This window comes from Brassica napus, chromosome C5 (genome assembly GCF_020379485.1).
Source record: "Brassica napus cultivar Da-Ae chromosome C5, Da-Ae, whole genome shotgun sequence".
NCBI classification, from domain to species: Eukaryota; Viridiplantae; Streptophyta; class Magnoliopsida; order Brassicales; family Brassicaceae; genus Brassica; species Brassica napus.
Genome location: NC_063448.1, coordinates 18,894,718 through 18,964,927, shown reverse-complemented (window position 1 = coordinate 18,964,927; position 70,210 = coordinate 18,894,718). Strand labels below are relative to the sequence as shown.

At 34.7% G+C, this 70,210-nt stretch overlaps 10 protein-coding genes and 1 long non-coding RNA gene across 11 annotated transcripts; 5 read left to right on the top strand and 6 right to left on the bottom strand.

Annotated features, from left to right (window-relative positions):
* The first annotated feature begins 14,078 nt into the window (after nt 1–14,078).
* Nucleotides 14,079–18,177, top strand: LOC106431625 (U-box domain-containing protein 45). The gene is made up of 6 exons (XM_013872432.3): nt 14,079–14,644; nt 14,957–15,070; nt 15,287–15,472; nt 15,561–15,668; nt 15,749–16,902; nt 17,256–18,177. The coding sequence occupies exons 2-6, from the start codon at nt 15,020–15,022 to the stop codon at nt 18,061–18,063; spliced, it is 2,307 nt and encodes a 768-aa protein (XP_013727886.1). The 5' UTR covers nt 14,079–14,644; nt 14,957–15,019; the 3' UTR covers nt 18,064–18,177.
* A 786-nt stretch (nt 18,178–18,963) lies between these two features.
* On the bottom strand, nt 18,964–23,824 carry LOC106431666. Its single transcript, XM_013872472.3, has 6 exons — nt 23,332–23,824; nt 22,845–23,134; nt 22,670–22,766; nt 22,383–22,500; nt 19,746–22,299; nt 18,964–19,637 (listed from the first exon to the last, which is right to left on the bottom strand). Exons 2-6 carry the CDS (start codon nt 23,038–23,040, stop codon nt 19,180–19,182), a joined length of 3,423 nt encoding a protein of 1,140 aa, XP_013727926.2. The 5' UTR covers nt 23,041–23,134; nt 23,332–23,824; the 3' UTR covers nt 18,964–19,179.
* A 4,993-nt stretch (nt 23,825–28,817) lies between these two features.
* Nucleotides 28,818–31,399, top strand: LOC106431654 (WD repeat-containing protein ATCSA-1). Its single transcript, XM_013872460.3, has 9 exons — nt 28,818–29,131; nt 29,209–29,469; nt 29,541–29,700; nt 29,825–30,006; nt 30,174–30,408; nt 30,639–30,793; nt 30,882–30,971; nt 31,057–31,128; nt 31,218–31,399. The coding sequence occupies exons 1-9, from the start codon at nt 28,982–28,984 to the stop codon at nt 31,263–31,265; spliced, it is 1,353 nt and encodes a 450-aa protein (XP_013727914.1). The 5' UTR covers nt 28,818–28,981; the 3' UTR covers nt 31,266–31,399.
* Nucleotides 31,400–31,625: 226 nt separating this feature from the next.
* On the bottom strand, nt 31,626–34,545 carry LOC106431655 (interferon-related developmental regulator 1). The gene is made up of 13 exons (XM_013872461.3): nt 34,257–34,545; nt 34,013–34,178; nt 33,854–33,934; nt 33,670–33,752; nt 33,465–33,580; nt 33,271–33,381; nt 33,022–33,131; nt 32,627–32,942; nt 32,456–32,533; nt 32,323–32,373; nt 32,134–32,217; nt 31,971–32,048; nt 31,626–31,872 (listed from the first exon to the last, which is right to left on the bottom strand). Exons 1-13 carry the CDS (start codon nt 34,264–34,266, stop codon nt 31,828–31,830), a joined length of 1,329 nt encoding a protein of 442 aa, XP_013727915.1. The 5' UTR covers nt 34,267–34,545; the 3' UTR covers nt 31,626–31,827.
* Nucleotides 34,546–34,709: 164 nt separating this feature from the next.
* Nucleotides 34,710–36,400, top strand: LOC111206045. The gene is made up of 2 exons (XR_002658326.2): nt 34,710–35,160; nt 35,276–36,400. It is a non-coding gene; the product is annotated as an uncharacterized LOC111206045 (long non-coding RNA).
* Nucleotides 36,401–39,408: 3,008 nt separating this feature from the next.
* Nucleotides 39,409–43,947, bottom strand: LOC106431668. Its single transcript, XM_013872474.3, has 8 exons — nt 43,636–43,947; nt 42,459–43,177; nt 41,245–42,287; nt 40,901–41,055; nt 40,191–40,803; nt 40,020–40,101; nt 39,892–39,939; nt 39,409–39,789 (listed from the first exon to the last, which is right to left on the bottom strand). The coding sequence occupies exons 1-8, from the start codon at nt 43,919–43,921 to the stop codon at nt 39,586–39,588; spliced, it is 3,150 nt and encodes a 1,049-aa protein (XP_013727928.1). The 5' UTR covers nt 43,922–43,947; the 3' UTR covers nt 39,409–39,585.
* A 1,052-nt stretch (nt 43,948–44,999) lies between these two features.
* Nucleotides 45,000–48,479, bottom strand: LOC106431651 (transcription factor RSL3). The gene is made up of 4 exons (XM_013872457.3): nt 46,638–48,479; nt 46,383–46,544; nt 46,142–46,273; nt 45,000–46,014 (listed from the first exon to the last, which is right to left on the bottom strand). Exons 1-4 carry the CDS (start codon nt 46,980–46,982, stop codon nt 45,919–45,921), a joined length of 735 nt encoding a protein of 244 aa, XP_013727911.1. The 5' UTR covers nt 46,983–48,479; the 3' UTR covers nt 45,000–45,918.
* A 2,036-nt stretch (nt 48,480–50,515) lies between these two features.
* LOC106431633 lies at nt 50,516–52,945 on the top strand. Its single transcript, XM_013872438.1, has 3 exons — nt 50,516–50,551; nt 50,615–52,180; nt 52,259–52,945. Exons 1-3 carry the CDS (start codon nt 50,516–50,518, stop codon nt 52,943–52,945), a joined length of 2,289 nt encoding a protein of 762 aa, XP_013727892.1.
* A 938-nt stretch (nt 52,946–53,883) lies between these two features.
* LOC106431634 (uncharacterized protein At1g43920, Chloroplastic-like) lies at nt 53,884–54,306 on the bottom strand. Its single transcript, XM_013872439.1, has 2 exons — nt 54,220–54,306; nt 53,884–54,132 (listed from the first exon to the last, which is right to left on the bottom strand). Exons 1-2 carry the CDS (start codon nt 54,304–54,306, stop codon nt 53,884–53,886), a joined length of 336 nt encoding a protein of 111 aa, XP_013727893.1.
* Nucleotides 54,307–65,026: 10,720 nt separating this feature from the next.
* On the top strand, nt 65,027–66,061 carry LOC106431672 (zinc finger protein ZAT10). Its single transcript, XM_022703398.2, has one exon. It carries the CDS (start codon nt 65,149–65,151, stop codon nt 65,836–65,838), a length of 690 nt encoding a protein of 229 aa, XP_022559119.2. The 5' UTR covers nt 65,027–65,148; the 3' UTR covers nt 65,839–66,061.
* Nucleotides 66,062–66,860: 799 nt separating this feature from the next.
* On the bottom strand, nt 66,861–68,384 carry LOC106431648 (ctenidin-1). The gene has a single exon (XM_022703399.2). It carries the CDS (start codon nt 67,442–67,444, stop codon nt 66,995–66,997), a length of 450 nt encoding a protein of 149 aa, XP_022559120.2. The 5' UTR covers nt 67,445–68,384; the 3' UTR covers nt 66,861–66,994.
* Nucleotides 68,385–70,210: the final 1,826 nt, after the last annotated feature.

Sequence of the window (70,210 nt, the reverse complement as noted above, 5' to 3'; positions counted from 1 at the left end):
AACATATGTGTCAAAATTTATTAAATTTTAATTGTTTATTACTAAATAACTATGTTTATTCAAAATTTTAATTGTTTATTACTAAATAACTATGTTTATTCATTTATTGATAAAAAGCAGCCTGGGAACACATAGATAAATGATAAATATAGATAAACGACATGTTTAACAATATATTTCTTACATAAGTAAATTATTGTTACCATCACTTATTTCTAACAGAGCTTTGAAACTTATTGTAAACTAAATAATAAATTGGCTCGGTAAAAAAAAGAATCACAATCAACAATTATTTTTCTAAGAAACTCATATAACATATTATAAATTTATAACATTTTATAGCTGAGACCAATATAAATAAAAAAAAATACTAAATTTCAGTTTACCTTTATATTTATTTGATCATATTAAGTATTATGATATTAATTATTTATTTTATTTTGATTTATAAGCTATTTGTATGTTTTGACATACTTGAAGACATAATTTTATAATTCTGACTTTAATTAATGAAGAGTTAGCATATATATCAAGTAAGCATTTTTTATTTTTGTTTTGTTTTGTTTTTTTTAGAAAATTTAATATTTATAAGAATATTAACTTAAGATACTGACTTTAAATATTTTTATTGGTATTTTCAGTTATTTCTGATTTTTAAAGCATATAGTCCATATCGTATTAAAGGTTATTGACATAATTAGATTTTTTTCTTGTCAATCTCTTATTATATTAAGTTTTTAATAATTAGCTATAAATATCAATCTAACTTTACAGATAATTTTTACAACTTTTAATTTATCTTTTTATATTTTTGTGCTGATTTTTATTTATTTTTACATATGTGATTATTTATAAATATTTTTTAAAAACTTTATTTCTTTTTGAATATTTTTATTTTTGTTAATGTTTTGTTTAATTTAAAATATATACTTATTTTATATATCAAGTTAATTATTTTTAATAAAATAATCTTTTTCTTTACTTTATCAAATTAAAATGCTGATTTTTATATTATTATAATGATATTTTTAAATTCTATGTGAACACTTAAATAATATATATCCTCAATTTTGAAATCATATGTTATTTAGATTCATATGTAATGAAAAAGTGATTTAGATTTACATTGTTTTTATTATTTGAAATCCTTATATTTTTAAGATTATTTTCGTTACTTAATTTTATGTTGATCTTCCAAACATTTAATTTTTATAATAAACTGTTTCTTTTAGTTATTTGGAAATTTTGTTTACTAAATTTATTATTGATATTTTTTTGAAAGAAATAGTTTCCATTTTGAAATCATATTTTGTTAGATTCATATGTAATGAAAAGTACTTTAGATTCATATTGTTTTTATTATTAGAAATTCTTGTATTCTTTAAGATTTTTTTTGTTAGTTAATTTTACGTTGATCTTTCAAAGGTTTACTTTATATATCAAATTGGTTCATTTAATAATTTTGATTTTTCACTAAATTGAATAGTAGTTTCCTTTTTATTTTGAAATAAACATTTTTTAAAAATCTTGAATTTTTTAAAACAATAATTAAAATGGTAATTTGACATATTCGGTGCTTTAAATATAGTACATATTTTTGTTGAATATTTTCTACAGTATATAACCTAAATTTTGTAAAACATGTGTTTTAGATTTATATAGTTACAATTGTTTGAAAGTATTGCATTTTTTAATTAACTATATATTTGTTTGTTATTTTTATGTTAATTTTCGAAACTTTATTTTATATAGTATAGATTTGTACATGATTTTATAATTTCGTAATTTTAACTTATTTGATAATTATTTATATTTATTTTGAAATAAAAAATTTCGTAATATTAACATTTTTAGAAATACCAAATTAAAAACCATTTGGTATATTTTGGTGCTTTAAAATAATATGTGAACATTCTCAGTGATTTATAATATTAACTTATATATAGTATATGTTATTTTGAATATTTTCAATAGTATATTAACATTTTTACATGTTAATATTTATTTTATTAGTTTAGATTATATATATATATACACAATATTAAATTGGTAGTTTTAAATCCTATGCAGACACCATCCATCGCTTATAGCCTCAATATATTATAAGAAAATTAACTTTTTGTTAAGATTACTATTATGCTTTTCATTTTCCATTTTACTATAATAGATACCATTTTAAAGTAAATTTTTAAATGTTAATATTTATTTTATTAGTTTAGATTATATATATTTACAATATTAATTTCGTTTTATTTTATTTTAGGAGATATTTACATTTTAAGAATAAAAAGATAATCAATTTATGCTACTTTAACTATTTTAACATTAATTTTCATTTTATTTTTGTATAAAATGTATTTTAGATTTATTATATCTAAGATGAAGTATTTTTTTTGTTACTATTACTATTTTACTTTTGATTTTCTGTTTTACTATAATATTTACCATTTATTAAAGTAAGTTGTCAGATGTTAATATTTATTTTTTTGGTTTAAGTTATATATAGAATATTAATTTCATTTTTTGAAAATATTTTTTTGGAAATATTAACATTTTTTGAAAAACAATAAACTTATATAATGATGTGTCATAACACGACTGGAGGTTTTAAATCCTACGTGGACGTCCTCAATGGCTTATAGCCTCAACTTTTGTTAAGATTACTATTCTGCTTTTCATTTTCCATTTTACTAAAATAGATACCATTTTAAAGTAAATTTTTAAATGTTAATATTTATTTTATTAGTTTAGATTATATATATACAATATTAATTTCGTTTTATTTTATTTTAGGAGATATTTACATTTTAAAAATAAAAAGATAATCTGTTTTTGCTACTTTAACTATTTTAACATTACTTTTCATTTTATTTTTGTATAAAATGTATTTTAGATTTATTATATCTAAGATGAAGTATTTTTTTGTTACTATTACTATTTTACTTTTGATTTTCTGTTTTACTATAATATTTACCATTTATTAAAGTAAGTTGCCAGATTTTAATATTTATTTCTTTAGTTTAAGTTATATACAGAATATTAATTTCATTTTTTGAAAATATTTTTTTGGGAATATTAACATTTTTTAAAAGCCAATAAACTTATATAATGATGTGTCATAACACGACTAGAGGTTTTAAATCCTACGTGGACGCCCTCAATGACTTATAGCCTCAACTTTTGTTAAGACTAGATTTTTTACTCGCGCTACGCGCGAGTCTGCTTTAATAATTTAATTTAATTTTGCAATATATTTTAAGAAAAAGATGAATTTCGTAAAAAATATTTTTATTAATATTATTAAAATATTATTTGATTTCCTATTTACATTGTTTTTATAAATTTGTTATTTTTGAACCTAGCAATTTATTTGTTTGTATTATAAAAGTAAAATTACTGTTACTAAAGTATTTATAGTTTCTTATAAGTACATAATTTTAATATCACATAGATTTCTCAATACATATACACTACTATACTATGCTATACACTACTATGAATACTTTATTAATAATTAGTTTTATTTTTTATAATATTAAGATAATATAATAGAAAATTGTTTATATACATTTTTCTATGAAATTTATTTAATGTGTGCTTTATTATTTTTCATAGTTAAGTTTTTATACAATTTTACCATTTAAATAACTAATATTTAGATATCAGTTTGTTTGTATACGTAAATGTATAAATGTATTTATAAACATGTGTATATTGTTTCTTAATAAAAAAATTAAAAGCGTCATATAGATTGTTTCATGCTTATTAACTAATACAACACTGTTATAAATATTTTATTATAATTTTATATGTATTTCTATTTGAATGACATAAAAGATTAATCCTTATGCAATATATCTAACTTTTTTGTATTTACCAAATTTTTAGAATGAATGTATTATTATATACTTATTTTATGCATATTTGTATTTAAAATACTCTTATTTAATTCTTTTAAATGCATATCTAATAGTTTTATATGTATATTTAGGTCTAAATCATAATAAATATTTTGATGAAATTTAAATAATAGTAACTATCTGTTTGTTAGATATAAGAAAAGGAAAAAAAAAATATATATATATATATATATATATAAAAAATTTATGCTAATATTAAGTAATATTGTATTTATTAAAATAAAAAAAATCTAAAATATTAAATATATCTCCTACTTGATATAGTTACAATATAAATTAGTGGTGGGATTATGATGTTTTAGCGGTTCACAAAATGTTTTTCCCGATTGAGAAGTTACTTTTCTCGGAAAAGGGTTACCATGTACTTTGATTTATTATTATTAGTGACCTAATTTAAAAAAAAAATATTTTAGATAATAAAAAAATTTAGGTATGTTTCATAAACACATGTTTGGTTAGTTAAATGAATATTTGGATTATGACTTTTTAAAAACAAGTGTCTCAAAATTTATTAAAATCTAATTGTTGATAAGTAAATAACTATGTTAATTTATTTAATTGATAAACGACAATTCAAAAGCATATAAACAAACTGTTTAATCAACAATATGTGTATTAATTGTGGATTATTCTTACCACATTTTATTTTTAATAGAACTTTGTAAGCTTATTATAAGCCAAAACTGAATTGGCCCGGTAAGAAAGAAACGAAAATTGACAAATGTTTTTAAGAACCTTTTATAATCTATTATAAAATTAGATGATTTTGTAGCCAACACCAATATAAAAATACTAAAATTTTATTTTTTACTTATTTGATTAGGTTAATTATTTTAATATTAATTATATATTTTATTTTTATGTATATGTTATTTTATGTTTTGACATACTTTATGAATTTTTAAATAAATTTTAGTGTTATGTTTTAAGATAGTTAGCATATATATCAAGTTAGTTAATTTTAGTTCATATTTTGAAATTAATTTATAGATTTACTTTAGAAATATTAAGATTTATAAAAATATTAAACAATGATACTGATTTGGAATACTTTTTGTATTTTTATTTATATATGAATATTTTTAATAGTATATAGCCCTTATTGTAATATTGGCTATGGACATAATTTGTTTTTTTTTTGTTAAACTCTTTTTATGTTAAGTTTTAAAGAATTTAGTATAAATACCAAATTAATTTTTAAGATAATTAATACATTAGTTAATTTATCATTTTTGTAATTTTGTATTTATTTTTATTTTACTTTCACATACATGATTATTAGAACATTTTTTATGTTGATTTCTTTTTTAAAATATTATTTTTGTTCGATAAAATTTTATTTTTAATTTTCAAATATTTAATTTAAAAATAAAGTTAATTATTTCTGGCAAAAAAATTTAAACTTATTTAATTTTATTTTGAGAGAAATAAAATATCTGAAATTTTATATCTAAAAATATCAAATTAACATTTTGAGAATACATATTATTAATAATAATTTTAGTTTCTATGTGACCACTTTAAATAACATATAGCCTCAATTTTAAAATCATGTGTGCTTTAGATTCATATTTTCTTTATTATTTCAAATTCTTTTATTTTTTAATATTATATTTTGTACGTAAAATTTATGTTATTCTTCCAAATATTTAGTTTATATATCAATATGATTCTTTTAATGATTTTGGCTTTTTCTAAATTTTACACTGATTATGAAAGAAACAATTTTTGAAAGTTCTATAAGTAATATATAAAATGGTGATTAACATATTTTTCTTGGTGCTTCAAGATAATATATGGATATTCTCAATAATTTACGGCATCAAATTATATATAGTATATGTTATTTGTGAATATTTTCAGTTATTTCTGGTTTTTAAAGCATATAGTCCATATCATATTAAAGGTTACATACATAATTATATTTTTAGTAATAATATGCGATCAATACCAATTCCTATAAGGTACGTGAACAATCTCTTATTATATTAAGTTTTCAATAATTAGCTAAAAATATCAATCTAACTTTAAAGATAAGTTTTACAAATTTTAATTTATCTTTTTATAGTTTTGTGCTGATTTTTATTTATTTTTACATACGTGATTATTTATAAATATGTTTTTTAAAACTTTGTTTCTTTTTGAATATTTTTATTTTTGTTAATTTTTTGTTTAATTTCAAATATATAATTATTTTATATATCAAGTTAATTATCTTTAATAATATTTTTATTTACTTTATCAAATTAAGATGCTGACTTTTATATTATTATAATGATATTTTTAAATTCTATGTGAACACTTAAATAATATATATCCTCAATTTTGAAATCATATGTTATTTAGATTCATATGTAATGAAAAAGTGATTTAGATTTACATTGTCTTTATTATTTGTAATCCATATATTTTTAAGATTATTTTTGTTACTTAATTTTATGTTGATCTTCCAAACATTTATTTCTTATAATAAACTGATTCTTTTAGTTATTTGTCAATTTGCTTACAAAATTTATTATTGATATTTTTTTGAAAGAAATAGCTTCCATTTTGAAATCATTTTTTGTTAGATTCATATGTAATGAAAAGTGCTTTAGATTCATATTGTTTTTATTATTTTAAAATCTTGTATTCTTTAAGATTTTTTTTGTTAGTTGATTTTATGTTGGTCTTTCAAAGGTTTACTTTATATATCAAATTGATTCCTTTAATAATTTTGTATTTTCACTAAATTGAATAGTAGTTTCCCTTTTATTTTGAAATAAACATTTTTTGAAAATCTTGAAATCTTTAAAATAATAATTAAAATGGTAATTTGACATATTTTGGTGCTTTAAAATAATATGTGGATATTCTGAATGATTTATTGCATAAAATTACATATAGTACATATTTTTGTTGAATATTTTCAGCAGTATATAACCTAAATTTTGTAAATCATGTGTTTTAGATTTATATAGTTATAATTGTTTGAAAGTATTGCATTTTTAAATTAACTATTATATTTGTTTGTTATTTTTATGTTAATTTTCGAAACTTTATTTTATACAATATAAATTTGTACATGATGTTTTTAACTTTGTAAGTTTAACTTATTTGATAGTTATTTATATTTTATTTTGAAATAAAAAATTTCGTAATATTAACATTTTTAAAAATACCAAATTGAAAAACGATTTGGTATATTTTTGGTGCTTTAAAATAATATGTGAACATTCTCAATGATTTATAATATCAACTTATATATAGTATATGTTAGTTTGAATATTTTCAATAGTATATAACCCAAACATTGAAAATCATGAGTTTAAATTTAGATTTATATAGTTATACTTGTTTGAAAGTCTTGTATTTTAAAATTAATTATTCTTTTCGTTATTTATTTTTTAATTTTCGAAAAATATATATTAAACATTATGTTAACTTAATATAGTATTTATATTTTTGTAAATTTACCTTATTCGATATTGATTTATATTTTAGTTTGAAATAAACATGTTTTTGGTAATATTAACATTTTTAAAAATAGTAAACTTAAATAATAATTTGTCATACTACGATTGGTCGTTTAAATCCTACGTGAACGCTCTCGATGGCTTATAGCCTCAACTTTTATATAGTATAGATTACTATTCTGCTTTTCATTTTCCATTTTACTAAAATAGATACCATTTTAAAGTAAATTTTTAAATGTTAATATTTATTTTATTAGTTTAGATTATATATATACAATATTAATTTCGTTTTATTTTATTTTAGGAGATATTTACATTTTAAAAATAAAAAGATAATCTGTTTTTGCTACTTTAACTATTTTAACATTAATTTTCATTTTATTTTTGTATAAAATGTATTTTAGATTTATTATATCTAAGATGAAGTATTTTTTTGTTACTATTACTATTTTACTTTTGATTTTCTGTTTTACTATAATATTTACCATTTATTAAAGTAAGTTGTCAGATGTTAATTTTTTTTAGTTTAAGTTATATATAGAATATTAATTTCATTTTTTGAAAATATTTTTTTGGAAATATTAACATTTTTTGAAAAACAATAAACTTATATAATGATGTGTCATAACACGACTGAGGGTTTTAAATCCTACGTGGACACTTTCAATAGCTACTTTTATATAGCATGGATTAAACGTTTTTAAAGATACAAGTCTTAATGTTCAAAAAAAAAAGATACAAGTCTTTGGCTAACGATGATTCAACAACATAGGATTGAAGATCATACATTTGTGTTACCAAATCCTTTACTCGTTTTGTTACAAAAAAAAAAAAAAAATTCTTTACTCGTTCAGAAACACAATACTCCTGGTTTCTTTGTTTCTTCTCAAACAGAACATGGCATCAAATCTTATTTCTTTGATGAAAAAAACACAAACGTGAGACCCACAGTTATAGTTAGTCTGATCTGATCCAACTTACTTACTTTATGTCTCTCTCTCTCCTTGTTCTCTAGCTTTACTTTTTTTGAAGCACGAGAATGTTCTGACTGAGGGAGACGCATAACGCATTCCTGAGAATTCAAGAAAGTGTTAGTATTACAAACATGAATTAATCCGGTCTGTAGTATTGTATTGGTGACGGTGGCATTAGTAGGATCTATTAGCTAACGAGTTTGTCTAACTTTAAGCTATTGAATTGGAAAAATGAAATTCACAGTCCAATGACTCCAATCTGACTTAGGCCTAAGGTACTGGAAGGCTGGAACTGAAATTTGATAAAACATATATAATTTTCTTATTTCAGTTTCAGAACACCACATAAAGTATCGTAGTAATATTCTTTCGTTTTACAAATAGTGTCATTTTCATATTTTCACACAAATAAGAAAATATTATTAAAACCTTTTATTCATTATTATTAACTAGGGAAGGAATCCACGCGATATCGCGTAGAAATTCATTTTTTTATAAATAAATATATCATATTATATATTATATAAAAATAATAATTTTATTTTAAAAAAAAATTCTCATGTCAAAACGTAGAACATATGTGTTTATATTTATTTATAGATAATATTAAAAATGTATATTCTATAATTTTAAATAACAACTAAAATACAAATACATCAATACTAATAAAATTATACATTTTTTATTATTTTAGGTAAGTTACTCTAAAATTTTAAATTATATCAATTTATAATAAATAAATAAAATCTCTTAAAAATCTTTTTAAATAAAAAATGTATCGTTTACGTTAGATGGTAGTGTTTGTCAACGAAAAAGTACGAACGACTCATAACCTAAAAAGTACGAACACGTTTTAAACTAAGGGATACAAAAATGATGTGATTCAAGAAGTATGAACTTGTTCCAAGGGGTGGACGAATGTGCCTTGACGGAAGGTATGATTGTGTCATGACCGAAAAATTGTAAATGGCGTGAACGAAAGAGTGTAAACTGAAATTGAGATCCATAAGACAAAAAGTTTCCGGACGGGTAAAAGCAGGAAAAATCTAAGAAATATTAATAAAATGATATATTCTAATTTGGATAGACTTTTTATGTTGTCGAGAAAAAGTCATACTCTTATATCACCAGCACCATGGTTGACCATAAGACAAAAAAGTTTTCGGTCGGGTAAAAACATGCAAAATATAAGAAATATTAAAAAAATGATATATTATAATCTGGATAGACTTTTTATGTTGTCGAGAAAATGTCATACTCTTATATCACCATCACCATGGTTGACCTTTAACATTCTCTCATTGATGTTTCGTTCGCACTTTTTCAGTCACGATCCACCTCTTCGGTCATGATTCATTGGCACTCCTTTGGATACAACTCGTTTGCACTCTTTCATTCACGATCCATTCACGTTCTTTCAGTTATGATCCGTTCACACTCATACGGTTACGATCCGTTTACTCCTTTTGGTCATGACACGTTTGCACTTTTTTGTCACAACCCATTTGCAATCTTTCGGTCACGACCATTTGCACCCTTTGGTCACGACCCGTTTGCAATTTTTCGGTCACGATCCATTCGCAACCTCTCGGTCACGATCCATTCGCAACTTCTCGGTCACGACCATTTGCAATCTATCAAACATGACCATTTGCACCCCTTTCGATCATAACCCATTTGCACGCTTTCGGTCATAACTCATTTGCACGCTTTCGGTCATAATCCATTTGTACCCTTTTTGTCATGGTCAAGATCCATTCGCATCCTTTCGGTTAGGATTAATTTCACATCCTTTCGGTCAGGAACCGTTCGCACCCTTTCGTTTATGGCAGTTCACAGCCTTTCCATCACGATCATTTTGTACATTTTTGGTCATAATACATTCACACCATTTCAGTCATAACACTTTCGCACCCCTTGGATCATGATACGTTTGTACCTCTTGGATCATAGCATGTTCGTACCTCTTAGATTATGATGCGTTCATATCTCTTAAATTACAACACATTTATACATCTCTGTTGATGACACTATATAAATATTTATAATTTTTAATCAGTGTTAATATGAAAGTAAATTTATATGATTTTTTTTTGTATTTATTAGTATTGAAATGAAAATTAATGTCTTTTTTGTTTTTACTTTACTCATATCTATATATTAATACTTCAAAAATATGTGTAGTTGTTTTAAATAGACTTTTTATGTTGGCCAGAAAAGATCATACTCTTATATCACTAACATCATGGTTGACCTTTAGCAATCTCTCGGTGATGTTTCGTTCGCACATTTTCAGTAACGATCCATTCTTACCTCTTTGGTCATGATCCATTGACAGTGACACACCTTTAGTTACGACTCGTTCGCACCCTTTCAGTCAAGACCCATTCACACTCTTTCGGTAACAAATCGTTCACACCCTTTCGGTTACGATCCGTTCACACCCTTTTTTGGTCATGACCCGTTTACACTTTTTCGGTCACAACCCATTCGCAACCTTTCGATCAAGACCATTTGCACCCTTCGGTCACGATCCATTCGCAATTTTTCGGTCACGATCCATTCGCAACCTTTCGGTCACGATCATTTGCACCCTTTCGGTCATAACCCATTTTCACCCTTTTGGTCACGGTAAAGATTTGTTCCCACCCTTTCAGTCAAGATTAATTTCACATCCTTTCGGTCAAGATCTATTCGCACTTTTTTGTTTATGATCATTGGCAGCCTTTCGGTTCCGACCGTTTGTATATTTTCGGTCAAAATACATTCACATCCTTTCAGTCACAAAACGTTCATACTCCTTGGATCATGATATGTTTGTACCTCTTGGATCACAACATGTTCATACCTCTTAGATTATAATGCGTTCATATCTCTTAAATCACAACACATTTGTAGCTCTTCGTTGATGACACCACGTAAATATTTATCATTTTTTTAATCATTGTTAATATGAAAATTGTGTCTCTTAAGTATTTTTATAAAAAGTTATTTTTATTAGTATTGAAATGAAAATTTATGTCTTTTTGTTTTTACTTTATTCATATATATGAATAGTCACATCTTTCGATTTAAAGGTGGTTATTTTGAAATGATACTTATATGAATAGTCACAACTTTTCAATTTAAATAGTCACATCTTTTCAAATTTAAATGTAGTTATTTTGAAATTATAGAAATATGAATAATCACAATTTTTCATTTAAATAATTACATATTTTACAATTAAATTCTAACTAATGCACAACTCTTGAAACAAATAACGAAAAGACACAACTTTAACAAGAAATAAAATTCCTATAAAAATACACAACTTTTCAACATTGTTTGGGTTTTTAATGTAAAACATTTAAGAGATGCAACTTTTATGTATAAAACTTAAGAGATTCAAATTTTCATATTAATCAATACACTGATTTTTAGAAATAAAACAATTGCAAATATTTATAAAATATTAGTAAATAAATATGAGCAAAATAAAAACGAAAAAACATAATTTTTCATCTCAATACTAATAAATACAATTTTCGTATAAAAATTAAGAGATGCAACTTTCATATAGATGAATAGTCACATTTTTTCCAGTTTAAATGTGGTTATTTCGAAATGATACTTATATGAATAGTCTCAACTTTTCAATTTAAATTGTCACATCTTTTCAATTTAAAGGTAGTTATTTTGAAATGATCCATATATGAATAGTCACAATCTTTCATTTAAATAATTACATCTTTTTAATTTAAATACTAACTAATACACAACTCTTGAAACGAAAGAACATCTTAATATATAATGAAAAGACACAACTTAAAAAAAAAATTCCTATAAAACACACAACTTTTCAACATTGTTTGGGTTTGCTATTATTATTTTTTTTTTCTTCACCATTTTATTTGATTAGTGAAAATTATGCTTTGAGAATGCATGAACATTGGACTATTTATAGATTTTCAAAAATCTGTTTGAAGAGTCACATCTTTTGAATTAAAAGGTTGTGTCTTTTTGTAATAATACTTATACGAAGAGTCACAACTTTTAAAAATAAATGGTCACATTCCTTCAATATAAATAGTTATTTTAAAATAAAAAATGCAATTTTTAATTGTTGAAAAGACACAACCTTTCAAAATAAATGAAATTCACAACCTTTTAAATTAATTGGGATTTATATTATTAGTAGATATACTAACAAAATTTTGGTTTGTGAACATCAACTTGTGTGCTTTTATTAGTTGATAACTTATTTTCTTTCTTAGAAATAAAGAAACGACAATTTTAGCTTTTAAGTTTGGAATATTATTTTGGAATATATCCCAAAACTGAATAAATTATAATCACTACAAGTTTTGGCATCTTAAAAAAAAAGAATAATTTGAAAATAGCGAACATGGTTGACAACAAATAATTTGAAAATAAATATGAAAAAGAAATTAATTATGATTTCAAGAATATTAATGAAGAGGTATTACTGTAATTTAAGATCCGACATATGCATGTATTGTCAGCGCGTGTCGGCCGTCGAAGTCGGCAACCCCCTTAACCTCTCTCTCCAATACAATTCAAACATCTGTTCTGTTCTTATTTTACTTTGTTTTAACTTAAAACTTTTAAGTAACATTAACCATATCGAACCCTTAATTAATTAATTAGCCAACTCTTTTATTATAACTATATATTTCATAACTGTTGTACGGTTTTCTGTAGATTTTAATGACTATCATAAACTCAAATACAGATTCAAACGTTCAAATCTGCAGTTTTCTATAGCAACTGAGAAATTCTATAATTAAATCTCTTAAAACCATTTTTAAAATCGAATTTCAAACTAAAATCAATACATAAAGTTCATATATATTTAATTGTTTTTTTAACAATCAGATCTTAAGAATACTTATTATCTAAGCATATCCATCCAAATTCTAACTAATCCTTGTTACCAACATTAAGAAAAATACTTTCTCAAAAAAAAACATTTAAGAAAAATAACAGCAGACCATCATATATGTTTTATTTTTATTAGCTGCCACATTTAATAAACATAAGATAGATATGTGAGTATTTATAGTATAATAGCATTATCAGTGGAGAGGATTTCAACCAAAATCTCTCAAATGTATATGTAAATATTTATGTTTTAATATGGATATCTCAAAATCATGAAAGACCCATTTTAAAATCTTTTATAAATATTTATGCAAATATGTGAGCAATCTATATTTGGTAAAAGCCCTCTAATCAGTTGTCAGAATGCAAATGGTTCAAATTTAATTATTGAATACAATATATAAAAATAATAATTTTATAGTTGAGAAATCCAGTTAGGATATTTCAGTGTTGGACGTGGTACAATCAATCCGTTTTGAAATCAAGAGTGTTCAGTTACAATGTGAATGTCGGTGAAAAATGGACCTCTCGTTGGGTTGACCATACTGTAGTCCGACCAAGAACCAATGTGTCAAAAGCTATTTATTCTACGTCACATTAGCTTCACTCTACGACGAAAACAGAAGAAAAATCTATCAAACTACAAAAAAAAAGAGGGAAATATATCTATAAAGTAAGAAATTTTGAAAATTCTAATACATCTCTTTTAGTAACTAATGATCAGGAATATGAACCTAAATTTTATGTCATTTCAAAATTTCAAAGCTACATTACATTTATTTTTCAATATTGACACTTCATTTTGTATAAAGACAATTTTTTGTATCTAAACAACCAAACACCATAATGTTTTTCTTTTTAATCACTTCCAACTACCACAATGATTTAAAAGAAATTATGAGTATCTTGAATAAGCTGTTTCTTTTTGTGTGTTTAATAATTAGAATGTCCCCTTAAAAATACCGTTGCTAATGCAAATCTAATATTCAAACCCATTTGAGAAAATAAATACTATAATCGTTTTGATTAAACAATAAACAGAATCTTTCTTTTCACTAATAGAATAAACTTATAAATTATAAAACAAATCTATTGTGTGCACTCACAAGTTTAGGCTTTATTTTGACTTCAGAAGAACTTCTCCATCCTTTTCTTTCCACTTAACATAAATCTTTTTCCTCTTCAAAAAAAAATTCAATCGGTATTAGCCACAGCCATAGCCAAAACTCCACCTCTCTGCTTGTTGGGATCGAGAAGTTTGCCTTGAAAATCTCGTAAACTGTTATATCATACAGTCGTAGAAACTAACCAGAAACAGCATCTCAAGAAGAAATAATCTTTATACTAATGCTCTTCTTTTGATTGGTTTATGATCAACTTCTATCGGATGCAGATCAATGATTCATGCTTGGTATGTGTACTCCTTCTGTTTCACCAGATTATTTATGTTCATTTGCGTTTTTTTTTCTGGGAGTTAACCAATTTTTTTTTGTTTCCTGTGTTCTTGTTTTCTTCCTTCTCTTACTTGACATCCAAGAATCTTCTTTGTTGATTTATGGGTTTTGGTATCGTGATGATTCTGCTTTTTTATCTTCTTTCCTCTGTTTCATATTTAAGTCTTGTTTGGTTTTGTTTTTGTCTGGACACAACACGTTGCTGTTGAGACAACACTGACCTGGGTTGTGTTTCTAACTTGTCTTTTTTTTTTTTTGTCTTCTTGTAGTATTGAATCATAAGCCCACATAGAGCTATTGTGATAAATATAAACGGCGAGGATATTGAAACTATGGATGCTAATGAAGTTGAAGAAAATTTCTTTGCCCCTGGCGATGCCAAGGTATCTGAATCAAGTCCATATCCAGTTTTTGTTGAGATTTCTCCCCCTAAGACATTATAAAGTTTTTAATATTATATCTATATGTTGATCTATAATTAATACTTTCATTCTATGCTTTTGGTTCTTGATTTGTTTGATTGATCTTGTCATAGTTTAAAAATATGTCTTATCTTTGACTGTAAGTGTAAAGAAGTGTCTAATAGATTCCTGTTTCAGGTACACGGAGAAATGTGCAATGCCCTTTCAGTGATCTACTGCAAGATAATGTCTATTTTCCCGTCGCTCGAAGATGCTCGGCCGAGAAGCAAATCTGGAATTCAAGCTTTGTGTTCACTTCACGTGATTTTAGAAAAAGTGAAAAACATTCTACACCATTGCACTGAATCTAGTAAACTATATTTGGTAACCTTTCTTTTTCTGTTTAAAAAAAAAAAAAAATCAGTTCCTTCTTGTGGAGACTCTCTAGCTAACAAGCTGTTTTGTCATGAAGGCTATAACAGGAGATTCAGTAGTTTTAAAATTTGACAAGGCCAAATCTTCTCTTATAGATAGCCTTAGGCGTGTTGAAGACATAGTCCAACAGTCCCTTGGCTCTCAGGTAGTTACTTCTCTGTGTTCCTGTCTCTTTAGTACTCTTGTTTTGTACTTCCTGTCTTTATATCTTTCTTTTTTTTTCAGATTATGGAGATTTTGATGGAACTAGAGAAAACTCAGTTCACATTTGATCCATTAGAGAAGGAGATCAGCGATCAAATCATTGGATTGCTACAACAAGGAGGCAACTTCGAAAGCTCATCAGACAATAATGAGCTTGAGGTTTTCCATCAAGCTGCTACTAGACTAGGTATCACTTCTTCAAGAGCAGCTCTAACAGAGCGAAGATGCCTCAAGAAACTCATTGAAAGGGCAAGAATGGAAGATGACAAGAGGAAAGAATCAATAGTAGCTTACCTGTTACATCTCATGAGAAAATACTCAAAGCTATTCAGAAGTGAGATATGGGATGACAACGATTCACAAGGTAGTAGCTCATTGCCTTGTTCACCGACCATTCAGGGCTCTCTTGATGATCCCCCTGGCCGTGCTTTCGACCGGCAGCTGTCAAAACTGAGTTCATTCAACTTCAGACCTTGTAATAACAACAGGAGATCTTCAGTACAGATGTCTGTTCCTCCAGAAGAACTGAGGTGTCCTATATCATTACAGCTTATGTATGATCCTGTTATCATCGCCTCTGGACAAACGTATGAGAGAATCTGTATTGGGAAATGGTTTAGTGATGGACACAACACATGTCCCAAAACACAGCAGCAGCTCTCTCATCTCTGCTTGACTCCTAACTACTGTGTCAAGGCTCTAATCTCGAGTTGGTGTGAACAGAATGGCGTTCAAGTCCCTGATGGACCTCCTGAGTCTCTAGACCTTAACTACTGGAGGCTGGCATTGTCTGTGTCCGAGTCCACGAGAACAGCCAAAGGTGTTGGCTCTTGTAAGTTTAAGGATGTGAAGGTGTTTCCTCTGGAAGAAAGTGGAACTATTAAAGAGGAACCATATGAATCTGAATACCAAGAAGCTGAAGTTACTCTTGTTCAACAATGTACAGAGTTGTTGACCACTTTGAGTGAAGTGGATAATTTAAGGAAGAAGTGCAGAGTTGTTGAGCAAATAAGAGTATTGCTAAAAGATGATGAGGAGGCCAGGATTCTGATGGGGGGAAATGGTTGTGTTGAAGCTTTGCTTCAGTTTCTTGGAGCAGCTCTCCATGAAAAGAATGATCCAGCTCAGAAAGTTGGAGCCATGGCGCTCTTTAACTTGGCTGTGGACAACAAAAGGTATTACTAAATACTTTCAGCCATTTCAAAAAATATATATGTTTTGAAGTTTTCACACATATTAAATTTTGATTATAAATGTATTATTTTGTGATTAATTATTTCACACAACTTTTATCCATTCAAAATTCAATAAACACAATTAGTTTTTTTTCATAATTTATCATTATTACCTAATAAAAAAGCATTGAAAATATAAAAAATATATTCTTTTTTTAAATAAGTTTTTTCTAAATGGATTATTTTGAAATGGAGAGAGTATGTTTTGCACAAGTGGGTTATCTACTTGTCTTGTATTATAACTCTGGAGGATCTCATGTTTGGTTTGTTCCTTTTCTTGTGGGGACTTTCAGGAACAAGGAGTTGATGCTAGTATCAGGAATCATTCCTCTACTGGAGGAAATGCTATGTAACCCACATTCACATGGTTCAGTGACAGCACTATATCTGAACCTCTCTTGTCTTGAAGATGCAAAACCCATCATAGGTTCGAGTCTTGCAGTTCCTTTCATGGTGAATCTTCTTTGGACTGAGACTGAAACTCAATGCAAAGTTGACGCCCTTCACGCTCTTTTTCACCTCTCCACCTACCCTCCAAACATTCCTTGCCTTCTATCAGCTGACATCGTCAACGCTCTTCAATCACTCACCGTCAATGATGACCAAAGATGGACAGAGAAGTCCCTAGCTGTCTTGTTAAATCTTGTTTTGAACGAGGCAGGAAAAGACGAGATGGTTTCAGTACCTGGACTTGTGAGCAACCTCGCCACTGTTCTTGATACTGGTGAACCAAATGAGCAAGAACAAGCAGTTTCTTTGCTTTTGATATTGTGCAACCATAGTGAGATTTGTAGCCAGATGGTTTTACAAGAAGGAGTGATACCTTCTTTGGTGTCTATCTCCGTAAACGGGACTCAACGTGGAAGAGAGAGGGCGCAGAAGCTGCTGACGCTATTTAGGGAACTGAGGCAGAGGGATCAAACTCATCTTACAACAGAACCGCATGCAGAGGTGACAAGCCGGGAAGAGGGTGGAGTCTCTGTAGCTGCAGCCGTTGTAACAGAGTCGAAACCGCAGTGTAAGTCAGGCCCAAGAAAAAAAATGAGAAGAGCATTCAGTTTTCTATGGAAGACCAAGAGCTTCTCAGTCTACCAATGCTGAGAGTTTGTGTTTAACTTAGTCTTAAAGATATTGTCATCTTTTTTTGAAAGTCTTGGAGACAAAACAAAGTTTGTATAAATTGCTTTTTGCTCAATTTAAAGATTTGTTAGTATTCTTGTTTATATTTTGGGAGAACAAAAAGTTTTTGTCAGTGGAAGTAAGCCCCGTTCTGGGGAATCCCTTGAGGGGACCCAAGTGAATTACAGTTTACACTGGCCATGAATATCTTTGCTGGAGAGACCGTGAAGGCTCCACACGCGTCTCAGCCGGTTAATGTCTCTCCAAGCAGAAGACTATCTCGTTGTGCCGAGGCCGCATCTCTGCGGATAGGTGGCCCGGCGACTTTCCTGGACCAAAGCTTCGACAAGCCAATAGTCCAATCACTTCTTCCACAGACGAATGTTGACCACTTTGACTGTTTCTTATATATATATATATACTTGTGATACCAGAAATATAGGCGATGTTGGGACAAACTCGTTTCTTTCTTTCTTTCTTTGTTTTACTCATAGAGGTTTTTTTCAATTTCATAACAAAAACAAATAGAAAAATTATTATATTTAAGATTAACATACTATTTTCAAGCGAAAACTATTATATAAACAATTATTTTATTTAGGATCAAGTTAGATGCAACCTAAACTATAAAACTATATATTAAATGTCTCTAAATAAAAAGTTTTGAACCTAATTCTTTCACATTTAAAACTTAAAAGTTTATTATACCTGTACAGATCAAACGAAGTGAATTTTGCGGATTATGACTCAGATTCTTAGCTCTATTTATGTACCATAAACTTTGGTTATTAAGGCCGTAAAACAAGTTCTAATAAAATAAAATAAAAAGTTCTAATAAAATATATAAAACTACAAATAAGTGTTTATTGGTACACATCAAGATAACAATAATCAAATCAAAATAAAATTAAAAAAAAAACACTTTACAATTCATGCCACTAACCGGCAACCGAAATCGTGATTCTCCTCTCACAAATTAGCTGCAACAAACGTAAAATACTCTAAAGCTTACAAACATATAACAAACCCAAACAACAACAACAAAAGCACAATATTATGAACAAGCATACAAAAATTTACTAGTAAAAAATGGTCACATCACATTATGGAGCAATTGCATTTGTTCTCCAGCTTGGGAGGAGGTTTCAGACTCTCTCCTTTACTAGGAGGAGGAGGAACTCCAACGTTACTCATCATCGCTGCTGCTTCACTTGCATTTTCATCATTCTCTATATCCACCTCTGTTTTCTCCTCTGTCTCCCTTTGCAATTTCCGTCTAGCTTTAGAACTCTGTTTCTTCTTCTCCTTTGTCCCACCACCTCGTCCATAACTACTAAACCTGTTGGCATTCGACTTTCCAAGTACTGTCACTGTTGGATGCAACAATTCTTGTTCCACCGGCACATTCTTTGTTTTATCCATTGCTATTGTTGCGGCTTCGTAAACTAAATCATGAACAATGGAGCTGCAGAACAGTATTGTATCAGTGGCTTCTTCGAGAGTGAGGCTCTTCGTCTCTTTTCCACCTGGACACTCCACAATCACGGTCGACTCATCTGCAGAGAGAGAGCAAGAAACCATGTTTAAGCTTTCACAAGGTTGTAAGAACATACAAATAAAAAAAAGTACAGTGAGATGGCAGTATCAAAAATCTGAGCAAGTACCTAAAAATTTGTTTACAGGAGCCAAGGAGTTGTGGTGATCAACAGAAGCATGTCCCATACTCTTCTCGGAGCAATCATCCACTGCATTTAGGTAGCACTCCTCCGACTCTAGGATCTCATCATGAACCCCTAAACCATGCGTTTCGAGTGCACAACTCTCGAATTCTATTTCTGCGGCTGTCATGGTGGAAGAACAGTGGCGAGGAGATTCGTTTCCATCCTTTTCTTGCAGCTCAGATTGATCATCAGTGACAGGTAATGCTCCTATCTCTGATGTGCTCCTTACATGTGCTGGTGATTCGCCTATCTCTATTTTAATCACATTATTGGCTATATCATCTCCATCTCCATCTCCTTCTTCACAAAATTCATTGTCAGTTATCACCAGCTTATGCTCTGCTAGAGCACCAACTACCTTGGTGGAAAGACCAATTGATCCACCATCATCTTCACCAAAATCAGCATTCATCACATTGGTTTCTTGGAGCTCAGGATGAGATTCTTGATGAGTTTCATCGGGTGTTTGGGAAGCAGAAACTTCAAAACTGTCAGCTGGCATGACATTTAGAGCCTTGCAGGTGTGGCTTGACACGCCAGATGAAGAAGACATGCTGCTCAGGGACTTCGAGTTGGTATCATACCTATGAGTTTCCATGTCAAGTGTGCTCCCGCTTTGATGTCGTACATGGCTTCCCTTTCTTATAGAGGAACCATAATCCCAAGATGAAGATGCAGATGTAGTTTCTGTGGAGCTTCTGAGACTTATACTTATATCCCTTAAATAAGAAAAGCCCTCGTATGATCTGGTAAGACCACTGGAGTTATTAGCTTTAGTAATGGGTGACTTCATACTAACCGATCTCTTTATAAGCAAAGGAACCCCCCTAACTTCTGAAGCACCAATCTTCAGATCATGATGCTTCTCAGAAAGCTGAGTATCTGTTGTGCCTGTATGTGATAGACTAGTGGAAGACTGAAATTCATCCTGGTGATCGAGTGTCTCTACAACCAAAGCCCTGGAAAGAGGGCTCTCGCGCAAATTATTATGTTCTTGCTCGTAGGAATCACCACACTGCCCAATGTTTTCTCCCGTCTTTAAGATTTCTGCCTCAACCATAGCATCAGGCAGAGATTCTAGCACATCTATGGCAGGACTTGTGTCAACAAAAGACTCTTTTTCATCAAAAATATCGTGAGGCTGTTTCAGGAAGTTTCCATCAAGAGCTCTTGTTGTTCCAGAGGGATCTGTTTCCACAAAATTGTGTTCCTCCCTGCAATCTGGACAAATATTTATCTCGCTTCTAGTTTCTTCAGTGACACGATAGTGGGAGCCACATCTAACACACACCTCCATAGTTTCAAGACCGACCTCCTCTAAAGAGTCATTGCGTAGATGATGACTACCAAGAGTCGAAGTGTTTTCAACATCAGAAACATGGTGGCTGGCCTCCTCATTCACACTAGACTCGCATTCAACAGCCTGACTTTGATCCAAATCACCAAGCTGATCACTGATATAACTCTCATGTCTGCTACCTTCATTTAATAGATCTACCATCCCAAAGGCATTAACTTGTCCATGTTTATCAGGATGATCCAAATTTTCAAGTTCAGACTGGACAACAGGGATTGGATCACTCCCTTTAGTATCTGGCACGAACCCTGTAACTTGGCTAGAACTTGAATGGCTCCCCACCGTTGGAGAAGAATGTCTTAACATTAAGTGATGGTAAGACGAACTACCTTTCCCCGAATAGATGCCTGTGCTAGGAAGGCTAGAAGCAAGAGGCCTAAACATGCTATGATGGCTTTTAGGATGATCCATTTGACGAAGAGCAGACTCAAACGGTCTTCTTGGTGCTGAACCAGGCGACTGCAATTTTGAAGATCTCGAATTTCTACTATTTGGAGAAAGGCTAGCTCTCTTTGAAACTGCAGGCTCTGAGCTACGCACTGGAATAGACTGTAAAGATTGGAGATCAGCATCTCCGGATGATGCTACAGAGCCTTTACTATGAGAACTAAGCCTGTCACGCTCATGACTGTGAGATGAACTGACACTTCTGGAAGCACTAGGAGAAACAGATTGTCTGCTGCGTGTCGAGGCCGCAGCATCCCTGCCATTCCTGGAAGCTGGTGACGAACCTCTTACATAGGAAGCCGGTCGATCACCCAAAGAAGTTCTGAGATTAGGTGGTGCGTCCAAGGAGAAACCAGGAATGTTTGACTGCCACACTTTTACTTTGGGTGAAGCAGAGTTGCCACGACTACTAGTTCTGACAGGAGAAGTGCCCCTGAGAGCTGGAGATGCAATGGTGGTTGTTGACCCAGTGCTCATCCTTCGGGAAGTTGGGGTCGAAGATCTTGAGGGTTTCCCTGGACTAGGAGAAATCCTCCTAACTGGTGGGGTAACTGATCTTGGACCAGAAGCGGGACTAGGATGGCGTGCTGAAGATGGCCTTCCCCTTGTCTGCTGCATGTTGTCACCACAAGGTGATGTGCTTAGGCGATTTGGGCTTGCACTGCCCCTACTACTACGGCGTCTCTTCTCCATCTACGTATACATATTCAGCACAGTGAATTAGGAAATGCAGCAAGATTTGATTCAAGACCATCAGTGTTAGAGATGATGAATACCGTGGAAGATCTGGACAATGAAATCTGACTCTGCGGTCTCCCTATCCTCCCAACACTAGCTGCAGGCGGTTCGTCATCCAAAGAAGGAAAAAGTGGTGTGTCTGGAGGCGTCAGCAACCTTTCATTGATTTTGCAGTAAGCTTTGTAAGACAAAATATAGGCATCCAAAAGAGCAAAACTAAACAGGTTGTGACAAAATTACTACAGTTAATGCCAACAATAAAGTTAACGGAGCATCTTTCAGTATCACTAAAAGAAAATAAGCTAAAGTTGGATAAGGAAGCTACCAATCATAGTCGTTTTTATCTCCTTCTGCAGTCAGCAATCTGCTACTCTCTCCTTGAACAGGAATGTTGAACTCTGAAAAGTGCTTCAGTTTTGTAGCTAAAAGGTAAAACGCCCAAAAATTAGAAGGAAGGAGTATGTTGAGAGAGATAACAGAAACAATCTTGATCAACTTACAAAATACATCTTCAAGATCATCAGATGAGTGAAGCAAGAAATCATCACGTTCTTTGTCTTGCAACTCATTAAAGAGCGTAAGATCTTCGTCTTTATCTCTGAACAGTATCCCGTACTCAATGCTGTGTCCTCGTCTATGTTTGTTCCCTGGTAGCCCCCTGCCAGGAGAGCATCTCAATGCCGGGGAAGGAGGCATCTCTACTCTCTACTCTCTAGTGTCTTTTGCGATCACATATGAATCCAAAAAACATAAATCCCTCAAGCTCCCCAACGGGTTTCAAACCTTTGACCTGAAAAGAAGCAATAGCCATTGGTTGTTGATGAGATCAGCTTCTGGAGACGGAAAAGTCAAATCTTTGCATACAAAGCTGAGCAGTATAATCTAAAAGACTCAAACTTTTTAACTAAACAACCCTGTAACAGAGAAACCCTAACTCCAATCCTCTGATAACTTGCTCAAACATTTTGCAGAAAGCTTGAAACTTACCAAATATTAAGTAGAACCCACTTCAAGGAAAAGAAAGATCTCAGCTTTAAAGATCAAACCCAGGTCCTGGAAGAAAGGAGAGGGTAGTTCCGTACAGATCAAAAGAGCAAAGACCCAAGTGAGATCGATTCAATTCCTCTTTCTCTCTCTCTCTCTCTCTCTCTCTCTCTGAGTGAAGAAAATGCTAACTTTCTAAGAGCATTTAGTTTGCTTCGAGTGGAAGAAGAAGAAGAAGCAAATCTTTCGATTCCTTGCTCTCTCTTGTTTCTGCAAAACTGTCAGATTTGCTTCTTTGCACCGCAACAAAGCTGTCTTCTCTCTCTTCTCTTTCTCTTTCTCTTTCTCTCTCTCTCTGACTATTCAGACTCCTCTTCTCTCGAGCTTTTTTGGAGGGGAGGTTTTGAGAGTTATGTGATCGTAATGATTTTCTAGAAACCGTGACCGAAGCTCTGATTAAAGGCAGACAGAGGCTTTGGATGCAGACGAAAGTGCTCATTCTGATAACTCTCCTTTTCTAGTTTTTTTCTTTTTTTTTTTGCGAATTTTACCCTAAACCCCCTCCAAGCTTTGTAAAGTTCCTAAATCGTACATGACTTACAAAAATGTCTAAAAGAAACCCATTTATTTTAATGGGGATTTTATATTTAGTGTCGGATATTCAGATTTTCGGTTCAGATCCATTCTAATTATTCAGTATCCGGGTTGAAGTGTTTTAGATCCCTTTAAGAACCAAACATTTTTTTGGATTGGATTGGTTCGGGTAATGTCAAATTCGGGTCAAGTTTCTACTTTTTTATAAAATCTGAAGTGGAATCTAATTGAAAATAATTCAGCTTTGGTTCGGGTTTAAACAAAGAAATTAAAAGTCTCCAAAAATCTAAGTTAAACATGGAAAATCCGAAAAAAAAATATTTAGGTAATTCGGGATTTTGATTTTTTTTTAAATTATATTTATGTATAAAAATTTAAAATAATATATATTTTTATTATATTTTGAATATTCGGATACTCGTACGGTTTTCAGTTGGATTTTAGTTTGGTTTCAATTTTTCAAATTTAGAAAAATAAGAACCATTCGGATTTTTTTAAATTTTGGTCTAATTTCAGTTTTGGTTTTTCGGTTCGGTTTTTGGATAAATTTCACAGAACTATTTACATTTATCAAAATGTATTTTAACTATATGGTAAATTTGGAATCTCTTAAGCTTGTTCGACCGTAATAATATTATAAAGATTATGGATAGTAACAATACCATACATATGCATTATGCAAATATATTCACCTGTTTTGCTATATATATAGTACAAATATTACAAGGGACCTTATTATAATATAATAATATAACCGTTGATGTAATCATATGCAGTTGGTAAGTGATGTAGTCGGTACGTATCTGTGCTCCCGATTAGGAGAATTTTATTTTAAAATTGTAGTAATGTTTCAGACTAATCAAACAAGTGGGGTTGTTTCTGAATGTTATTAAGTTTGGGATTTTTTATAAACATTGCAAGAATATAGGATATTTTCATCGAATTTGTTTTCAGGTGACTTAAATTTTGCTTCAGATATTTATTTATGTTCCACGTCAATTATAAACGAACTGACTTCAATTAATAAGGTCAAGATTCACTAATACGCAATTATGGATCTTATCTCTTTTATTATTGGTCTAATAATGGCGGCATCTATAACTGATTATGTAATTAAATTTATATGGTCTGGTTTTTTCATCTGCGCCGTTTGCGACTTAACTATGTACTCAAATCTTCCCAAAAAGCCCAAATATATTAAAATATAAGTAATATTGATATAGTTTTATATTTTTCTAACATTCGTACTTACAGTACACAAATATTTATTTGTCAATTTCATAATTTTCAAAATCTGATAGCAGCGACGTATTTATGGTTAATTTTTATGATGTTTGTTATCAATATTTTATTTATAGTTTTATTAAGCAAGTTTGTCATCATTATACATTGAACTTCTTATATAACATTCCTGTTTTGAAAATTGATAGTATTACAAAAGATAATTTGTTCGCATACTGATGATTTAGTAACCCGTATAATGTTATATTGTTCGAAGAAATGGTTGAGTTCACTGTGTGGATGTGACTTGTGGGGAAACTTATTTTGTCATAACACTATAGATATGAAATCTGTGTGATCTATTAAATTTTTTTTCTTTACATATACAAATGCATATGATAGGTAGCAAAAATAATGATGATATATAAAATCGTTTTGACATTTTTTTGTAAGCTTCGTAGAATAAATCTGACATTTTGACAAAAAAAAAAAGAAATTCGTGAACTAAAAAAGTTAATATAACGTCATACATAAGTAGTTCTGACGTATAATTCTTATATTTTATCTTTATAATCACATATGAAAATGAGCATTGACTAGGGTTGGGCATTATTGTCTGTCATTCCAGGCTACGATTTTGGTTTCTTTTTTTTCGTTAGGATTGTAGACTTGTGGTCCATTCATATCCTCCTAGGAACATATAAGTGACATTGCGCAGAAACTAAGCTTGTAGACTAGTAGTCCATTACTCCATGCATTATGCATATCCTCCATGTGTCGTAGTACTTTCCTCGTATTAACTTGGGTGAAAACTTTTACATCTGAATATGTAGAAATAGAGATGCTTGAGAGAATAAGAGGAAAAATTTAGACATTTGTTCAACCATAGCAGCGAAAGACGATTCATAAAAAGAGAGAGTTGAAAGTGTAGTCTTGAAATGAAAAACGACTTCATAAAGTCTGAGTTGAAACTGATATAAGTAAACAGATATTGCTAACCGAATACAAACAAAAGTGCTCAAATTTAATTTAAAAATGAACTAAACAAAGACTGAACACGTTTTAGAAATGCTAATCATATGGATTTAAGTTTAGGTCGTTTTTCTTTGCTAGTTATTGTTGAATCCTAAATCCGGTAACAGGGATTTATAGACTAAACAAGAATAAAGTAGTGAAGTGTTTACAAAATGCCGAAGCGAAGAATACAAAAGAAGAATTCGTAGTCGTAAAGACAAACTCAAGATTCTCTCTACTTTATCTCTCTAGTAATTCTCTCTCTGTTTCGCTGCCTTTTTTCATTCAATGCTCTCCTCTATTTATACTCGTTCGAATGCGTCTTTTCCACTTCGTAGTGGTTATATGTCAGGTAGTTGGTTTGGCACTCATCATCACCCTATCGCTTGTGTAGACATTCTGTCTATAATCGGCGGCCGGTACAGGCTACGCGTCTTAGGTTCATGTTCTCTGTGTGCGCTGCGGATGTCTTTTCCTCGACGTGGGCCTTTGCTGGGCTTTTCCCTCGACTCCCAACTCGCGAATGGGCCGATGGCCCATCCTCCAACAGTTATGGTCTTTGTCTACCATGTAGGCATGAGACTTATTATCTGAGATCCGGATTCGATCCGAGATCCGCTCCGGATCCGCTCCGAAAATAAGATATCTGGGGTACCCGGATCCGAATCCGGATAGTAAAATCTTGGATCCGTGCAAACCGAATCTGGATCCGGATATCTTAATTTTTAGGTCCGGATATCCGGATCCGGATCCGTATTTTTAAAATACATTAAATTTTTAAATTTTATTAATATTTATATTTGATATATTAATATTTATACATGAATTAATCTTATAATATAATATTTTAGTTTTTACAATATTATAAACATATATAAATATATTTATAAATATTTAATTTATGTATTATATTAAAAAAATTAGTATTTTTTGTTAAAAAAATTATTTTTAATTATTTTGACAGATCCGGATCCGGATCCGGATATCCGCGGATAATAGAATATCGAGACGGATATCCGGATATCCGGAAACCACAAATCCGGATCCGGATATTAAATCCACGGATCCGGATCCGGATACCCTAAATTTTCCGGATATCCGGATCCGTCCCAGGGCTACTACCATGGTCTTAATTATTACACTTCAGGAGTTAAAGACGATAAAACAAAAGGGTTGATGTGTTATAAGTTTAATGTTTCTGAGATTGAAATATCAATGTCCTATATCATATGTAGCTTACCAGCTAGTTATGAAGAACCGGGTCAGCTCTAAAATGTCGACAAGACGGCAATAGGTATTATGACCGTATGACAATCCACTTGATCATTAAGCTTAGGTGTGTAAGCAAACATATTAAATACATTGTACAACTTTCATAAATATAAGTAAACATTAATAATTTAAATAAGGTGACAAATGATTGTCTCTGGCAACCCGAATGGTGTTAGTTGACAAATGTATGTTTCAATCATGTGGCTACCTTTTGTTGAGATGTCAACTTTATCCTGATTGTTCTTTTTTCCTCTCAAAACACGAATGGATATTAGATCTGTCTCATGGTTAATCAGTAATGATGGCTTATCACATAATAGCTTTACAATGGGCTTTCTTCGAGGGATGTTCAAATTTTACTTTGCTAATGACTAGTGAGAAGAATTCTAGTGTGACATGTAAGTTACATGCATCAGTTTCTCTAGTCAAAATAAAAATTATATAACTCCGTCATTGACCACGCGTCTGTGGTCAGGTGGTCAAGGCGTTCTGTGGATCTCTAAGGGACCCGAGTTCGAATCTGCACCACACTAGATTTCTACAGCGGGTGACCACCGGGACTTTCACAATCTCTATCGGGAAAATGGTTTACCAATTTTTTTAATTATTATGAGCATTTAGGAGTTGGAGTCACGAAGTAAGCAAAATATATTTGTGTTGGAATCAATTAAAGAAAAAAACATTGTAGGAGTTTTTCGTTTTTAGGGGTAGCTCCTACAACCAACAAGCGACACAAAATCAACACAAACATGATGCGGGATACTTTCTTACAGTTTTCCGAAAAAGACCATATAATAGTGCGGTGACCAATGTATTACTTCATTTTCTAGTCCAATATAGAATAATTCCAAAATGAAGTTGAGTTTTGCTCCAATGTATTATCTATTTCTTATTCCAAAATAGAATATTTTTTAATATATTATGTTTTATGTTATTAAATTATTAGTAATATCACATTTCATTTATTATTTGCAAAATAGTCCACTTTCATATATATGATCTTTTATGTTTTATATTATTTATCTTTTGTATGGTGCTTATTTTTTATTTTTTAATATGTATGGTCTTTTATTGTTTATATTATATATATTTTATTGCATAAAATAGTTCGTTTGATGGATATTTATATAATTAAGAAATATTAACAGTAATTTTTATAATATATATAGTAAAATAATATTTATATATTTATTTATAATATTATTTTCTTAAATATGAAAATATTTAAATATAGAGAAATATTTTAGAGTAGGATTGGAGATGATTTTACTGCAAAATGTGAGGTAGGAGCAGGGTTGGTTGGAGATACCCAAGGTATACTCGTATCTTTTCTTTTTCTTGCTTGGGTTAGAAATTTATATCAAAGAATATAAAATATTTAATTTTTTTAGTTTTTAACCGACGCAAAAATAGTTATATTCTCTTGAAAGAGTTTTTTTTTTTGGGGTATCAGATTTGTTAAGAATCATCATCATCATCCTTGTCTCCTCTCCTGCCGATCAAAACGCATCCATCACAAAAAGGGGGGTTATCGAGTGGAGATGCTAGGAGAATGTGGCAAGCCATCCAAGCCAGAGAAACCGGTCGGACCCCTTGCAATTCGTTCGCGAACCAACTCAAATCACGCCGCATCTCCTCTCTCCAACTCTGTAATCGCAAAGATTTCGTTTCTCCTCACCGTGGCGCCGTCAACTCCCTTCAGGTAGCTTCCAAGTTTGGGGGTTTCACTTAAAGTCTAAACTAACTAATTATGAGAGTGAATTGAATTGAATGAATCAGGTTGATTTGACGGAAGGGAGGTACTTGCTCTCAGGAGCATCAGATGGTTCAGCTGCCGTGTTCGATACTCAGCGCGCGACTGATTCCGAGGCAAGTGGTCTAATTGAGAAGCACAAGTGTGTATTTAGTGTGGACAAGGGGCATGAACATGGGCATAGATTTGCCGTTTCTTCTGCTGTTTGGTATCCCATTGACACTGGGCTCTTCGTTACAGGTTCTTTTGATCATCTCATCAAAGTCTGGGATACCAATACTGCTCAGGTGATTTGTCATTTGTCATTTGTCAAAGTTTAGCTACTTTCAATATTTATCTGATTTTTTTTTTTTTGTAGGCGGTTGTGGATTTTAAGATGCCTGGGAAGGTTTATAGAACTGCCATGTCTTCTTTGGCTATGTCTCACACCCTTATTGCTGCTGGCACTGAGGATGTGCAGGTTCGCCTCTGTGATATAGCTTCTGGAGCTTTCTCTCACACCCTATCTGGTCACCGTGGTATGCTTCTTTTGTACTTTTCCTTTGTTGCTTCAGAAGCATTCTCTCACACGTTATCTTAGATACTAGTCTCTTGCTTTCATTAGTTAAAATAACAGATTGTCTTGTTGTCATGATACGCCAGATGGTGTTATGTCGGTGGAATGGTCTACTTCCAGCGAGTGGGTTTTGTACACTGGGGGATGTGATGGTGCTATACGCTTCTGGGACATTAGACGTGCTGGTTGTTTCCGTGTTTTGGATCAATCAGTTACACAACTTGGGGTTCGTCCACCGATTTTAAAGCATTCAGCGGTTAGCACTAAGGTTTGTTCAAACCGAATGACCTTTTTTAAGTTTGTTCTTGTCACTGTATATCTAGTTACCTCTGCATGTCTAAAGGACTTCATGTGACATGAATAAAGGATTATCAATATCTTCTTTTTTTGTTTGGGAGTGGAATCCTTTAGTAACTCTATTATCTTCTCATACAGGTTTCAGCTGAAAAATCTTCTTCTGGGGCCAAAAATAGGTTGAAGACACTGCATAGTAAACACACGGGGAGCCAGAATATGAAGGGATCATCTAGCGCTAGACCTTCAGTGGAAAAGGCTAGACAGAAGAGACTTCATCCTGGAATGTTGTCTACTCTAGATCGTGCTACGGCTCATTATGGTGTTGTTACTGGATTAAAGGCAACTAACGATGGGATGTACCTTCTTAGTGCTGGTAAGGTTCTTTCTTATGGTCATGGCTACTTTCTTTGTACTTTAGGGTATCTATTTGAAAGGCATAAATTAGTGACCCAACGTGAAGTGGATGTAATAACTATAGGGGTTTAAACATCAATTGGTTGCGAGAACTGATTACTATTGTACGCATTTGGTGCTGCTATGTGGGATTAAGTGCCTCCACGTTTAGACTCTAATGTACTATTGCATTTGCATATTATGTTTCAGGGTCGGATTCAAGAATAAGGCTGTGGGATACTCAATCCGGATGCAATACACTTTTGAACTTTGAAACTGGACGCCTTCAGACCAGCAAAGCGATTCAGATGGCTACAAGTGATGATCCAGCTCTTGTATTTGTTCCATGCATGAAGACTGTGAAGGTAGTCATCAACTTACTATATTATCCTCAAATCTTTTCATTTCATTACTTTCATTATACATTGAATCGTGATACAATTTGTATATAAGGCTTTTGGCATGTGGTCGGGTAGAACAACACTGATGTTTCGTGGACACTACGAAAGCGTGAACACTTGCTGCTTTAATTCCACTGATCAGGTATATCTCAATCACTGGAATCTTCTCAAATCTCCTTGTTGAAAACACCACTAAATCCGAATGACTTGTTATGCTTTACTCATAGGAACTATACACAAGTGGTGCAGATAGACAAATACTCGTGTGGTCACCAGGTGGATCCGTCGAAGGAGAAATGGTTGAGCTATTATATTTTATCGCTACTTGAACTTCAAATCCTTTCTTGTTGTGTAATGTGTTTCTGATCAAAGATGGTGTCAATGGCAGGACCAAGATGAAGAAGCTGCCGAAGATAAAGACAATTGGAGTGACTAAAAATCAAAGTCCCGAGCAGTCTTCTTTCTTCCATGTTCGTTGTACCTACCGTGTTTAAACTCTACAATGCGGTTTTCGATGGTGTGTTGTGTAAAACGAAATGTTTGCTAGTTAAATAGAGTTTGTTCATACTACTACAATGCAGTTTATGACCTATGAACATTAAAACTCGATGGAAACAAAAAAATCTTGGTGTTTTGTAAGATAAAAAAGATCATGAGTGCATGCCCGGAATCATAGGGATTAGAAGATCAAGAGGAAAAAAATCCCATGAACTTGTTGTACTACATGGCCGAATCAGAACTACGAGATAAATGATTATTGGTTACACAAATTGCTAAAAATCTGCGATTCGAATTCTGAGTCTCAACTAAAAATGGTTATTGAAGTATTCAATGGCTCTCTAAGAGCAACAACTGTATTGTCAGAGTAATAACATTCTGACGGTAAAAGTGACATAAAAGTATAATGATGAAACAGCAAAAGTGATTCTATGGTACATCAATCGTCAACAAGGCAGCAGGCAAGTTTGCATAGCTTTAAAATCAATAGTGAGAAGCCATCATTCGTTCTCCACCGTCGCCGCATAATGCCCATCGTTCATGTTCTGTAATCACAGTTGGAAACAAATTCGTTATAATACCCTCCGCAACAAAATCTCCAAGAGAGAAGATAATCAATCACCCACAGTTTTATATAAAATACCTTAGCTAGCATCCTCTGCTTGTTCAGGAATTGCGTCCTTGCTTTGTTGAGAGCTGAGTTTGGTGATTTAAACAACCTCTGCCATTAATGAACACCAACTGATGGTTAAAACCGGAAACAATCAAAGAACAAAGAGGAGAGCATGCAGAGTCGCAAAACAAACCTTTTCTTCACTAGACATGCCAGAACCTCGCCCACCAACCTTTTTTGGAGTGAAGTTGAATACATCGTGAAGGAACTCATTCTCCTGTTGTTGCCAAAATTGAATGAAGTAACAGTAAACAGCCAGCTTCTAGAGAAAGAAAAACCTAAGGACTAAGAAAGTGGAAGCTTGGCAAATAAGAAAACCGACCTGCATATGCTTGATAAAGCCACCCCCAAGGAAATGCTTCAAAAAATTCAACTGTTGAAAAGCAACATATACATGTTGAAAACCAGTCACAGGAAGACCAACAGAACAAGTCCTATAAAGATTTGAGAGAAACCTGTATCATCTGATACCAAGTTGACGTCTGCAAATAGTCCCCTCCAACCTTTGTAGAGGTTTCAGGTGCGTATCCATCCTAATCATCATTAAATTAAAACAGATCATATATAAAAATCCAACCAGAAGAGTCAAATATTAGCCTCATCACACAGAAAAGATGAACTCATACCTCAAGAAATTCAACAAGATCTTTAAACAAATTCCGTTGTGTGTTGAGATCTTTCTTAGCAGAGCCTTTACCACCTGCCTCTACAGAGAGGTCTCTAACTTGGTTAACGACTTTGGATTTCAGGCCATGCATGTGAATCAATGCCTCCTGAGACACACTTCCTTCTTTCACTGATCCATTATTAGCAGACTCTTTGGCTTCAGCAGCAAACTTCTCCAGAGTTCCCGACTCAAATATAAGAGCAAGCGCTTCACCAGCAGCTATACGTACAGATCGGTCTTCTTTTTCCAACAGTGAGGAGAGATACGTAACGATCCTGCAGTAGCATCAATATCTCTAATGAGATTATAAATCCATCAATAAGTGGTCAAATAAATGCAACAAGTTCCACTTACTCTTGCCAAAGTTTGGGACTTAGGGTCCATCGGTCAACTGTTGTGAGCAGAAACGCCCAGGAAGAGACAACAGTAGTTATCACAGCAGGTGAAGGTTTGGTTGCAACAACCTACACAAAATGCCAACTTACATGTGAGCCTCCTATATACTTTAGATTAAACAACATACTTTCTTAATAAACCAAATTAGCAATCAAATAATTTGCATAGACCTCTCAGTTTAACATGAGAAAAGAGTAAGATGCATACATTAGAACCTAGTTTGGGGTGAATCATTTGCCATATTATTTGCATAGATGTCTCAGTTTGCTCCGGATTGGTCCCACCAACAAAGGTTATGACTGCCAAACACTCAAGAATCTGCAATGAAATGGCCTAATTTAGAAACCAGACCTTTAACAAAATAAAAAAAAAACTGCTAGTCATCAGCTGCTCATCCATACCGAAGTTATTTTTAACACTTCACGACCAGATTTAAGGGCCTGAGAAAGAGGAGTGACGGATTCTTCAAGAATCTCTTGTGCTTGATCCCCAAGTCCAACAGTCAATGCTAGCAACCCTGCAAACGCCACACTAACTATTAGCATAGCCCAATAAAAAAGCTACTAAAGATGATGCATAAGTTGCCTGTTTGACTCAAAGACTAACCAATAACATGTGATGCTAAGGAGGTCTCCTTGCTGGACCCTTTCTTGGTGCAGTGTAAGCACTGATGCAATAGAGTGGCAAACCTGCATATCGTTGAGAAGAAACATTAGACACCCCTTAGTATGATTAACAACATAGGAACTCAAAGTGGAATGCTAAACTAAACAAGAAACGAGTTGGTTACTTCTTTTCGACAAACTCATGCTGCAAGTCGCAGTTGAAAGCATCAACAATGGAGGCCAAAGCTTGCTCTCTCGTTGAAGTCCTTCACAACGAGAAAGGAATTTTCAAAACAAAAAAACAGAAAAGAATAAAAAGAAGAACCCACAACGAAAGTAACAACCTTTTCTCATAGAGAGCATCAAGGGATTGATCCAGCATCAAATCTTTGTGAACCTGAACTTCATCCATGCCGGGTCTCTCAGAACGGATGGTGGAGGAAGAGCTAATACTACTTGTATCATCATCACTATCAAACAAATCCATGGGGACATTCTTACGCTGAGACTCTGCAATATTCCCAGCAAAAGGTCAAGTCTTAGTTTTCTATATCAAATAGAGATTGAAAATCAAGAAGAGAAGCTTACTCCTCCCCATGGTTCAAATCCAAATCAACTATTGACGAATCGGCAGAGCTTCCGAGTTTTACGAAAGAAAAAGCGTATCAACGACAATTACGATGGGAAACAACAACAGAAGAAGAAGAAGAAGAAGCACGAAAACTAGAGAAGAAGAGCAACAAAAGTCTGGAGGAAAACGCTGAGGAATGAGATCGGAGAGGCGATTTATCCATTAAAGAGAGGGTTCTTTTCAGGGAGAGATGAGAGAGAGGTCGAGAAAGTTTCGGAGATTTTGGAACCAAGGAAGAGAAACGTGAGGATGAGAGCGGCGAGTTTTCTTTTATATATAAAGACTCTCGACTCGGTGATTTCGAACAAGAATCAAACCTTTCACATCTACGGAATATGCTCTCCCACGTGCCACTTTTTGTGCCGTTGGATCCTGATATGCCGACCTGACTATGATTTCGTTTATTTTTGGACACACCTATAATTTATAGTCCTCGTGTACAATGTTTTAGATCTTGTTTTATTTTTATTTGTAGATTATGTCATTTTTTTATGTTATTTTAATTATATAAAATATAATATCAGTTTTTAAATCTAACAAATTCATTTTAAATAAACTGTTTTCTTTATTTTTCAAATCGATTAGCATCCACACTTGGGTTAATTTTATAGACTAAATTTCAACTTACATTTGTAAATCATTAATAACATGTCATTTTGATCTGAGGGAATACTAAAAAGGTTGAATGTTGCTCATCATAATTAATATGACTTCTAGACTTATAAATATGACGACGGGTTTTCTAAGGTTTTCGCGTTTGTAATTTAGGTTTGCTCTATCGTCTATGACAGATTCAATACTTTCTCGGTGGCTACTCTCCTGTTGTGCTTTCCATCTTACTTTCGAAGACAAGTTCATCAAGTCAGAGAACTTGATCTTGATTAGTTTTTTTTATTCTATTACCGGTTTACCATTGTCTCTCTAGTAAAGTTGACCGTAAAGCAAATAAATAACCGAACATGGTTTTCTTGTTCAGATCAGGACGTTGCTTAGCTTCTCGATTGGCTCAGTCGGAAGCTTGTGGCGGGGAGATCTGATGTGAGAGTCGTCATCCCAGTGTTTCGATGGTTGTTTGATATTTGGAGCAGATTGATCTTTCTTTTTTTGCAGGATTTAAAGCACTTTTTATTGGATTTGCCTTCTTCGCAACTCGTTTTTCTCAGTGGCTATGTATCGTCTGATAGTCTTTCGGGTCATTGAGCTATAGCCGACAACCGAGAAAATAAGGTGAACGCCATCCTTTCGTGGCTACAATCAACGGTTGAAAATGTCAAGTGATAATCTAAATATTGTGGAGCCATTGTTTAGCAGAACGCGCTGGTTTGGTTTGGTGTGGTTCGGTGGTTGAGCGAAACTAGCTGGGTTAAGTATTGAAATAGATCGTTTTGTTCTACTCAGATTTATAATTGACACTAACATTTTCGAGTTTTGGGCTGAGAAATAAAAGTAAATATTAAAAATGAAAGAGAGTGAACTTTGGATATGATAAAAAGAATATCCAAGCGTGGACCCATTATGATCTCTCAGTCTCTTGCATTACGTAGACCTCACAAACCGTGTAGTTGCTATACCACGAGTAAAATATAGAGAAATTGGTGTGGATACAACCAAAAGCACGTATAATTTGGCATATCCTTTTATTTTTTTAAATATTTTTTTATGACTTTTATATTCTTATCTCTATCTCTCTTTCTCCCTTTTCTATGTTCTAATTAGGCCTGGACATTTTAACCTAGACTCGAAGACCCGAACCGGAACCGACCCAAAAATATCCGATCCGGACTCGGACCAAAAATTTACAAGTACTTTTTGGGTCTAAATTTTTTTTACCCGAATGGACTTGGAACCGAAAGAAACCGAAAGGAACCAAAAAGAACCGATCCGAATAGACCCGGATCCGAAAAGAACCGACCCGAATAGACCCGACCCGATAAGAACCGATTTGTACCCGACTTAAAAACGTGTATATCTAAAACTATAATGTTTTTGTGTTCTATTTTATATATATTATTTTATGATTTAGTTGAAATATCTTTTGTCAACAATATTTGTTATTATTTTGTAATATTGTTTAAGTAATATGAACCTTTAAAATGTAAAATTTAGAGTTTAAACATGTTTTATTTTAATTATTAATAGTTTCATTTAGGTTATTTTGTAAAATTTTAGATATATATGACAATTATGGGTATTTTAATTATAGACCCAAACCGATCCGGACCCGAGAAGAACCGACCCAAACCCGAACCGAAAATTTCTAAGTACCGATTGGATCTAAATATTTAGGACCCGAAAGACCCGGACCCGAAAGAAACCGGCCCAAACCCGACCCGAAGACCCGAACGCCCAAGCCTAGTTCTAATCTCTTTATCTCTCGTACATGTTCTTCAAATCATCTTCTAATTCAACATAAATTTTTATTTTTTTATTCTGATTCTTTTGACACGCATAATGCTAATCTTATTATCTCACCCCAATTCCAATGTTTCCAATTTCGAATCACAATCAACTTTTAGATAATATATATGTTAGATATTTTATTATTTACCTGCTATTATTTAGATTTTATTGGATTCTTAATCGATACATGAGTGTTAGCTGTTACAAATAGATTTGAAGCTATTTGATAGATAACTAATTAATTGTTAATAGTTTCATTAACTGATATATGATTTGTTAGTCGATACATTTGTTTGATACATAGATTGTTAGATGATACTGAAATTATTAGCTAATATGTTAGTTGGTATGTAGATTGTTACCTGCTATGTAAATATTTAGCTGATAGATCTAGAGTTACATGTTTTTGATAAAGTATGAGGGCATTTTCGTCCGCACAGTATCAAAAAATTACTTATTTTTGGGTTATCCATAATCATGTGTATTCAGCTAATTTGGACCAGTATATTCAACACATTGTCCCAAGATATTAAAATTTCCTTTTCACATATATATATATATATACTAGGTTAAGATCCGCGTCTTACGCGGGATCAACATTATATATATAAATTATTTTATGTATTAAATATTTTTACATATTATGAAATAATAAATATATATTAAATAATTAAAAGTCAGTAACTATTAAACATATAATTAAATTGGTGCGAACATATAAATCAATTTTATTAATCCAAAAAATATTTTTTTAATATTTGATAGGATATGTTATTAAATTTAATGATACTAACATAGATCATATATTTTAGTATATTTTTAATATTAATGTCTATTAAATGATGATTTCTACTCATATATTTTTTCAATCATTTGTATCTTTTATAGAAAAAAAAATTAAATTACTGATAACAAAATTTTCATTGTGGGATTAATAGTTTTAATAATTTATAATTAAAAAAAAATAAGTTGTCAATGATCGTTCAAAAATTTTATCAAAAAAATTGTTCAAAGTAAATTTTGAAACTAAAATATTGTATTTTACATGGTGTATAGTTTAATTTAAAATGATATATATATTAATCTTAATAATTAATTAAAGTAGACTTTTTACTTATATAATTTTTGTAATCATTTGTATTTTGTCATAACAAAAATTTTAAACTATGGATCATAAAATTTGAATGTGAGACTTTTAACAGTTTTACTAATTTATAGCCGTTTGTAAAAATTCAAAATATAAGATATACATAAAAATCTAAATTTTTATTATATGGTTATTATGGTTGTTTAATTTATTTAATAGTTTAAAATTAAATAAATATGATAGAAGATACACTATTTTTTATCAAATATTTATTATTCAAAATCATTAATTGTCATATATATTTTAGCCACATTAGGCAATTCCGTAAATTTTATTTAAAAAAATAATAAAGTACATTAATGATGAATTTATTGTTAGTTTAATAAAAAGCTTATTATATAATTAGATGGATCAACATATTTCTCTAATGATTCTAAGAATCATTTATAGTGATGACATATGACTACAAAAAGAAGTTGTAATATTTCTCAAATAATATATAGGGGATATATATTACAAGTCCAAAAAAGAGAACTGATTTGTTTTCATTTTAGGGCAAATCTCCAAAATAGCACCTTTCTAAGTTTATATCACAAAAATAGCACTCAAAAACTAAAATGACCAAAATAGCACCTTTCTAAGTTTATCCTTTGAAAATTTTAATTTTTTTTATTTTTCAAAATTTGAAATATTATCCCCAAAACCTCATTTCTCAACTGTAAACCCTAAACTCTAAACCCTAAACCCTAAACCCTAAACTCTAAACCCTAAACCCTAAAATCTAAACCCTAAACCCTAAACCCTAAATCCTAAACCCCATCCTTTAACTCTAAGCCCTAAGTTTGTGACTTTTGATAAAACATTAAGTGCTATTTTTGTGACTTTTGACCTTGAGTGCTAGTTTGGGAACATAAACTTGATTTAGTGCTATTTTTGTCTTTTTGTCTTTATTTTATCATGAAAACATTAGCAACTCACATTCTATACAAGACCATGAAAACACGGCGGCACAACTCGATTTCTCCAACAATTACGCCGGCGACAACTCCCTTGACGCCATGAAAAGGGAAATCATACCATCTGCTTCTAAACTTGAGGAATCATACAAGTAACATTAACATACAGGACAAAGCCTAAACTAAGTTGGTTGACATTATGTTAAGACGATGGACCTTCTCTCCAAAACTCTCTAGGATTAGGCTTAAGCAGCCTTGTGAGCTCTCTATTGAGGAGATCCACCACTCTCCACTGGATCCAAACCTCCATCCTCTGGGCCGAGACCGGCGGCTACGGCTTCGTCCCGAGGCAAGTAATTCACGAAACTGCCACCTCCTTAAGCCGGACATTTGCTGGATACCCACTGTCCCTGATCCCCCCATCCTAACCCTACTCCCACTCGGAGAGGAGGAGGAATCCTATTGCCTCCCACCATCCAACCGATTTGCGATTCCCTGACGAGCGTTTGGTGAAATTGCGTTCGAGATTAGCTATCTAAAACTTTTATGTTACATTGCGCTTGAGCATTAATTGTTTGGTTGAAGAATGTCACAAACGACAAACCCAAACGCAAACCTCATACCAATATTAATTTACAGTGTATATAGAGGAAAGATGCCACGCGATAACGAAACTTTGACAGCTAATAATAGTTCACACCAATCTACAATTGGTTCCCTTAAAAGGGTGAAACAAAAGAGTGAGATTACACCACTAGTACGTTCATCATTTACAAACTGATTCCGAACTATCTTAGGCAATGACTCTGCTTTGTCATGAGATACATGAGTAGATATTCTATGTCACGAGCACTCAGCATTGGGTTCCTTGGGCAAAACCAAACCGATCAAACATTCAGAGGAGCTTGGGGTGACTGAAAGCATGGAACATGTTTCTTCCGAGTAGGGAAGAATGAAGAGATGCCTCGCCCACATGAGGCTTGTTACAGGTATCTTTATAACTCCTGCACAATCTCTCTGCTTCAAGTATGATGTGAAATCTTGGAGCTGCCGCAAGACAACCAAAAAATGTGAGTTTGAAATAGTTATATTACAAAGCAAGACGATATAGGTTTACTCGATGCAGCCAAACTAAAACTTTATTTTTACCCCTTTACGGTCGCTGAAAGTTGCGGGAATTAACTGACAGACCTCTCTCTGCAAAAACAAAGTTCCTCAAACCGTAAGAAGATAGATGGCTTTGTACATGGGAGAGAACCAAGAGAATAGAAACTCACTTGGTGGGGCTGAGTGTTTGTGAAACTCGATTTTACTTTCTTCATATCTGTGCGCTTGGTCATGTCCAATTTAACTGGCCATCTGCAGAAAGTAAAAAGCCAGAAAACGAATGTTAATTGCACATAAGTTTAGTATAATGCATCAAATTAGAGTGAGGTGTTGCCACTCACTGCACAGCCTCTGAAAACCCATTGGTATATTTGCAAATGTCCGATTCCAATCTCTGAGCAACGATCGTGGAGTAATGAACTCCGCTTTTGGACAGAACACCCTGCCAATGGTGCTCTGCGTTATGATCATAAGCATCTGGTTCAGACAATTGTGTGACCGTTGGAGGTAAGGGCGGAGGAGATTGTGGATTACAAGGAGGCGGAGGAACCATAGGTGGATGTGCGTGAGGCAAAGGAGGTGGTTGAGCTTGAGGCGGAGGTGGCATCATTTCTGGTGGCGGTGGCTGTGTCACAGAGGGTAATGAATGTCCTGAAGGCGGAGGTGGATACACCTGATCAAAATGCTGAACATATGGTTCTTGTGACTGAGAGACTGGATGCACGGGAGGCGGCACAAATGGACCTGAAACCTGCTGCGGTGGAGGTCCTTGAGCCTGTGACGATGTTGCTATTGCAGTACCACTTGGAGAGATTTGGTGGCCTAGAGATCTTGTGTCCCAAGAGGTGTTTGGAGGAGGGTGAATGGGTTGTTGAACAAACGGAGATGGAGGAATTTGAGATGTCGGTGTAGCAGCCTGTCCTGGAGCTGGCATGGGCACACATGAAGGAGTCCCTGAGACAGAGAAAGGGTGGGCCTTAAATTCATACACAAATCTTTGCGGTGACAAGAAACCATTAATGATCCAGAAGATAGAAGATAGAAGACTAACCTCCTTGTGCAGGATTCACAAGAGTGCTACCAGAAGCAGGCCAATTTTGCTGAAAGTTAGCTCCAGGATCCGTGCTCATTAATGGGGACACATATTCCCCTGATCCATTATCCGGTTTTGATGTTGGAAGCATTTGAAGGTGGCTCTCTGAATGACTGTTAAGACAAGAAATTTCCACGTCAAACTAAAAGAGACCAAAAAACGATGTGCATAAATGTACCAAAAATTAGGACGCGTGAGAGTGTGTGTGAGAAGATAAAAATCTTGTATGGATATTTATCACTAAAAACGTCAACAATTTAGAGTCATCAAAGAAACAATAGCTTGGAAGTAGAGAGACAAACCTTACTCCACCTTCATGAGGCAAAGGACGATTGACTGATGGCATGTTAAATTTACTCTTTTCTCCACGATAAAACCTGAGATGTGCCATGACAACGGCAGCATCATCAGGCGTATCAAACTCCATCAAAAGGGCATGTTCATAGTACAGGTCAGTCACCATGCGAGGTCCCTTATAAAGGGCTTGCCGTGACTCATGGACAATTTCATCCCTCTCCCACTGGCTAGAGATGCTTCCAATATACAGATGAGTACAATAACCATACGCTACCCCGTTGAAAGACCCTCTTGCACCAACTCCTATATCCATAAACTTAATGCGCCAAGGAAATTCGGCTCGCAGATATTCTCGTGCTCTGATTGCATCAATTATACTTCTATATTCAGCTAGGGCAAATCCTTTCACTGGATCAAAAAAGAAACGGTCTACTGGACCGTACCTATCAAGCTGAAACCTTAGATGACCTTCAGTTTCTTCTGGTCCTAAATACCCCAACCACAGCTGCCCCGAAGCGGGATAAATGTCATAAGCAGTGGGGTCTCCGTCCAAATACCAAACGATTTTCCCTGATGAAGGTCCACGGGGCGCTGCTTGAATAGCAGGTGACCCTCCAACAATAAAATTGTTCCTACCATCTGCAGAGTTACTCCTTAAGTCGGAAGGCACTCTTGCAGAAGGAGATGGTGTATGATGATTTATTAATCCCCTTGGGACCGAAGATCGACCGCATGACAAGTCTCTCTGCTCAGCCGTCTCAAAGTCCATAGATCGTGAACCTCCAGCATCATAGACAGATCCAGCACTAGAGCGGACATCATTTTCCGTAGAACTGTGAGGTTTCACATGTGAAGCTGAAAATTTTCCACAATCATCGTCGTCACTCTCCATTTGATAATCGTCTGCCTTGATATCTTTTCCGACAAGTGCAAACATTGCCTCTAGAGAAGGAATAGCGCTGGATATATCTATGAAGGATGACAGGCTGCATATATTCTTGTACTTAAAGAAGGCCCACCTACCAATGGAGAGACTCCTCCCAAGAACCTGCATGAATGATTTTTGAAACTATTAGATTTTTAGCAATACACAGCCATTCCACTCTAGTCAAGCAAATAAAATGAATGACATGGTTGATGCTCAAGCGGGAAATAACAGCAAGTCAATAACAAAAAAAAATGCAACTTAAAAGTGATTCTACGCTACTCAGAGTATTACCATTCCTAACAAGCAGCTCTTTAGACTGTGTGATGCTTCGTGGATCCCACTCAACCCTTCCGCATTCTTGACAGTAGCTTCTATTTTGTTAGAATCTGTCTGACCAGAATTCTCATCTGGTTCAGGTTCATTACTAGCGGTATCAATATCACTAATCGTTTCTGTCATATTAGTAATAAGATACTTCCCCGTGGCTACATCCTCCGTTGATGACGAATTGAAGAATCCAAAACAAGTGGCAATTGAATTTTTAGGGAAGCTGAAGAATACTTTGAGTAAAGCTAAGACACGAAACTGGGATAGCTTGATCAGAGGTAAGGAGTTTCCCTCTGAAAGTTTTTGCATCAGCTGGGAAAAGTCTTCGTTAGGATCTTGCACCTTCAAATCGCTCTTATCAAGTATCTGGAAGATTTCTTTACCCTCAAAAGATAGCACAAAGAAGGTTAACACATTTCTGAAAACAGCAGAGCAGATATCCCGAGCCTCTGGTGATGATCTTCTGTTTGAAGAAGCAGCAGAACATAAATCAACCAGACCGAATATGCAGGCTTTAGCAGTTTGAAAAGCAACACCATCAGCATCTTGTCCTGTCTTTAATGGTTCCAAGCTGAAGTTATGCATGCCGATGACAGTTTCAACGGCATCACCAATAGCAGTAGGGCAGTACAGTGCATATCGCGGAACAAAATCAGCCACAAGGCGCTTAACGCTAGTACAACCTGCGATTAAAAGCAACTAACTAAATCATTACTCCGTTAACTTCATTATAATGCTTATATTCCTTTACGGCAAAAAAACGACTCTCGGAGGTGTACTAGAGAGTGAAAACTCTACTTTAAGAACTAAGTTTCGTAACTGTCATCCGTTGAGCTAGTTTCCTCTCACGGAATGGTTTCCACACACCTTTCATTTAAACAGAACAATAGAATAAACCCCACAAGAGCAGGCTTCCTTGAGAAACGTATATAACCCCAAGTACTGAGACTTTTGGGCACATACATAAGGAATCTAGAGAAGGGTAACATGGCATCGAATGAAATTGAACACATGGGAGATGACACAGTGTTATATGAGCAACAAAAATACGAGCCAACAAAAGTAAATCGAAAGCCACAATATTTCGGCTCCTAACCCTAATCTTCACGCAATTCAATATTAAGAAAAGAGAAAAACGAACCTTTAGAGGCGGAGATTAGGGATCGATACGCTTGCTCAAGAGTCGCGTAGCGGCTGCCATCTCTGTGGCCGATACATGATTTGAGACGCTTATAGCACTCATGCACTCTTCGAATCTCTTCTCTGTTCCTGCTTCTCGTTTGAACTTCCTCCTGAGATGGAGGCGGCGGCGTCACCGGAGCGGGGATCGAGCTCGCGGGCGTACAAGTGGATGGGGATTCTACTTGCGATTCAGGGACTGTGTCATACAGCCGACGCTTCTTGAGAGGCTGCTCAGCGCAAGCCATGGCGTCTACGGAGAGACAGATGTGTTCACTTGCCTCTTTGTTAATGTTTTAAGACCCTCTTTCTCGCGCAGAGGGTCACGATACACGATCTGGTTTTACCAAACCAAAATCGTCTTTTCCTTTAAACATCGAACCGATACGAACCAAACCGGAATTAATACGCCTTTAACCATGTAAACTAGATTTTGACTCGCGCATATTTTTTTTTTTCATTTATTCATCGAAAACTGATTTACAAACTACCATTATTTTTGTTTCAAACCATAACAATTAAGTTTTTAGGTTTTTATCATTTATTTTTTTTCTTTTCAAAATATGGTATTTGTTCTATAATAATGTTTGAGTTTTAAGATTTGTTTTCATATCCGACCTAGATTCATGGTTGAACCTATAGACCCGATACATTGTATATAGTCCGGTTTGAATTTAATGAAAAATCGTTAATTAAAAATAACCCGGTAAAAACTCAAAAATTCACTGTTAACCTTCAATATGATACAATTTATCCGATAAAACACAAAATATCTGATAGTATTTAAAAAAAAATTGATTAAATTACTCATATATATTTTTAATATTACATAAATTAGTGATTCCTTAGAATTTGATGAATTTTTTTTTATATTATCCAAATAAGAAAATGATAATATAAAAAAAACTTATTGATATGACAATATTAGTTCATTTTCGTTATTAATAACCTATTATAAGTTTGAGTTTTTATTTTAGATTTAAAAATTGATTTTAATATAATTTTTAAAATATTTTTGAACACTCGTAATTGCCATATCAATATTATGTATAAAATGACATTATACATGGAAAAATGATATTCAAATATGTATATGATATATGGTGTAGGATATATGATTTGGTTTGTATTGAAAATCTGTATAATATTCAAATGATCTATTTTGAATATTGATACATATATTTAAGAAAATGATATTTTCATGTTTGTTAATTTATTTATAGTTCATAATATATTTATACTTATATTAAATTTAAAGTTAGTATATCTTTTAAATATATATAGGCCCATTATTAGATCTATTTAGGTGTATTTGGAGACCCAAAACCAAAAGACTTAAATGTCATTAATGAATTTTATTAATCCTTTGTAAAAATAAGGGTATTTTTGAAAAAACTATAATTCTCATTAAGGGAATAATCTTCTTTTAATGGTATTGATGTTCTCTAATTTTCAAGTTTTTTCTGTTGGAACAATCTGCCAACTTTGATTCCTTACGTATTTGAATGTTATTTGCTTCCTCGCAAACCTAGTATATGTACAATAAACTTGTTAATTATGTTTGGTATATACTTCACTAATTTATATGAAAAAGGAGGGATACTAAAAACATAGGAGAAAGATGTTGCTTTGAGGTAGGTTAATGATATTTTTGTATTATGGTCCTACAGGCAAGTACCAGTACTTGGGGTTTGAGTTAGTACTAGTTCCTCTCCACGTCTAAAACATATGTGGATTTGTTCATCTATCTTTTTTTCTCTAAAACTCAAGAACGATTATTCATAGTACTTAATGTGGAAATGAAGACTGATATTATTTGATTTTTGTATCAAAAGACTTTAGCATGGCGTCTGTCGTTTGGCATCCTTTGCAAAAAATAATTAAATTTACCAGGGTTTTGTCGGCTGAATACTTCAATCATATTATCACCCTATTATCTTTGTTTTCAAATTTATATAAAGACTGTTATAAGAAAAAGACAAAAGACAGTTATTTTATTAGTCCAGTTGACTTTTTTATATTGTAATGAAATAATTACATTAGAATAAAGTACCAAAAGTTCTTAGAACCATAATGAAGAAAAAGACAGAAAGAAGTTAAAATAATAACAAAAAATCTCAGAATGAACAACAAGAGAACAGTAGTACGTTCCGAAAGTAGACCACTAGGGCAGGGCCAAACTAAAGGGATTCATATGTTCTAAATCGGTTTCTTTACAATTAGATTGTAACTTTGTGCAAGTCCTTCACATAAGCCGAGACAAAAGGTTGTGATGGAATCCCATGTCGAGTCCATTGTAAGCCAACGGTGCGTACATCCATAGATCATCCGAGCTCAACAACTACATTTATAACATATGCATTTTGGTTAGTTACAACATATAAAAAAAAAAAACATATATAGATGTGTTATAAAGACTAACAAAAACAAAACCCTAATTTTTTTTATTTTTTTTGAAAATTGCATACCTTGATTTGAAGCTGCAAGAACTTTACGTAGTGGACAGCTTCTTCAAGCATAGTGCTTATATCGACTTTTGTCCCGTTTGGTACAAGGTTTTGTAATGTCTTGAGCCTTTCGTTAATCTTCTCTCTACGTTTCTGCAAAAATCAATACCATATATAATTAATTAAAACCCCACTAAAACTTTTAATTGTTGTGAAGTAGTTTTAAGAAACAAGTCGTAGAAATTTTCGCACGTGTCCTTACCCGAGCATAAAGGCTTTGAGGATCAGTAGCTGTCCCTTTGGTGGCTCTTGTTTTGCCTTTAACACTTGTGACCGAAGCCTTCTCATCATCTGAGCTGTTGCTTTCTTCGACTGTATTGCTTTCCTGGCTTACCCTCTGCTTTTTCTTGGCTTTGACAAGCTCCTATATTTGCATTAATGATGTTGTATTTAGTTTAATGCGTTGTAATAATGAATAAAAGTAAATATTATAATACATTATTGATCTTGCACTTACTTGTCTTGTGACGTCACAGTTAGAGTTAGAATTGTGTAGATTATCTACGTTAAGTTGTTTCCTCTTGAGCGGTGCCGTTTCTTGGAGTTGGTTTTGATCCCAAGAATCGAGCATGGTCGTAAGGTTCCCTCCCATCATTGCGCTAAATGGGAACATATCATGATTTAGGAGAGCATGATGATCAGAAGGCGGGAGATTGTTCTGATGATGATGAAGATGATCATTGTAAAGGCTAGCGAGGCCAAGCATCTCATCTCGTGGTCTCTCCTCCTTAGATGATGAACATTGATCAAAGTTGAACATACCTAAGAGAGACTCCAATTCACCATCAACAAAAACATCCATCGCTCCAACCTTCAACTCTTGTCTTTCTCCTTGTTTTTTTTTCTTGTTTTTTTGGTTTGTTGCTATGATAGTTCTTGTTCTTGTGCAACTATATATATATAGGTTGGAGATGCACTTGATGATGAAGAGAATATTTCAATTGAGGAAGATTTGGTTATGATGAAGAGAAATCAAGAGATTCTTAAACTGTTACAATCATTTGTGTCGTGAACAAGTCGTAATTAAATAATGAAATGAAGCCATGCATGATGGTGAACACGTCAGTCAACTTGTGGGGTCGACAATGAAAGATGAAACCAGCTTTGTTCCTTCACGACACATTATAATATAATATTTTCTATTTAACCATCCATTCATATATATGTATAAGCTAGTTAGAGATTAGTATAATAATGAGAGAGAGTTTAGATTGGCCACACAAGAGAAGCTGAAGAATAAAGATATAGCCACGCCTATGCACGATTAATGGAATCATTATCGCAACATCGACAACACTCAAAGAACAAGAAAATAATTAAATTTGTTAATCCATGCCGTATTAAACCTTAAATTACTAATTGTCCGGTAGGTCTCTCTTAACTAATTTGTTTTTTCGGAGAAGATGCAGCATGGTTTATCCGGCACCGAGAACTTATTTAGTTGAAGTTGTGAGTTTTTTCTTTTTCATTTTGTCAGGGAATATATACATATAAAAACCTCACTTGTACGAATGATCCAAAGTTATACTGATAATTGCGTAGATATATTTATAAACTACACTCTAGAAAAACACAATGTGGATAATTATGAGATATAAATTGATGGAGAAATGTTTTCAAGATACTCAATTCTCTGCGAAGGTTTAAAAAGGCCTAAGGCAATATGTTTCAAATGTTATTCCTTTTTGAGGAAATGTTTACTATTTAAAATGGGGTTTCATGATTTTTTATGTATGTTTACAAATAACTAAATGATAGATATTGTTAATATGTTTATAATTAAAGTCTAAAAAATAGCATAAACTGAAATGTGTATCACCAGTCAAATTTCAAACATGAATATGCATGCAAACACTTATAACCACAATGAATTAGTATGTTAATGTATAAATGGGGTCCTATATTTTGATTTAAAAGCAGGGGGCCAAGGCTGCTGCCTTTTTTCTACAAGGGTAAGCACGGCTCTGTCTACAATCATGTAAGTTTAGAATACAAAATCAGAAGTCAAAGTGTAATCAATATATAATATATTGATCATCAATGATTTAGTTTGCGTAGCTCATTTTTAACGCAAACAATATGCATGTTTGTAATTGGTTTTGTGTTGGATTAAACCGTTAGAACACAAAACCCGGGAAATAAGATGTATAAAAACGCCAAGTACAGAAACTTTGTATGAATTTAGTTTTATACATTAAAATACTGTCCACTATAAGAACTTAACATTTATTAGATGCGAATAAGAGGAAATTCAACATTCTCTATCATATGTTTATATAAATGCATGCTTACTAATGATATATATATATATATATATATATATTATTTAACCTTGTTATGGGCATGCCAAAATTAAGAATAAGCTTGTTTGTATGTTTTATAGTTGACTGTTTATTAATTTTTAAAATTATCTTAGCTTCTTATCTTTTTGGTATGGCAGGGAGGCAAATTGTAAGTTACAAAAAGTCAAGTTAGGTATGTACATCGATGAGTTAAAAGACAAATAAACATATATAAAATATATTCGGACGGCACAAAATAGAGTTGGAGATTCCGACAAGATGAGATTCAAACTAGTTCGTTTGTCTTAAGATCATCCCCACATAAAATCTTCTTCATAACTTTAAAATAAAATCACAGCTTGAAGATATGTTAAGTTGTCTCCAAGTTTCGATCTTAAGAGGACGGGTTATTAATGTACAATGCATCTTACGGATTTGCCTACCTGTTTCATTCTTTCTTAAACTGATTACTCCTCTTAACATTCGAGTTCCGTGCATATACGCACGGGTTCATGGAATGTGTCGTTTTACACTATACCATTTGATACTCGTAAATCTTAATGGTATAATCACATTTATTTTTAACTACCAAATGAAATGATTCTCCGGCCTATTGTTTTTATTATAGCATGCATGTTTTATAAAAATATTTTAAAATGAACTAAATTGTTGTGGCATGATCGCTGCTGGTTTTCTTGTCTGGTTTAAAGTCAGAATATCTTCGTATACATATTCCATTGAGAAGTACATAGTTACTAACTAGTAGTTGCGGTTCGATACTTATATAATACGATCCGATGTATGATAATTGTAAGGTGCAAAAGTATGATTGGTAGATTAATTGAACTTCGAATACGACACGTTATTTTATATTTGGTGGAAGACAAATGTACACATCCCTGCAATGAGAATGAACCCGCTAATTGATTATACTAATCGTATAAGGTTTTTTTTTGTTATACGTTAAAGTCAAGTAATAATGAATTCATTGTGATACATTATTGGAATACACTTTTAGCAGCGTTACTTGTCTTTATCCATTAATCAAACAGTTAGACATCCCGTCGCCATTAAATTGTTGACTTTTCTGAATGATGTACATAATTGAAGTTAGCTTCTCAAATGACATGAGGTACTTTAGGTTTTAGGTATAATAGACTTCCGAAATCCATTGAAATTTCTTACTCGAGCTCAAACCGTGCACCCTTTAAAATCTTGAATCCTCGTTCCTCATATCTCTATCCTTAAGTTTCTTCAAAAAGACACATTAAAGCTACTCAATGAAACAAACAACAATAAGTCATTTTGATAGAACTCTACTTTCCCATACCAGAACATATCAAACGACAAAAGTGATGATGGCACAACAAATCTTTTTTTAGTCTACGGGACCAAGGTTTTGGGGGTTATAAATAGGGTCTCTTAGTTTAAACCTGCTTTCTCATCTGTTCAAACTTCAAAACATCTAATTCACATTCGCGATGTGAAAGAAACCGTGATGTTTTATCGTCAAACATATATTTCTTATCGTCGAACATTAACGATTATAAAATGAGAATTCGGCCAAAAAAATCACGAACTTTGCACGAATTGTCAAAAGAAACATGTACTCGAGCCTTGTCAATAAAACCCTGAACTTTTGTTGACTTTTTTAGTTTATTAAAAAACTTACGATTGACTGACCAGATTAACACACCGTTAACCGACAGTTAAGACAGTGTTAACTCACCGTTAAATACTGTTGTTTAGTGAAACGACGTCGTTTCATCCAGTTGTTTTGTTTAAGACAAAATCTCAAGACGACGTCATTTTGTTTAATTAAAATTGTTGTTGGTTGGACTCGAACTCATGCACTCGTGGTCCTTAGGGGTTTTTTGCCACTGAGCTAGTGGACTTTTCAGAAGATTACCATACATATTTCTTTTTATTCATCAAAATATGTGGATGATTGAAATAAAACAAAACGTAACCCTAATTTCTCAGAAACCCAAATCGATTTGGGGATTTTTCTCTGTGAAAACCCTAAGACTCTGTAGTCTCGTGGTGTGAGGAGATGGTAAAGACGAAGTTCACAAGGAATGGAAGGGAGGTAATGATTTAGGGAGGAGCATTGAGTACTTTCGATTACGGGAGTGAAGAAGCGGTTCAACAGTCGACCAAGGATGGAAATGGTGGTGGCAGTGAAGAAGTGGTTCAACAGTCGAAGAAGGGTGGAAAAGGTGGCGGTGGGAGTGTGTCTGAACCAAAGAGATCGGCAAAGAAGGGTGGAAAACGCGGTGCTTCTGTGAGTTTGTCATCACCGGAGAGATCGAGGAAGAGTAAAAGAGTTGAAGGGATATCGATGTTGGCATCTACAGAGGCGTCGAAGACAAGGCGTGGGACACAATATGGGTCGCCTGTGTTATCTCCGGAGAAGGTTACGAGGCGTGGGACACCATATGGTGGTTCAACTCCGTCTCCTAGACAATCGAAGAAGCAGAAGGTTACTGGTGGGTCAACTGTGTCTCCACCTGGAAACTCGAAGAAGAATCAGGTAGATGGTGATGACAGAGAAGAATGTCCCCAGAGGGAGACAAATGAGATGAATCCTCCAAGTGAAGAAGAGGAATTTGGAAATATAGAAGATGATTGTAGGCGAGAATTAGAAGATGGTAGGCTTGAATTAGAGAATGAGAATGGTATTGCTGGCATTGAGGAAGAAAACTGTAGAGATTTGGGTGTATTGTTTGGCGATGAAGCAAGAAATGATGACTGTGAGGTTGATGAAGACGAAGGGGATGATGATGCATGGGATGATGATAAAATCCTTGATCCTGTGTCATCAGATGATGAGAATGAAGAGGAGATGATACATGCGCAAGCTTACAGAGCAGACATTGATCCAGAGGAGCTCATTCAGCTTGGCAAGACATTTTCAGATGCTGAGGACTTCAAAGATACTTATCTCAGGTATACCCTCAAAACTAGATACAACATCAAGTACTACAGATACAGTAGCTTGAAGATGAGTGAAAAATTTGCTGCTGAGATGAGAGATGATGAGGATCAATGTCCCTGGATGGTCTACTGTTCTTATGATAAGAGGAAACAGAAGTTGAGGGTAAAGACATACGTCAATGACCATAAGTGTGAGAAGACAGGGCATTCCAGGATACTTAAGAGGTCAGCAATTGCAAGTCTATTTGCTGAGAGGTTAAGGCTGAATCCTAAGATCACAGCGAAGGAGATACAGGCTGAGATCTTGAGGGAGTATCAGATGGAAGCCAAAGAAAACTCGTGCATTAAGGCCAAGACGAAGTTGATGAGAGAAAGGAGGAAGACACATGAGGAGCATTTTGATAAAATCTGGGATTACCAAACAGAGATCTTCAGGAGCAATTCTGGATCAACCATGGACATTGAGACCATACCAAGAGCCACAGTTGGAAGCAAGCAGAGGTTCTACAGGCTCTACATGTGTTTCGAAGCACAAAAGGAAGCATGGAAGAAGACTTGTAGGCCAATTATTGGCTTAGATGGAGCTTTTTTGAAATGGGACATCAAGGGACAGTTGTTGGCTGCTGTCAGAAGAGATGGAGACAATAGGATTGTCCCTATTGCTTGGGCTGTAGTGGAGATAGAAAATGATACAAACTGGGATTGGTTTGTGAAGCGTTTGGCCTTGGATTTAGGATTGGAAGATGGGAAAGGATTTGTTATAATGTCTGACAAACAAAAGGTAAACACTTTGCTTTCATGATTTTCTGTGAATGTTTGATTCTTGTTTCTGATTTTTTTTTTGTTTCTGATTTTGTAGGGATTAGTGAAGGCAGTTCATACCCTCCTTCCAGAAGCTGAGCATAGGCAGTGTTGTCGCCATATATACGAGAACTGGAGGAAGGGTGGAAAAGATCTAAGGTTACAGAGGTTCTTCTGGTTCATTGCAAGGAGCTACACTCCTGGTATGTTCAACTACAACATAGATGAGCTTAAGAACTATGATCCAGGCGCACATGCATCTCTGATAAAAACAAAGCCAGAGACTTGGTCTAGAGCTTTCTTCAAGATAGGCTCCTACTGCAATGATAATCTGAACAACTTGTGTGAGTCCTTCGACAAGACCATCAGGGAGGCTAGGAAGAAGCCTCTGCTCGACATGTTAGAGGAGATAAGGCGCCAATGTATGACTAGGAACTACAATAGGTCTAAGATGGCTACCCACATGAAGACTAGGTTCACCATGAAGACACATAAAGAGTTAGACATGGTTGAGAAGAAGTCCAAAGGGTGTATACTGCGATGGGCAATTGGGCCAGAGACTGACGTGGAGTATAAAGACCAGTCATATGTTGTGAGTTTGGAGAAGGAGACTTGTGCATGTCGAAGCTGGCAAATGAATGGTATTCCATGCATCCATGCTGCTAAGGTCATCCTTTGTGCGAAAATAAAACTTTCTGAATTTGTTGCTCCTTGCTACACAACTTCTAAGTGGCGTGAAACGTAAAATTATGGGATCAGTCCTGTAAATGGGATGATAGAGTGGCCTCAGACCAATAGATTAGGTGTGATTCCACCACCTAATCGAAATGACAATCCTAGTAGGCCTAAAAACCATGATAGAAAGAAGGGAGCCAATGAGACAAGGTCTACTACCAAGCTGAGCCGTGTGAACAGAGTTATGACATGCTCTAATTGCAAAGAAGAAGGCCACTACAAGAATACATGTAAGAAAGCTTCTGTTCCGAGTCCACCTAAGAAAACAAGAGGCAGACCAAGGAAATATCAGGTAAGGGTCTTAGTTTTTTAGCTATTGGTAATGTGTCTGAGTTTTTTGAGGTTATTGACAATTCATTTATATGATATAGAGACTACATTTTGAAGAGTCACAAACTCAATCCTCCCAAGCTCAATCCTCACAAGCTCACTCATCACAAGCTCAAGCATCACGATGGGAAGTTCCCCAATCTTCACAAGCATCACAAACAAGAGCGTGGGGAAGATGATTCTCTTAGATCAATTTTAAATGTTTTTGGAACAAGAACTACTCTTTTGTTTTGTTGTGTGATGATGATGTTGTCTCTGTCGGAATGCTTATGTTTTGTTGTGTGATGATGATGGTGTCTTCTGGTTTATGTACTTCTTTTCTTTTGCTGTTTTGTTAAACAATGATGATGGTTGTGTGATGATGATGGTTGATGTTTTGTTCTGTTTTGTTGTGTAATGATCGATTTACAATCAAGAAGTAAACAAAGTCTTACATTAACCATAACATAAACAGTCTTAAAACATTAGACTTACATAAATCATGAGTCCAAATCACTGAAACCATTAGAATTACACAAACATAGTCTCCTAGTAGCTATTCAAAGACAACCCATTTCACAAATCAAACATGATCAACACAATACATATCACAATTTAAAGACTACCCATTCCTAGTTGCTATTTTCTCATGATCAACACAAGACAAGAAACTGACGCCACCAGAAAACCCCCTTCCATGATCACATTCAGCTTCTTAAGTTCATTGCTCGCCTTCCTGACATCTTCTTTCAACTCTTCCTCCACAGTTTTGAGGCTGTCGATCTCCATTTTAATTTTCCTCATATCCGATGCAAAGCACTCAACTTTAGGCAATGCATCGTGAACCTCTTCGTAGACAGCTTCATCTACCCATTCATACAAATGATCCTGGACACAAATCATGAACACAATCTTTATGTTCAAACAATTTCTTAAACACAATCAATTGCACCCATAATCAAATTAAACACTTACATTTCGAAACGTTGGGCATCTAAAGAAAGACCTTCCTGGATTTTCCTTCATTTTGTGTATATCCCAGTTCTTCGACCACAGCCGCATTGCTCCGGGATACCACGAATACCCATCGTATTCACAGACGAATCCTCACAACCCGAACTCATCATGCGATACTCGAAGAAGGAAAGGTGAGAATCGAGATTCTTAAGGAAGAAATTGAAGAGAATCGAGCATGAATCGCGAAGTTCTTTCTGGATTTATGATTTTGGGAATTTAAGGTTTATAGCCATCTGAGGAGAAAACGACGTCGTTTCTTTTTGATTCATTTAACTCGGATTCGAAGACAATAAAAATAACTCTGTTCGTAAATCTATTGCAAAGTCCAATAGCTCACTGGCAAAAACCCCTACCATTAAACTCGAGTGCACGGGTTCGATTCGATGGAAGCTCATATTTTTAATAACAAAGATATATAAAACGACGTCGTTTCATTTATTTGTCTTTAATCAGACAAAGAGATGAAACGACGTCGTATACTTTAACATCCAAAATTAACGTTGACTTAATGTCGTCTAAATTATCTGTTCACTCGGTTAACGGTGTGTTAATCTGGTCAGTCAATCGTAAGTTTTTTAATAAACTAAAAAAGTCAACAAAAGTTCAGTGTTTTATTGGTCAGCCAATATGTCCAGGTTTCTTTTGGCAATTCGTGCAAAATACGTGATTTTTTTGGCCGAATTCTCATTATAAAATTCATAAGTACATGGGAAAGCGAATACTTTTTAAAGAAAACAAGTAACTTTTACAAGGGTTGACCCCAAAAGAAATCAGAGTGGGGCGGATAGACCCAGACATTTAAAACCAACGTGCATTGCCCACAGAATACCTCCACTGACCCCAAGGCCCTACTTACATCTTTAATGATCATTCTTTCCAATTCTGATTGTCAAATGATCTTAGTACCTATCATACACACAATCATCTTCACTTTAGATTTACTCTGAAACAAAATATAACTGGTTATTCTTCAAAATCTCCATTTTGTCTCTGAGAAACCTTTTAAACAACAATTGTTAGTATTCGAGAAAATCAAATTTCCAGCGGATACTAGCAACAATATATAATTTAAATTTGAATACGATGGATGGAATAAGAACTAGCGTTTGAAAATGATGGAGACAAATACATTTATCAATTCCAATCACTTAGTTTTAATCTAACAGTGTCATATTATTAGAGGATATAGACAAATAAGTTGATATATATTCGGATACGTTCAAATATGTTAATATTCATGTAATCTAGATTTGCATATCTTCTATTATTGGAGAATCTCGTATGTATATATACTTTGGTCATTTGACCTTGATCAATACAAGAAATCCTTTATACGAAACTAGGTTTCTTGACATGGTATCAGAGCTATAAACAAGCAAATTTTTCTTTTCTGTGCACTTTTGCCATCTTTGTTATCTTCTTTCTCCTAATACGACACCATGGGAAGCAAAGACGGCGACGATTTTACACAGGAATCAGGCGTGAAGAGTACTGAAACTTCACAACGACGTGTTGAGGTTCGACGTCGGACCATATCACCTTAGGATCTCTCTTCCAGTGATAATCCGGGTTCAGTCATCTCTCAACCATTATTAAAAGTTTCTAACTACAATGAGTGGTCTACGAATCTGCGTATGGCACTCAAGGCAAGGAAAAAGTTTGGTTTCGTTGACGGCTCCATCTCTCAACCGCATCAAGACTCTGACGATCTTGACGATTGGTGGACCAACAACGCCTTGGTTCTATCTTGGATCAAGTTAACCATTACTGAATCTGTCTGCTCCAATCTTTCTCACCTTGAGATTGCGAGTGATTATTGGGAACACATTAAGCGTCGTTACTCTGTTAATAATGGACAGAGAGTTCAACGCATTAAAGCGGAACTTGCAACCTGCAGACAACACGGCCTCTCTATTGAAGCCTACTACGGCAAACTCATGCAATTGTGGACTGCTCTAGCAGAGCACCGAATATAATCACCAAAAATTGTGGCTGTCCAATTGGCGTTGACCTTGAGAAAGAAAGAGAAGAAGATCGACTTCATGAGTTCCTAAAAGGACTGGACGAATCTCTCTAAGGTTCTGTTAAATCGAACCTCTTGTCTCGTGATCATCTTCCATCCCTTGACGTTGCTTACATTGCTTTATTACAAGATGAGGACTCCAAACATACTAACCGGGTCCTCGATGACAGAGCTGATACAATGGCTCATGCAGTCCGTACAGGACAAAGCTCTAGAGCCTCCTCTTCCTCCAACACGTTCATGTCTAAAAAAGAAAGGATGAAGCTCACTTGTACGAGCTGTGGACGCAAAGGACATCTTGCGACAAATTGCTTCCGCACCTTAGGCTATCCTGAGTGGTGGGGAGACAGACCTCGAGGTGGCTTATCACCAGCTAATGGGCGTGGCGGTGGAACTTCTACTACTGCTTCACGTTCGCCATCTACAGACCTTGCCAAGGCACATGCGGTTACCTTAGCTCCCCAGCAACAACAACACACGACTAACATGATTACTTCGGCTGATCGTGTTGGATTTACTGCTCTAAGTGATGATCAATGGAAGACTCTAGTCACAATGCTGAATGAACGGAAGACACCACCTAATACACTTACCAGTATGTCTTCTAACTTCTCTTGGATTCTTGATTTAGGGGCAACGAATCACATGACTGGTTCTCTAGCCTCTCTTACTGATATACGAGACACGGTCTCATTACCCGTAAAATTACCTGATGGACAAATCACACTTGCTACACGAACATGAACTGCGATTTTGAGTTCCATTCTTACGGTTCAGAATGTCTTATTTGTTGATGGACTTCAGTGCCATTTGATCTGTGTATCACAGTTAGCTCGTCAGAAAACTTGTATCTTTCAGATTACTGATAAACTTGGACTGATTCAGGACCGCATTACCAAGACGCTGATTGGAGTGGCTGAGCAGTTGAATGGACTATACTTCGTCAGGGGGATGGAATTTGTTGGAGCAGTTCATCAAGACAAGCTTACAATGTCTGATGTTTGGCATAATTGCTTAGGACATCCCTCTTATAGAGTTTTGGATTTTTTACCTATTTCAGTACCTATTGATAGTAGTTCTCGAATTAAGGTGTGTGAGATTTGTACACGCGTCAAACAAAGGCATTGTTCCTTTCCCACAAGTTCTAATAAAACTATGGCTTTATTTGAAATGGTGCATTGTGACTTATAGGGTCCTTACCGAACTCCATCCCGTTGTGGAACTAGATACTTTCTTACCATCATTGATGACTTCTCACGCAGTGTTTGACTCTATTTACTTTCGACCAAAACAGATGTTGCTAAGACCATCAAAAACTTTATCGCCATGGCACAGCGTCAGTTTAATGCCAAAGTTCAGAAAATTTGTTCAGATAATGGAACAGAGTTTATGTGTATGACATCATATTTTCGAGAAAAAGGCATCTTACATGAGACATCTTGTGTAGGAACACCACAACAGAATGGACGTGTCGAACGCAAACATCGTCACATCTTAAATGTGGCTCGAGCACTTCGCTTTCAGGCTTTGTTACCTATTGAACGCTGGGGTGAATGCATCATGACAGCAGCATATCTGATTAACCGTACTCCTACACCCCTACTTGATGGTCAGACACCTTTTGAAAGACTTTATAAATGGCCACCACCACTTGCACATCTTCGGACTCTTTGATGCTTGTGTTATGCACATAATCAAAATCACAAGGGAGATAAGTTTGCATCTCGCAGTATCAAGGGTGTCTTCATCGGATATCCATATGGTAAGAAGGGTTGGCGAGTACTTAATCCCTTACTGGAAAAATCTTTGCAAGTCCAGATGTGGTCTTCTGTGAATCGCAAATTCCTTACTCCACTGAGTCTCCGTCTGAACCATCTTCTTCTCCACCGATAATTACAGAAATTTCGTTACCTCAAGAAGAAGTAACATCGCCACTTGCTCCTGTTCCGCCAGTTGATATCTTGCATATTTCAATTGTCTTATCCATTCATCCATGTGCATTTTGATCATATAGTCTAGGATTTAGTCATGTTTCGGTTGCATTTTGCATACATGAGTCCTTATCAGGTATTGGAGTACCACATGGAGTTCTTGGAGACATTTGGGTGCATTTGGAGCCCCAAAGAGGTGATAAAGGTGATCATTGGACGAGCAGTGCATGGGAGCGACCTCACCGGAGCGACACCGTGAAGTCGCTGTGACACCCTTTCAGAGCGACTTGGCCAGAGCGACACCCCGATGTCGCTCGCGTCTCCATCGCTCGGAGGCACGAGAGCGACCTTACAGCGACGTTCCGGAGCGACACCATAAGGTCGCTCCAGCTGGGAGCGACGTGACCGGAGCGACACAGCGAGGTCGCTCGCGAAGAGCGACCCGGAGCGACGTCTCGCAGCGACCCCTCCAGGTCGCTCCTGAAGCTCCTGAAGCCTGGAGCGACCTCTCAGAGCGACTACTGGAGGTCGCTGCGCGCCTTCTGTTTGCTCGAATTCATTTCTACTCAAGGGCCTTTTGGTCATTTCATTATGCACGTTTTACACTTTAAAACCTAAGTTTAAGTACCTTTTGTAAGCCATTGGAGGATACAATCTCTTTTCGGAAGAACAACTAGTAAAACTTCTTTTGATTCAGATTTCATTGCTTTCATCTTGTGTTCTTGTTGATTTCTTATCTATTTCTCTACATGATTAATCTGAAATCCAATATGGGTTTAAGAGGAATCATGGAGATTAGTGAGTAATCACCTTTTGAATTCATGGGTTAGGGAGATCAAGGGTGATTAGGTTAGTTCTAGGATGTTTTAGTGTAGATCAAGGGTGATTAGGTTAGTTCTAGGATGTTTTAGTGTAGAGTATTCATAATGCATCTTCTGAGTTGGCCACTCAAAAGTTGATCAATAAGCATTTCCCACCCAAAAGGTGTTTGATGAAATGCCTGAGACATCTCTCCTAGGATTTTAGTATACTTTGCAAAAGAAATTTGTTGTTAAAGGTGCGAAGATAGCTAATAGACTTGTTAGTAATGATTGCTTTCACATTATTCAACCAAAGACATTTGATGTTTGAGATATGTTAGCAAATGAGCATTCATCTAGACATAGAGCTTGCTTAGAATTGTGTCTAGGCTTAAGGTTGATAGTTTGATTGATCATTTGCCATTCTTAGTTCGAAACTTGATCACCCAAGGTCTAATCCCTATGCCCATGAGTTCTCTTTTCCCTTAGTCAAGAAAGTATCATTCTGTAATTGCTTTCTAGTATTAGTAGTAGTTTAAAACCCATCTAAATCATTGGTTGCACTTAGATTAAGTGAGTACTTGCATTCTCGGTGCTTTGATATCCCTCAGAACTGGTTCGACAATCATCTATACTACAACATTTGTCTTAGGAGTCTTGAAAACTCCTAACATCACCAGTGTCATCTGATACTGTTCTTGCAGACCAGGAACTATCTACTCCACTTATTGATGATATACAATTGGCCTCGGACAGTGAAACTGGTGATGACTCGACACCACTTATCTCTACTGACTTACCGGAGAGTTCTGTAACTCCGGCTACCATTGATGAAACAGAGGACGCTGAAGACGTGAATGATAATGCCTGGACACAGTCACAGCCCCTCACTGAGACAACGTCACCTGATACTACTGAAACAGAAGCTGTAATACCTTCTGACTTGCCGACTACGGAACTTGGGAGAGGCTTACGTACAAAGACCATTCCAGCAAAACTCCATGATTATGTTCTTCAAACTATCTCTCCTGCAGTCACATGTCATACCACGGCTTCGTATGCACTTGAATTTTATGTTGATTGTTCGAAATTTTCGGAAAGCCATCGTCACTTTCTTGCTTCTCTCTCATCATTAAAAGAACCCACGTCATATCGACAAGCTATACTAGATGAGATTTGGCGTATCTCGATTCAAGATTAATATGTGGCTCTGGTTGATAATGGCACTTGGGTCGTCGTCGATTTACCTCCTGATAAACATGCTCTCAGCTGCAAATGGGTTTTTAAATACAAATTTAGAGCAGATGGAACTTTGGAACGCCCTAAATCAAGGTTGGTAGTGTGTGGAAACTGCCAGATTGAGGGTGGGGATTATGAAGAAACATTTGCGCCTGTCGCAAAGATGACTACAGTTAGAACATTTCTTCAAATCGCTGCATCTCGGAACTGGGAGGTTCATCAAATGGACGTTCTAATGCGTTTCTTCACGGTGATCTGAAAGAAGAAGTTTATATGCGTCCACCGCCTGGCTTCAAGGGTTCAGATAAAAACAAGGTGTGCCTCTTAAAGAAGTCACTCTATGGCTTAAAACAACCCCCTAGATGCTGGTTCGAGAAACTGTCATCTTCGTTATTGACTTATGGTTTTACTCAGTCTCTCTCCGATCATTCTCTGTTCAACATGGATCGCGGTACATACTACATTATGGTTCTTATTTATGTCGATGATCTCGTTGTCTTGGCAAGTAAATCATCTCTCTTGGCATCGTTTAAAGCTTATATGCATCGATGCTTCCATATGAAGGATCTTGGTGTCTCCAAATACTTTCTTGGCTTGGAACTTGCTTGTGGTCCTCTTGGAATTTATCTTTGTCAAAGAAAGTATGCTCTTGCCATTATCGAAGAAACTGGTCTCTTGGCTTCTAAACCTGCAGCTTTTCCAATTGAACAGAACCGGACTTTGGCCCTCGACAAAGGCCCTGATCTTGCTGACGTCGCTGCCTATCGACGCCTTATTGGACGCCTTATCTATCTTGCCGTCACGCGTCCAGACCTGGCGTACTCGGTTCACCTCCTTGCTCAATTCATGCAGAAGCCAAAACTTGCTCATTGGAATGCTGCGTTACGAGTTGTACGTTATTTAAAAGGAAATCCATGACATGGTATCCTTCTTCGAGCTCATACTGCGCTCACATTATCTGTTTGGTGTGACTCCGATTGGTCAGGATGTCGCACCTCTCGTCGATCTCTTACTGGATGGTTTATTACTCTTGGTGGTTCTCCCATTTCTTGGAAAACACAGAAACAAGATTGTGTGTCACGCTCGAGTTGTGAGGCTGAATATCGGGCAATGTCGTCCACTGTTCATGAGGTACTTTGGATACGCAATCTCCTGCGTACTTTTGGTATTCACTTCTCTTCTCCGATTCCTTTGCATTGCGACAGCAAGTCTGCGATTTGCTTGGCTGCTAACCCGGTCTTCAATGAGCGTACGAAGCATGTAGAGAACGATTGTCATTTTATACGAGATGAAATTGTCAAGGGTGTTATTGCGACCAAGCATGTTTCTACTCATTCTCAGCTTGCAGACATTTTTACTAAGCCACTTGGATGGAAAGGATTTGAAGAATATCGTATGTATATATACTTTGGTCCTTTGACTTTGATCAATACAAGAAATAGGTTTCTTGACACATATTAATGCCGACTACTGTACATGATACACTAAATACAACCCCTAAAATATAGGGGATGACTAAATACAATTAATCATTTAACGCCCACTGTACAACAAACACTATCCACCGTCCAAAATTTTTCGTTTTTCTTCGTTTCTAATCCAAAAAAGCTAGACACCAACCGCATAAAAATAGTGGAGTTATAAGAATCACTTTTGACTGTGTCTAATGTCTTGGCACTTTTTACATGTTTTAGAGGTTGGAAGTTTGTGTGAGTTTTGTTTTCTTTCAAAAGGTAATGCGTGACCCATGCATGATGACACGCCGACAAACACATTTTTGTTTCTCTGCATCACATATTTGCCTCACAAGTCACAAGTTTCAAGTTTTTCTTTATACATAAACACTCACGTGTCTGTGTCATGCACTGTTCGAACCTTGATCTAAACCATCCAAAACAGAGATGCATACCACAGCGAGACCTTGTGATACCACAACTATTTTACCTGCGTTAACATTAATTATAAACCATTTTTTGGCTGAAAACCAAATTTAAATTTCAAATAGCATGACTGAAGCCCTTTTTCAAACAAAAAAAAAAAAAAATAGCATGACTGCAACTAGGCCTGGGCATTTCGGGTATCGGTTCGGTTCGGTTCGGGTATTTCGGGTTTCGGGTAGTTCGGATAGGGGCTAGAAGATCCATTTAGTACTTGACCTATTTTCGGTTCGGTTCGGTTCGGATAGTTTCGGGTTCGGTTCGGTTCGGATAGTAAATGTAGGAACCGAAAAATATCCGGAAAAAGTTCGGTTCTCATTTGGATCCGGTTCGGGTTCGGATAGTTCGGGCAGTTCGGATAATTTGGATAAAATATTGGTTATTTAAGGTAAAATATCAAATAATTAGGATGATTTAGATAAAAAATTTGGATATTTCGGATTACTTTGGATATTTCGGATAAAACTATCCGAATAGTTTCGGATACTTTTGGGTAGTTTGGATACTTTATAATAATTTAGTTATCCTCAACTATTTTCAAATACTTTTAATAGAATTTTAAATTAAAAATATATATTTAGTGATGTTATATGTATATATAATTAATATTTTTATATATTCGGGTACCCGTTCGGTTCTCAGTTCGGTTCCGGTTCGGTTCGGTTATTTCGGATATAAAAATATAGGAACCGTTTGGATATTTGAGGGTATTGGTCCGGTTCCGGTTTCGGGTATTTCGGTTCGGTTCCGGTTCGGTTCTTCGGTTCCGGTTATTTTGCCCAGGCCTAACTGCAACATAGCTCCAAAGAGAATTTATAGCGGCTATGCTCAAACAGATTCGATGACTAGAAGGTGATCCTCTTATTATTGAATCTGTTCAAACTGCTTCTTCATAAATGATTTAATGTAATGGTGTTTCTTTTGTGACTTCCATTTGTCAACTTTTTTGGTTTAAATATAATAATACACATAATATTGTTTTATATAATAAATTCAGTGAGAAACTTTACGATAGAGGTTAGAGAACTGAAAAACAATAACATGATCAAAACGTGACCATAATAATTTGTGGCCGACACTTCCATGGTAAGAAACCGGGAAAATAACGACAAAACCCATTCGTTTATTGTGTGATAATCAAAGGTTAAAGTAATCGACACGTAATGTGCAGTGTATATAGTTTATACGTCGATCATTATCCGTTGTTTTCCAGCATTTCAATGTTAATTTGGGGTCCTCCAATCGATACATATCTTTCGACTTTATGTTTAGCCACTACTCAATGCCGTCATCCGGTTAGGTGTTTGCGTCAAATAAAAGCAATTAAACCGGACGGTTTTCGCGTCTGCCCTTACTGGCGAAGGCTTAGCGTTTCGTCTGGCCCTTTCACACGCCCCCCTCTCGCGAGCCGGGCTTCCAGAGATGAGGCAGGTCCACTTACTTTTCCTTTTGGATTTGTTGCCAGTCCTGTCATTTCCTAGAATATGTATTAGCCATTGCACGCTAGCCTAACTAGCTAGCATTTTTCAGCTGGCTGTTATTTAGTTGTAGCGCGCCTTCCCTCCTTCTATAACTTTGGAAAGATTTCCAACGAGATGCAAGCGAATCTTCTGCAACAGGGCTTCCCTCAGTTCAGTCTTTTTGGTTCTTGAATAGCATTTAGTTTGAGCTTTTTCTGCTGTAAGATAGTTGCCTATTGTGACGCCGACTATGCTGGTGATCACGACACGCGTCGATCAACAACTGGAAACCGTGTATAGGCTTGGTTTAGGAGCAGTTTGTCTTTGACAATAAATGTCGAAAAGGCCTCCGTTAATTGTGTACAAACAAAATACGGGGCTACACCAGGGTCTGTGTTTTTTCAGACTGTCAAGTGCTCGTGAGAGCAATCTGTTCGAAGTCATCACCGGTCGAATTCTACGAATTAGTCTGCGACATCGAACTTCGATCCTCCTTGTTTGATTATTGCACTTTGTCTTTTATTTCTCGTTTCCTAAACTTGGAGGCTGATCTACTTATTAAATCAGCCCTTTGTAATGCTGCAGTCACCACGTGATTTTTTTCATGGTTTGATTTAATATAAGTTGTTTGTGTTCAAAAAAAAAAAAACCCGACGGTTTGAAAAGCACCGCGTGAAGAAAAGTAAAAGATGGTTCTTTTGTGTTCAAGTCAAATGTAGTTCGTTTCCATAAAATCAAGTTGGACCAAACAAGTTGGTTCGTTGGATTTAAATATACTTTATTCTAATTTTGGGTTTTGACCGTCTAGACTAGGAATAGCATTCTTCTTCTATAGTCTTTGTTCATGCACCGTCTCAACCTTCTCTTTTGTTCCTTAAACTTTACCTTCTCAATCAATACTGTTCAAAGCTTCTATATAGTCAACATTTCCCATTCATATTCATCTAGAACTTGTCCATCTCAAATGAATCTCTGTATGTAGATGCTTTTCAAATCAGTATTGGTTAGTAGATATTTTTTTGGTCAACTAGCTAGTAGTAGTTGTAAGTTAGAACTTTCTGTCTTCTTGAAAATAAATAGTAAAACTCGAAACGTGTAGCATAGGATGACCATGACTAATGACCATAACAAAACAGAAGGAAACTCTCTAGAATATTGCAACTTGCAAGGCGGCATGGCATCAAAAAGTAAATGAAGAAAAAGTCTTTTATAGTCGACCTCTTCCTTTTTTTCATCTCATCACCACTCTTTCCACACGTGTACCAAGTCGAACCCAACACCACCTTCACTCTTTGTACTTTCCCACCACTTGTCACGCAACTTCCTTACCACACTCCCTTCACCTTTCACTCTATATATATGTATTCACACTCTTTCACTTCCTCTTCAACATAAAACAATTCTCCCCTTTTCAATTCATTTCATCACAAAAAAAAAGCCTCTCTAAATTGCCCTTCTTGTTTTTTACCAGAAAGATCTTCAGTTTCTAATATACTAATGGCGCTCGAGGCTATCAGTTCACCGAGACTAGCTTCTCCGGTCCCTCCTCTGTTCGAAGATTCTTCAAGATTTCACGGCGTCGAACACTGGACCAAGGGTAAAAGATCTAAACGATCCAGATCCGACTTCCCCCACAAGAACCTCACAGAAGAAGAGTATCTCGCTTTCTGCCTCTTGCTCCTCGCTCGTGACGGAGATCGCAGCAACCGTAACCCTCTTCCTCCTCCTCCGGTGACGGTGGGGGAGAAGTCGTCAACCTACACGTGCAGCGTCTGCGACAAGTCCTTCTCGTCTTACCAAGCACTCGGCGGACACAAGGCCAGTCACCGGAAAAACTTATCACAGACCCTATCCGGCGGAGGAGACGATCAATCAACGTCGACCACATCCGCGGTGACAACCGGAAGTGGGAAGTCGCATGTTTGCTCGATCTGTCACAAGTCGTTTCCTTCCGGCCAAGCTCTCGGCGGACACAAGCGGTGCCACTACGAGGGGAATAACAACAGTAGCAGCAGCGTGGCTAACTCCGAAGGAGCGGGGTCCACCAGCCACGTCAGCAGCGGTCACCGTGGGTTTGACCTTAACATCCCTCCTGTACCGGAATTCTCGTTGGTGAACGGAGACGACGAAGTGATGAGCCCGATGCCGGCGAAGAAGCCCCGTTTTGACTTCTCGGAGAAAGCTTAATCAGATTTTTCATGTGTTCTGTTTTGAGTTTGTGTAGGAGTTTGTTGGTTGTACAGACAAAGTTTCGCACATTGATTCATTCCTGCCTTGTACTTTTTTTCAGTTGAAGTTATTACTAGACTCATTCTTTGTCAGAATAGTTGTTTTCTTTTCAATATTTAAATTTATACATGTTAGAGTTATTTTTAGTTTTGTTTGAATAATATCATACCTCTTGCTGCTACAGCTCTTTTCTTAGTTCTAAATTTACATATTCATAAATGATCAAACTCCTATGCATATTTTTGTTTGTTTTGACGCATTGGTGTTCGATCTTTTGTTAGTCTTCCTTTAAAAGTCTCATTTTATTTATTTTTGCGTATAAATTCGAAAGTGTGATAAGGGACCATTTGTGGTTGGTAGACTAGTGGTAGAAACAAGACATATGGACTTGGATATGCTTAGGAGTTAGGAGTTTGGTTGCCTCTCTTGCTCTACCTCCAGCCACCAAATTTTACAAACAAAAAACCCCTTGTTTATAGTTGCTGAAGCATCTGCCACTCACGGTGTGTTCTGGATAATAAGCCAAGTGTTGTTTTTTTTTAATGTTAACCAATTGAACCCATTAACAACGAAGAAACTAAAAATCAGTATAAGAAAACCTTCTTTCATAACACTGAAGCTCTGTATGCATCTTGCGGTATTTATTCTAACTGCCACACCAAAAAAAGTTTAAAAACGGTAAAAATTTGTAGATAACAACAAAACACTCAAGACATGTATGCGTATATGAAAAAACTTCTTATAAGAAAATAATCATAACTTTGCACGCATTTTTTATTTATGAAAGTAGTAGAAGAGTTGGGAAGAACCAAGGTTCACCAAAAGTGGTCCGGTCCCTCTGTGAAGGATGTAATATATGTGGTGGAAAACAGCCTCAGATGTCCATATCAACGCTATTGCATCGTTGAAACAATATAGTCTGCACAGATGTTCCAACCCAAGAGAAGACGTAAAGAGAGAGTTCAAAGAAACTTTTAAAAGACCAAAGAAAACTCTTATTCCATTAAACGTGACACCATTACAAACTTCTAAGCATGATCAAGATGCTAAAGTACATCCTTATTTCTTCTTCTTTTTTTCCTTCTACGATCTAAAGAAAACTGCTTGTTTCTTTCTAGTTTTTGCCTGATCCCATCATGCTGGCTTCAAGGTGTCCATATCCACCACCAGGTCCACCACCACCACCGCATGAACCGCCACACCCACCACCACCACCACCACCACCGCCAATGATGACTCCACCACCAATACCACCTGACCCGTATCCCGGATCGCCTCCTCTGTTTCCTCCATCCCAACCCACAGCACCACTACCCCCACCAAATCCACCACCAATCACAACACCACCACCACCTGGACCGTATCCACCATACCCTGGATCCCCGCCCCCATAGCCGCCAGCTGTGAGTTCACCCTTTAACCCCGTTACGTGTCGGTTACTCTTTCCCATATCATGGGATTTTGCTTCACTCATCATGGCACCTTCTCTTGCAGCCTCACCAATCATATGGCCAATGAGGCATAGATACATGGAAACAAGAAACCAAAACATCACTCTGCCCATGATGGCTACTTACTGACACAATTGTTTTAGTTAGAATCTGAGAAAGAATGTAGTACTTGTGATTGAATACATAGCAACACGCACATCACTATATATATATGCACCTAGTACAAGCAAGTTAGCATGGGTGGCGTGCCAGTAAAGAGAGGTGCGTATATGGTGGCTCACCAAAACGAGTTTCCTGGTGATGTGTCTGATTCGCATGATTTCTTTCCACATCTTCTGAGTTTTGTTGCATTTTGTGATTATACAGTTTAAAATGCAAAGTCTACGGGATTTTTCAAATGAGACGGATTTTGCAAAAACTACTTTTCAACTGTACACAGTAGTAATTCGAGTAAACACATCGTAGAGTGACACATTGTGTAAGTGGATGTTTTGTTATACAAATATGGATTTTTATTCGAAAATTCTAAGTGGTTTTGGATTTCAGAGTCAAATCCGAGCTCAGGGATTTGGGACTTAATAATTCGAATAACTGAAGGTAGACAAGACTTGCTAAGTGTTTTGGGACATGTTATCTGCCTTGCCTAACTGGATGCCTTGAAATGTAAGTCTAGATGATCGGTAGTGACTACCAAAGGCAGTCCCGAAACCCCAACCGAGGCCTAAACCCATACCGCAACCACCACCTTCAAAATACCAATAACGCATGAGTTTTGTTATTTGATACTTGATGAAAGATGCAGTACCCCTACTTGTGACATTATATTAAGGCGCAGAAGAAGACGCATGTATTAAAGCTTACCAACACCAACGCCTAGTACATTCAAAGGCATTCCTCCAAGAAAGCAACAGAAATAATCCAATTCAGTATGAATCTACCATCAAATGTAAGCTGGAGTTATTGTCAATGGCACTCTAAGCATGTCAATAGTATAGTTGAAAATATTGTTCTGCGTTCATTTCTTTATAATATAACTTTCCAATATGTTAACTATATTCTAAGAATTGTCCTTGGTCTCATGTCATGAACATAACATCCATCTTTAACCGATTAGGAACATGATATATATCTTAGTTTCATGGAATTTTTTTTTTTTAAATACAAAAAAAATACTTGGAACTAAGTTCATGGTGAAGGAACCTCCAAAAACCCAACCAAGGCCAAATCCACAGCCAACACCGAGCCCTAATCCAACACCAACTCCGGTGAAGTCAGAGCGCACCATAATCTGATCTTCACAAACAAAATAGAATCAATAAATAGAGTTAGAGATTTTGAATAACGAAGGATTAACTTGGTTGGTGAACTATCTGCTAGACCAAGATTGAACTATCCCGGTTTATCTCATCGGGTTTTTTATGAACCGATTATTTCACAAACAAACCGGCCTAATCATACATGCAACTTGTTGGTCCAATCTGATATTAGGCTATTATGTGCAAAGCAAAAAGAAAAAAAAAACATTTTGGCTGCTTATATAATCTAATATATTAAAACAGAGTCATATTTGAAAATTACATTGGCATGATTTTTTTTGGACCTATTGAAAATGTTGGGACTTATATGTTAATTAACACTAGGGTCATTGCCTCCGCGCTTGACATAGTTTTTGTTTCATCTCAATATTTGCTAGGGTTATTGTAGTTGTGAATTTTGCGTTTTGAGTTGTTTTTCAAGTTTTTTTATTGTTATAGAGTTAGAGTTGTGATGATGAATTGTGTATGCATTGTTCTCCACTTATGAAGTACTAAACTGTGTTAGTAATGTGATTGATATAGTTCGTGGTGTTGTTTGCTGTGTCACTGAGACTTATAGTTTGTTTGTCTTTTTAATTTGTTTATTGTACTATTAAGAGAACATAAATTATATTAAAGTTGTTGAAAGTACCTTTTGTTTTTGGATATTTTTTCTCCAGTTTAGTTGTGTAAGTTTTGTGTATTAAGTAATAATTTTTATTATCCTTATTATGTTTGTTATATGTTTTTTTTTTATTTTTAAACTTGTTGCTCTTACCGGACCTTTAAAACAAATACATGAAGACTTGTAGAAATAACTATAAAATGAGTGACAGTTCTGAGTATTTGGGCCTTAATGGGTTTTAAACGAATTTATGTATTTCTCATAAGAAGACAATAACATTGACATGTTGACATTGGGCATGTAAACTGTTTTTATAAGACAAGAGGAGTGAGCAGGTGGAGATGTTGTTGCCGCCTTTGTGTCTGTCGGGATTTTATCTTGTATCTTCTGGCTTGTTTCTCTTTTATTTGATGGGTAATATGTAAACAAAAATCATTGTTAGTTGTATTTAATAGAGTTCGTAATTTACTCTGCTTTTTTTGTTTAGGTAATTTCACTGATCTTGGTTGTCGTTTTCGTCTTCTTCTTTGCGAAAGTAAGTTTGTAAATTGTTAAATATTTGGCCGTGTAGTTTGTATTTGTTTAGCTGACTCAATGTATGTGTCGTTGAGTTTTAGTTGAGGTGATTGATTTGGTATATTTGTTTTAAAGTTTATTTCTAAGATTAGACAAAAAAGAGAGGTGATCATTAATGATTTGTGTTTTTTGGAATTCTAGTTTTTGGTATTTTGATTGTTTGGGATGTTGTGGTTTATTTTTAGCTGTAAAATAAAGGTTTGTGTAAAATTAGTTTGATAAGTAAGAGAGATAAATAGACGACCACATATTTTGTGTAGGAAATATTTTTGATTATTGATGTTAGCACAATATAGACAATAATATAAAGAAAATTGTGTGTTGATTGTTTCTTACGGATCAATGAGGAGACGGATAACGACTCGGGTTGTTTCTTTGGTAAG

Coding starts and splice junctions, on each gene's coding strand:
- LOC106431625 (XM_013872432.3), top strand. CDS start 15,020: ATGGATGCTAATGAAGTTGAAGAAAATTTCTTTGCCCCTGGCGATGCC. Junction 15,071..15,286: donor TTGCCCCTGGCGATGCCAAG/GTATCTGAATCA, acceptor TTCCTGTTTCAG/GTACACGGAGAAATGTGCAA. Junction 15,473..15,560: donor AATCTAGTAAACTATATTTG/GTAACCTTTCTT, acceptor TTTGTCATGAAG/GCTATAACAGGAGATTCAGT.
- LOC106431666 (XM_013872472.3), bottom strand. CDS start 23,040: ATGCCTCCTTCCCCGGCATTGAGATGCTCTCCTGGCAGGGGGCTACCA. Junction 22,767..22,844: donor TGATCTTGAAGATGTATTTT/GTAAGTTGATCA, acceptor TTTACCTTTTAG/CTACAAAACTGAAGCACTTT. Junction 22,501..22,669: donor GATAAAAACGACTATGATTG/GTAGCTTCCTTA, acceptor AATCAATGAAAG/GTTGCTGACGCCTCCAGACA.
- LOC106431654 (XM_013872460.3), top strand. CDS start 28,982: ATGTGGCAAGCCATCCAAGCCAGAGAAACCGGTCGGACCCCTTGCAAT. Junction 30,972..31,056: donor GCTTTAATTCCACTGATCAG/GTATATCTCAAT, acceptor CTTTACTCATAG/GAACTATACACAAGTGGTGC. Junction 31,129..31,217: donor GATCCGTCGAAGGAGAAATG/GTTGAGCTATTA, acceptor TGTCAATGGCAG/GACCAAGATGAAGAAGCTGC.
- LOC106431655 (XM_013872461.3), bottom strand. Junction 33,753..33,853: donor CATGAGTTTGTCGAAAAGAA/GTAACCAACTCG, acceptor AACGATATGCAG/GTTTGCCACTCTATTGCATC. Junction 32,534..32,626: donor ATCTTGTTGAATTTCTTGAG/GTATGAGTTCAT, acceptor AATGATGATTAG/GATGGATACGCACCTGAAAC.
- LOC106431668 (XM_013872474.3), bottom strand. CDS start 43,921: ATGGCTTGCGCTGAGCAGCCTCTCAAGAAGCGTCGGCTGTATGACACA. Junction 41,056..41,244: donor CCTCATGAAGGTGGAGTAAG/GTTTGTCTCTCT, acceptor TTGTCTTAACAG/TCATTCAGAGAGCCACCTTC. Junction 40,804..40,900: donor TGTGAATCCTGCACAAGGAG/GTTAGTCTTCTA, acceptor TCTCTGTCTCAG/GGACTCCTTCATGTGTGCCC.
- LOC106431651 (XM_013872457.3), bottom strand. CDS start 46,982: ATGGATGTTTTTGTTGATGGTGAATTGGAGTCTCTCTTAGGTATGTTC. Junction 46,545..46,637: donor ACTGTGACGTCACAAGACAA/GTAAGTGCAAGA, acceptor ATGCAAATATAG/GAGCTTGTCAAAGCCAAGAA. Junction 46,274..46,382: donor CTCAAAGCCTTTATGCTCGG/GTAAGGACACGT, acceptor TGATTTTTGCAG/AAACGTAGAGAGAAGATTAA.
- LOC106431633 (XM_013872438.1), top strand. CDS start 50,516: ATGGTAAAGACGAAGTTCACAAGGAATGGAAGGGAG. Junction 50,552..50,614: donor TCACAAGGAATGGAAGGGAG/GTAATGATTTAG, acceptor GCGGTTCAACAG/TCGACCAAGGATGGAAATGG. Junction 52,181..52,258: donor TAATGTCTGACAAACAAAAG/GTAAACACTTTG, acceptor CTGATTTTGTAG/GGATTAGTGAAGGCAGTTCA.
- LOC106431634 (XM_013872439.1), bottom strand. CDS start 54,306: ATGCGGCTGTGGTCGAAGAACTGGGATATACACAAAATGAAGGAAAAT. Junction 54,133..54,219: donor GATGCCCAACGTTTCGAAAT/GTAAGTGTTTAA, acceptor ATTTGTGTCCAG/GATCATTTGTATGAATGGGT.
- LOC106431672 (XM_022703398.2), top strand. CDS start 65,149: ATGGCGCTCGAGGCTATCAGTTCACCGAGACTAGCTTCTCCGGTCCCT.
- LOC106431648 (XM_022703399.2), bottom strand. CDS start 67,444: ATGGGCAGAGTGATGTTTTGGTTTCTTGTTTCCATGTATCTATGCCTC.